General features: G+C 43.8%; 1 long non-coding RNA gene across 2 annotated transcripts; it reads left to right on the forward strand.

Moving 5' to 3' along the window:
- The first annotated feature begins 815 nt into the window (after positions 1-815).
- Positions 816-19,341, forward strand: LOC115935580 (uncharacterized). 2 transcript variants are annotated; one of them, XR_008668068.2, is made up of 4 exons: positions 816-950; positions 1,357-1,467; positions 14,193-14,441; positions 16,252-19,341. It is a non-coding gene; the product is annotated as an uncharacterized lncRNA (long non-coding RNA). The 2 variants fall into 2 exon arrangements; XR_004071187.3 differs by having other exon boundaries at positions 816-1,467.
- Positions 19,342-72,089: the final 52,748 nt, after the last annotated feature.

A 72,089-nucleotide genomic window follows, 5' to 3' on the forward strand; every position in this document is an offset into this window, starting at 1 on the left:
TATTGCCTAAAGTATAAAGAAATCGAAGCAAATCACGTCAGAGCCTCTGCTAGATTCGTTCTTATTAGCCCACCTGGCAGGACTAGAGACATCCGAGGAAATATCTAGTTAAAAATAAGCTGTAAATCAGCCGTGGTACATATTAAAGCAAACACTGCCGAGTATATTATAATTTATCAACCCAGATGAACTTGTTCTGTCTGTATATAACCAAATCAAGAACAACTGTGCCGCTTTGTAAATTCTAAAGGATAATTTTGGAAATTTTTGTTGGGGTACTCTCTTCTCTTCGTTTTTTCTTCCCTCCATTTCTCCTTCTCTCCCATCCGTGTTTGCTATGCATTGATCTATTTTAGTTTTGCAGTTTTATAATTAAAAATTTAAAAACACTTAGAACACTTCAGAAAAACATGTGACAGGGAAACGCACAGGCACGTGTGTACACACTTAAATATTCGAGGTCGTTAAACCTGGACGCCCATCCTTTCCCTGTCTTCCACTCCAGAGTTTACCACTGTCTTGCTTGAAGTTGGTACATAACATTCTCTTGCCTCTTTTTTCCCCCTCCCCTCCCTTTCCCTTCCCTTCCTGACAGATTCTCACTCTGTTGCCCAGGCTGAAGTGCAGTGGCAAGATTTTGGCTCACGGTAACCTCCGTCTCCTGGGTTTAAGCGATACTCCTGCCTCAGTCTCCTGAGTCTCTGGGATTACAGATGCCTGCCACCACACCATGCTCATTTTTGTATTTTTAGTAGAGACAGGGTTTTGCCAAGTTGGCCAGGCTGGTCTCGAACTCCTGACCTCAGGTTATCTGCCCGCCTCGGCCTCCCAAGGTGCTGGGATTACAGGCGTGAGCCACCACATCCAGCCCTCTTTTTATTCTTTATCTGCCTAAGTAGTTCTATATTTTTCTACTGAGAAATAATTAGGTTGTTTCTAATTTTGATACCGTAAGTAGAATTCAATAAACATCTTTATTAACACCTCTTTGTGAATATTTATGAGAGTTTTCTAAGTGTAAATGCTGAGCTGCTGGGTGGAAGAAATGATGCGCCAGCTTCAGCAGGGATTGCCGAATTGCTCTCTGGAAAGGCTGTGAAGTTTCTTCTGTGGCCCCTGTGCCGCTCTGTCTGTGCACACAGAGGTCTCTGCGTTCTTGAACACAGCGGATGCGTGTGACTCGGCTGATGACTCTGGGCTGGCGTTATCCTTGTCATTGCATTACTCTGTCATTAGGGCTAATGACTTTTGATCTGCTTTGCTTTTCTATGTCGATGACCATCTCGCCTGTAAATAACAATTTCCTTTCTTGCTTTACAGTTCTCCTGAGTGTTATTTTTCGTGTTACATTCTCAGGTTAAACGTCCAGTGCAACAGCCAAGAGGACAGAGTATTGCACCAAGCACACCTGGGGGATGTTTCTGATGACGTTTGGCTAGAGTGAGGCTCCTGGTAACCAAGCTTCTGGTAAGCCTGGCAACAGCCAAGAGGAGAGAGTGTTGCAGCAAGCACACCTGGGGGATGTTTCTGATGGTGTTTGGCTAGAGTGAGGCTCCTGGTAAGCTTTTGGTAAGCTTGGCAACCTCCCAGAGGAGTGTTGCACCAAGCACACCTGGGGGATGTTTCTGACATTTGGCTAGAGTGAGGCTCCTGGTAAGCTTCTGGTAAGCTTGGTAACAGCCAAGAGGACAGAATATTGCACGAAGCGCACCTGGGGGATGTTTCTGATGACATTTGGCTAGAGTGAGGCTCCTGGTAAGCTTTTGGTAAGCTTGGCAACAGCCAAGAGGAGAGAGTGTTGCAGCAAGCACACGTGGGGGATGTTTCTGACGTTTGGCTAGAGTGAGGCTCCTGGTAAGCTTTTGGTGGTTCCACTCATTAGGATAATTGAGTTCCTTCCTGCTCCTAGTGGCAAAGAGTTGCTTGTGTTCATTTAAAAGTGACAAATGGTTGTTAAATTTCTTCAATATTTTATCAGAGCTACTGCAATACTTATCTTCCTATTTTCTCTTTTAGTCTGGTTAATGTATTAAATTATATTCATGGATACTCTTGTTAAACTATTGGGCTCATGATGTATGTATAAATAAACGTTGCTGACATATTTGCAAATATTTTATTGGAAATGTTTGCATTTATCTTTCCTGTAATTAAAGTTCTACCGTTTCTGGTTTGGGTATCAATCATAGATTAGTTCTTCCTTGAAAGTTTGGTGGAAATCACTTGTAATGTGATCTAGGGCTTATGTTCTTTTGTGGTTTGCTTTCATAAAAGGTTATAGGACTAGTTCTTCTTTTTATTTATTTTGAGACAATTATAATATATTTTAAAAATGATCATTTGGTATAGGTTTATCCGACTCATTACAATTGAATTTCCGTAGTATTGTCTTGTGATTTAAAAATTTTGTATTCTTTCTGCTGTCTTCAGGAGACTCACCTAACACATAGGACTCACATACACTTAAAAGGGATGAAAAAAGATATTCCATGCAAATGGACACCAAAAGCAAGTAGAAGCAGCTATTCTTATATCAGACAACCTTTAAAGCAACAACAGTTAAAAAAGACAAAGAGGGATATTATACAATGGTAAAAGGACTATTCCAACAGGAAAATGCCATAATTCTAAATACGCATAGAAACACCCATGGGCAGGTTTTTGTGTTAATATGTTTCACTTCCTTTGGGTAAACACCAAGGCGTGTGACTGCCGGATTGTATGGTGCAACTGCCGGAGTGTGTGGTGCGACTGCCGGAGTGTGTGGTGTGATTCCCGGATTGAATGGTGAGATCGCCAATTGGCATGTGATGCTGACCTACCCTTTTTGGCCATAGGATCCTGTTAGCACATCTTGGTCGGCCACATAGCCCAGCGAGCCTGGCTGAGCTGACATTCTCAGCTCTTCCTGCCCCAACGCTGTCTCCTGCCACTGAGAACTTCACGGTCTTTCAAGTAGCACAAAACAAGCAAACAAAAACCAAACTACTGAAGTAACAGCATTTCTAGCTGTTTGTAGGAAGAATTTTTCTATACTATCCTTGTCTGCCATTTTCCTCAAAGGGGAAGCATCAGTAATGTTTATGGGAAAGGGATGTGTGAATGTGTGTCTTTCATTAAGTAGTGGGTTTTTGAAGAGTGAGGCAGAGGCATCTTTATTCATAGGTCCAGATTCCTTCATGGGGGGACATGGTGCTTGCAGCAGTCCAGTTCTATTTTCTAGGCTGAAGACATGGTTTCTAGTAGCAATGTCTGGCATGTGTGTTCTTTAACCCTGATATGTGTCCAAGACACTCCCCAAAGATGAGCATCAGTTTCTGTATGGAGCTTACTTTCTAAGCTATCAAAGTGTATGTTGTTGAACTATAGGATTCTACTTGTTAGGTAATTTCCCTCCTATGTTGATAATGCTGTCCTTCAAAGGGACGTCTGTTCCCTGAAGCTGTGCTATTTCTGAAAGGAGAGCTGCGTTTTCTAAGGGGACACGAGACGGAGCAGCATGGATGACCTCAGATGAGACAGACCTCTGTGATCTTCCCATTTCTTTTCGCCATTCTGTATCTTTTCTGTACTTTGTACGTTATCTCCCATTCCCTTCAACTCAGTTCAGGAGAAGTTCTGGGACCTGTCGGATGTTAAGTCCCGCTCCCCTCAACTCAGTTCGGGAGAGGTTCTGGGGACCTGTCCAACGTTAACCCCCACTCCCCTCAACTCGGTTCAGGAGAGGTTCTGGGGACCTGTCGGATGTTAAGCCCCGCTCCCCTCAACTCAGTTCACGAGAGGTTCTGGGGACCTGTCGGATGTTAGGCCCCGCTCCCCTCAACTCAGTTCACGAGAGGTTCTGGGGACCTGTCGGATGTTAGGCCCCGCTCCCCTCAACTCAGTTCAGGAGAGGTTCTGGGACCTGTCTGAGCAGCCTCTGTGCCTCAGGGTGGCAGGATTGTAGCCCCTGGGAGGAGGGGTCAGTCAGACCAGGAGAACCTGGCTCTCAGCTCACTGTTGGTTCCTCATGTAACTGCTTTCACAGAACCATGTGTCTTTGGAATACCATCTGCCAGATTTTACTGGGTCTCTCACCTGAAAAGATCCCTATTTAGAGGACAACATGAAGAAGCTGAAAAGCGTTAGAATTCAAATCCATCTCCATCTGTCCTGCTTATCTCATTCATGCCCTGCCCACATTTAGGGCTGGGAAAGACTAATTTTTTTCGTATATGTGCTTTTTTCCCCCATGTTTTGAATCTATTTTCCTGAAGTTTCACTTCTATCTCCTGTATTTTTTTTTCTGGGAACATACTTCTGATTTCTATGTTCAAGCCAACCAGCAGCTTTTCTAAGATGATGTTGTCTCAAGTTAATCTGATAAAGAAAATGGGGTTTCTTTTCAAAACTGTAATCATGGATTCCATTGAGGTCTATCAATATGCTAACACAGTAATTGCTTTCTTTACAAACAAATGGCCATTTAAAACTTAATTATTCACCCTAAAAACCAGGAAATGGTCACCATGTGAGGGGATGCATATGTTAATTGGCTTGAGCGTGGTAATTTCCTCACGGAGTCCATGCACATAAAATGTAAAGTTGTTCACCTCAAATATATATGATTTTTATTTTTCAATTATACAATTATACTTCAACAAAGCTGGAAAAATAAGATTTGGTTACTATAACCTCAGCATCAATGTTTCTACCCAATTCCAGTGAAGAACACATCCTTTAGACAGATATGTGGGGCACTAACTTTCTCCCTAGTACCGTTCATTTCTCTTCTATCCTGTTTTCCCTTTATCTGTTTTCCTGTTTACATTTACATAATTTTTGAAATAATAGGCACTCTTGTGTATATATATATTCCAATAAGTGCATCTATTTCAAAAATTGTATAAATATAATTTATATATTAATAAAATATATATTAATCATATAAAAATATTTATTAATTATATAAATCTATGTAATATATATAACATTTGCCTAAATCTCATTATGGTTTGTGAAGACAGAAGATAAAGACCCAGTGATAATCCCACAAATGAACTAGATCAGCTGGTCTCAAGTGTCTACTGGACAACGGTGCTGACCTGGTGGATGAAAGGTGTTGTATTAGTCCTTTCTCACACTGCTCTCAAGAAATGCCCCAAACTGGGTAATTGATAAAGAGGTTTAAGTGGCTCACGATTCCTCAGGATGTATGGGAAGCATGGCTGGGGAGGCCTCAGGAAACTTACAATCATGGCAGAAGGCAAAGGGGAAGCAGGCAAGTCCTACATGGCTGGAGCAGGAGGAAGAGAGTGAAGGCAGGGGAGGGTGCTACACACTTTTAAACTACCAGCTCGTCTCAGAACTCACTATCACAAGAACAGCTAGGAAAAATGTACCCCTGTGTTTCAATCACCTCCCACCAGGCCCGTCTTCCAACATTAGGGATTACAATTTGACATGAGATTTGGGCGGGAACATTAATACTTAATGTAGCAGACAGAAATTGTAACTTAGTGTATCTCAATGATACTACTCAGTAATTGAAAATAAGAAGTTCGAGCTAAATGATCCATCTCTGAGGGAGCTGGAGGGTGTGGTCCTCCAGGGATCAATTGAGTTTTCTGCTCCCTTGAACACATTTGTTCTCGTTGATTTTTGTTGAAGGTGCTCTCAATCAACATGTCATTTGCCTTCAATTCAGACTCAAATATTCCCCTTAGGTGGCTTTAATTTGTGAGTTCATTATTTACTGTGGAGCTTTAGAAAACAGAAATGCCTTGATATTCAGGTATCTTTCTTCAAATATTTCTGTGACACATTAAGCACCAAAATGGCATTAATTGAACAGAATTCTATAAATATAAGTCATTTGATCAGCAAGCAGCTTCCCAGAAGTTGTTGCTGTCATATCTGTCATATATATTTATTCCAAGAAGAGCTCCTGCTATTATAAAAATTATGTAGAAGTAAACAAGAAAACTGAGATAAAGGAGAAATACAGAAGAAAAATGAACGTTACTAGGGAGAAAGTTAGTGCCCCATGTATCTGTCTAAAGGATCATGTGTTCTTCACTGGAATTGGGTAAAACATTGATGCTGAGGTTGCAGTAATCTTGTTTTTCCAGCTCTGTTGAGGTATAATTGAAAAATAAAAGTTGTATATATTTAAGGTTTTGACCATAATAGGTGGTCAGTATTTCCCTTAGCCTGATTCAGGATTTGCACTCAAGTCAGCTTGTCTTGATTTTCAGTGAAAATTCACTCTTGCCTTTGCAAAGAAGAAATGTGATTTAGGTACCCAGCACAAAACAATAATATGAATCAGGGAAGTTGGATCTGTGAGAAAACAAAACTTTTCAGTGAAAGCATGTGGATATTCACGTTGACAAGGCTGGCTGCGACCTGGTTGGCTTTGTGACCAGGGCTGCGGACCCCTTTCTTTGGCCTCAGGCTCCTAACTGTACTCAGGGGCTGATGTCACCTTTTCCTCTGATTTCCATGAGGAATATATGAGATTGCATTTGTAAAATACTTAACTTGGGGCGTGTCACATGATAGGATCCCATAAACATTGCTTTTAAATAATTATCCTGATTGGAATATCAGACATTCTCTACGTTAGAAGAAACAAGTCACTAGTTGCTAAAAGTCAATGGAAACTTGAGAACTGAAATATTTAGATATATTTATATTTTATTTTAGATTCAGGGTATTTGGTTGATGCTTACTACAAGTTTACCTGGGTGTGTGGTTGAACTTGCTCCTTATGAAAATAGGAGCAAGAAAGGGAAGAAAAGGAAGGAAAGAGTAGGCCAACCCAAGAGGACCTCCCTTGCTTGTGGGAGGTAGTGTCCAGTGGTCAGCAGAGCAGAAGGACTCCCGGGAGGGGCTGCACCACTGACATGCTGGCCGTGGAAGCCTTAAGTCACTCTGTGGTTGGGGTTCATGACTCCATGAGATGGGGCCTGTTCTCCTGTTTCAACTCTGAGAAACTGGAAGTGGATCAGTTCATGTCCAGGCACTTCTCTGGGGAAGCGTGTGCTTCCTTGAGCAGACCTGGGGTCCACCTTCCTCAATCTCCCATCAGCTCCCTTTTACACAAACACAGAGCCAACTCCGTGTCAGTTGTCTGGGGACTGAAAATTAGGCCACATATCCTCATGTCCTATAACCACATAACCACCTCCATGCCATAGGAACGGGTTATTGCAGACATTTGCATTGAGGTTGGATAGCTTTTTAAAATTAATGCAAATATATATGGTACTCCTAACACTGATTTACTGACCATAGAAATAGAAGGAAAATAATAAATAGTGTTTCTTCTGGTAGACTGTAGTAAGGGGATTCTCAGTAGAACACCTGTTACTAACCTGGGAACCAATGAAACCTAAGGGTTATGGAAATCTTTTTCATGGCTATTTTTTTTTTTTAACTAGGGAAAAGCAAGATTTAAGATAACACTCTTCCCAGATGTGAGTAAGCTGAAGATAAAGCCTTAAATATTTTCTTGCCCAAAAGGAAAAAAAAATGATCAGGTGAATCTTGTCTTTTTCTATACTAAAGAGATACTATTGCTGAAGAAGCATATCAGGGCTTAGTGCGGTCCTTGGCGCACTTGTAGGCATTGCCTAAATGTTCGCTGGGGCTGGATCACCTGTCTTTTCGAAAGAAAGCAAAAACAAACAACAGCATCAACAACAAACCACACAGACAGACAAAAATGCTTAGAGGCCTCTAATTCCACTAATTGAAAAATATAGCAGGAGGAAGGGTGTCAGGAGAATTGCAGAATGAGGCTCCTGGCTTTACCTCCTCCCATGGGTGCACTGAATAAACATCTACATGTGGAACATTTCCTCTGAGAGAATTCAGAAACTGGCTGAGATACTCCTACACCATGAGTCACTGAGAAAACATCTGCATCCAAACATGTAGGAAGAGCTGAGCCATATCAGGCACAAGTCCCTCCCCAAGCACTGTGCAATATAATCAAAAAGGAACCCCCAGCTCCCAACAACTCCCTGAGGAGTGAAAGGCTTCAACTACAGATATGCTGCTCCAGCTTTTATGGTTCCCCTGGAGGCTTTGTTTCGTAAGTCACCTAGCTCTAAAAGCAAAAGGGACTGGGCGTTTGTGAGCGTTCCTAGACCACAGAGAGCAAAGAGGTGGTTTTAAGTGAGCATTTGAGGACTTTCAGTGACAACGCACTCCAGAATTAGTGCAGAGAAGAGACTAAAATGCACGGCTCCCATTTTATTCCTGGGAGGGGCTTGTCTGCACGTACCTGAGAGTCAGGCTTTCACTAGCCTGCATCTGAGAGTCTACAGGGCAGATAGACAACAGGGTGTGAAGGAGCCTGAACAGGAATGGGTGAACTTTTACATCATCTTCCCTGGCTCATTCTAGTGATAAATCCAGATTCTCCCTGGAAGTTTTTTTTTTTTTTTCACAGATTGATTATCCCAAGTTTTACAGTTCCCACCCGAGGAACTGCCTCCTAAATTGCCTAGCTTTGGAAGCAAAAGGGACCTGGAATTCGCAAGTCTCCCTAGATCACAGAGAACAAATGTGTGAGTTTTAAATAGGTGTGCAAGCCTGTCCAGTGGCTACACTACCTAGGATCAGAGTATGTGGTCTGAATGAGTGTGCAGCCATTTGCCGCAGATCCTCTCCCAGGCTTAATGCAGAACAAGTGAGAGATAAACTCCAGCTCTCAGCTTCTCCCTGAGGATTGAAAGTACTGGAGCACACATCTACCACTCTAGCTTTCCCAGCTGTGTCTTGAGGGATCAGCTTCTATCCTGCCTATTGTCGGGCTGACAGGATGTTGCACATACTAATCTCATAAGGGCCATTATGAACAAAGCAGCTAGACAAGCACAAAGTTTTGAAAGGCACCTAGAATCTCTGATCAGGCTGATTGGTGAGGTCCATCTTCTACAAAAGGCCATTCTGACAAGAATGGGAGAGGTAATTGTCTTATCCAGTGCACAGAAACCAACACTGAGAGTTGAGGAAAATAAAGAGACAGGGAAATATATTCCAAATAACAAGATACATTTTTAGAAACTGACCCTTATGAAATGACCTCCGTTTTTATCACTGTTATTTCAGATTCTCTATTGGGTAAATCACTTATCTCAGGTGGTTATGTGGTTATACGTTATAGGAGGTGGTTATGTGGCTATAGGATATGAGGATATGTGGCCTAATCACTTATCTCAAGTGATTTACCCAACAGAGAATTTGAAATAACAGTGATAAAAATGCTCACTGGGATCAGGAGGGCAATGCATGCACAAAGTGAGAATTTCAACAAAGAAAGAGAAAATATTAAAAAGTGCCAAATAGAAATCATAGAGCTAAAAATACAGCTGAACTAAAATATTTGATAGAGGGCTTCAACAGTAAACAATATCAATCAGAAGAGAGAATCAGCAAACTTGAAGAGAGTGCATTGGAAATCAATCTGAGGAGAAAAAAATAATAAGGAATAAGGGTGGAGATAGCTTGAGGGACCTGTGGGACACCATCAAGTGGTTGCACACGTTACCGGAGTTCAAGAAGGAGAAGAGAACAGGGCAGGAAGCTGATTCACAAAAATAATGGCTGAACACTTCTGAGACATGGAGAAAGAAATAGAAACCTCAATCTAAGAAGTCAAACAGCAAGTCAGATGAATACAAAGAGATCCACACTGAGACACATTATAATCAAATTGCCAATAGACAGGGAGAATTTTCAAAGTAGTGAGAAAAAGTGACTTGCTGTGTACAAAGGAACTCTCATAAGACTATAAGGAGAAACTGCAGGCTAGAAGGTAGTGTGATGATATAGTCAGAGTGATGAAAGAAAAAATTACCTTCTGATCAAGAATAGTATGCTCAGCAATTCTGCCATTCAACAATGAAAGATAAAGACTTTCTCAGATAAACAAAAGCTAAGGAAGCTTATCACCACTAGATCTGCCTTATAAGAATAGCTTAAGGAGTGGTATAAATTAACATTTTGCAACATTTTAATATTTTTTCTGTTTGGGTGCCATCCAATGTGAAGGCAAGGACAAGGTCTAGAGGTTTTGGAACCAGAAAGTCTTGAGTTTCAAAGACGGCAGCAATGTCAGGTATGAGCCAGGGACTCTCGTTTTCTCATCCACAGGATGGTAAAATTAACCACTCCAGAGTTTGACAAGATTGTTTGCTATGTCCAGTAGGTGGAACTTGATGGTTGCTTGAATAATCTAAGTAAAATGAGGATTTCCCAAGGAAAGGATGGACTTAGACTCTTATTTACATACATAATAATGTTTGAGTAAAATTGTCAATGCATGACAAAGGTGTGGTTGTTACCTAATATTACTTGCAAGGTCAAAGGGATGAAAGAATACATCCAATACTATCATATCTGTTCAAAGACAGAAAAATCCCACCAGGGTAGCAGAGATCTGGGCTAAGTCTCAGCAAGTTTATTTATATTCCCTTCAATGCATTTGGTATCTAGAATACGAAAAATATTCATCGAAGAGCTTTGTCAAAGTTATGGTATTATTTACATGTCAATTATGACAATTTAATTCATAGTTCCATTGAACAGCTCATTTTTTGGTCAAGTTTCTACAATTTCAGTTTAATAAATGTTTGCACATTATTTGAGAATAGCGGGTTAAAAAAGTGTTATTTTCTGAGTACCTACACTCATTGAGGAACTGTAAGGCTATGCAGTGCCTTGCCCCTGGGAACTTGCTGTAATCATTGGCAGATGCAGTACTTTGGCGTTCTGAGGAATTTCTGCACCTTCCTGTTCAGGATCTAGCCTTGTCACAAAGCCATCCACCATCACCTGGCCATGGCAAGATCTCTTTTTGTTGAATCGTTGTCTCTTCTTTTAAATATTTAATGTGTGTGTGTGTTTTCCATATAAATTTGGTATTTATTATAGGTTCTGAAACATCATTATTTGTAAAAGGGTCTATGGGATAAGAAACTTGACATGTTTTTGTTCTTGATTTTAAATAGCTTTTAGAATCTTTTCTTCTGGTTACTTCATATCCCACCTGGCAGAACATCTTAGGATTATGAGTTTAATTAAAACACGATGCAACACCATATACGGCCTGTAACAATTAACCTAATCAGTTTTACAATTGATACCTTGTAATTATCTCTCTCATGCTTATAATATTCTTTCTGAAAGGCTAACTTATCTTATTTCTTTAACATTAGACCTGATGACACCCAATTAGCAAGGGCTGATTTGGTCAAGGAGTTAAAAACAAGTAAAGCATCCTTTCAGGTGAGAGAAGTAAATTCTTAAACTATAAAACATGAGCTGAACACAAGCAGTAGAATGTCCAGCACGCATGGCGACTGAAACATCAGTTTTCAGTGGAGTGAGGTCTAGTTTGTCGTATACACAGGCACAGCAGCTTGAAGATACTGATACTATAGTTGCTTATGTCAAAATTAGCCAAAACTACAAAGAAATTCACTGCATGTTCTCAGTTCCTCCCACAGCACATGGACAGTGCCAGTTCCTGGACAAGCCACGTGTAGTGCTCTGAGCTCTCCCTCCCACAGTCTCAGGGAAAAGTGCTCTCCTGAGCCCAAAGCTTCATTGTCCCCACCACAAATTTCAGGAAGCAGACATTTGCAAAGCTGCCTTGAAGTTGGGGCTTCCCCACCATTCTTTTCCCCTTGCCTTTTCCTTCTAGTGGCCCAGGCAGTGGGGCTGGGGCGGGGGCTGGGGGGAGGAAGGGAGGCCAGTGGTCACTTCCTTTTGCTGACCTCCTGAGGCCGGTTAACCCACAAGCCCGTGCCCCCCTTCAGGGAACAGCCTCCAGCCTTTTTTCTTCCTTCCTCCCCCAATCACGGGCTTACATGGTGTCCTACTTTGGAATAGGAAGAATGGTATTTATAGCATCAGTTCTTTGCCTCATTTGACCTTATCCACCATGTTGCTGTTTGAGGCACTTTATCATTTATTCCTCATAACAAAGCCCCTCTCTCTAGTTGGGAGGTAGGTACGTGAAAAATCAAGGAGGTAACATACTAAGAGGGGTGTCACAGCAGAAGTACAGAATAGAGCCTCAGAAGCAAGGATGCAGGAGGCAGTAACCTCGAGGCAGGCTGGCAGGGGAGACCCACCAGCCATTTACTTTGATGAGGTCTGTGAATGGTGACATGGTTTGCATAAAAAGGGAAAGGGTAAATAATTATCCTCACATAATAAAAGGTTGGCTTTCCTGAGGCAAAGTGAATATTAGAACTTGGTTCTTTGTATAAATTTAAAGGCATTTCCTAAATACAAGAACACAAACCTGTATTCTCGAAAATGTTAGTGCTTGTGTCAAAGTATGTGGAAGTGAAGAAAAGAGAAAAGGAAGTGAGAAGTGCATGTGTGTGCATTATTATTAGAGTCCATGTTTTATTTCATGCAATTGTATTTGCCCTATAGATTTCATTATTTTTCACTATTTACACATAAATTAAAGCACCTATTTCTACATTATTAATATATTGTTTAAAAATCTCCTGTACTTTATTTAAATTTACCATGGATTATATCTACTATGCAGACAAATATTAAATAATTTGATAGAAACAGCTAATGAGTGTGCTATAATATTCCACTACAAATTTAAATTAATATACCACTATCATTGTATCAAAAGTTGTAGATGTTTAGCTTATATTGTGGAGAGTAGGTTAAAAACCATCCTGGTCACTCTGTGCTCCACCTCCAATCTGAGATACCATATTCATGTTCCTATCTTCCAAATACAAGGCTGGTATATCATGAAGATGTCTACTGAGGAGTCTTATAATAGATCAGAAAGTAGGCTTTTGACTTATCCTGATTCACATGAGTCTTGTTGAAATCCTAGTTCCTGGTTTAAACAGACATTAACATGTGAGACATCCTAGGTGCGAGCACTTGACATTGTCTACCCTCATATCCCCAGCAGCGGCATAGAATAGCTACCAAAATTGCGTTAGGAATTAATGAATTAACTTCCTTTTACTTCTGCATGAAGCAAACTAATAATTGATCCTCTATAAATTTCCATATGTTTATGTGTTTCACAGCATTTTATAGGTAAAATTTAAGGACACATTACATATCACCCTCATATTTGCTTTACATTTATTTGCATGTTTAATGCTTCATTTAACATTTATTTTTATAGAATGTATGCATTTACAATTTTTTACATTTTTAGGACATTGAAAGTAGTAAGTGCTTATTGTAAAAAAATTTTTAGAGTGATGAAGATTAATTTCCTGCTTAATTTTATTCCAGTTCTCTCTCGTACTCTCTTTCTCAACTCAAACTTGGTAACCAATGGTAAAAAATTGGTTTATATTTTTCAACTTAGGTGTGGATGACTAATAACATCTTAAATATTCTATTATATATCTATCTAATCTACTATCCATCCATCTATCCATCTATCTGACTATTATCCATCCATTCATCCATCCATTTATCCATCCATCTACTATCTATCATCTATCTATCCACTATCTATCATCTATCTATTGATCTGTCTATCTATATCAGCTATAATATATTATTCAACCACCCAGTCAATCTATGCTCTCCCTCATTTCAAAACTGTTTAGAGGCAAATTTTCAAATAATGTGTGTAGTACAATAACATAAGGCATAGGAAAGTTAAGTCAAAGAGAAAACAAAGATGGACAGTTAAGAAATGAGCACATAGAAGCTAGTGCCCTGGTGAGATCCTACACAGTGACTAAAGATGAAAACAAATTTGCTTCTGAGCTCAGTAGCATCCAAAGGCAATAAAGGACGTGAGCAGGTATGAAGGAAAAGCTGGAGGGATCCTGTGTGCTGAGTGCTTGGATGTTTTCGGAAGTGCAACGAAAGGGAAAGTCGAGTTGATCTTGGCAAACTTAGAATATGTTTAATTAAATTTCTTAAAAAAAGCAATAAAACTGGTGGACTGGATTCACTTGATCCACATTCCCAGTGTCCAAAAGTATGTATTGAATGAAATGTGAGCTCCAGAATCATGAAATAAAAATGAAAGGTGACATATTTTCACAGCTCATGTGTTGTTAGTGCTAGCAGTTCTTTTAGCTGTTTTACAAATACTTGTTAATGTCTTCTTTGTTCTTATATATAATCTTTTCAGGTTGGGTCAGGACACCTTGTGCTTAATCTTTGTACATCATCCACAGGTGCCACTGGGACATCTGTGCAAAAACGCTTGGCTACAGTGCACGTCGGCAGGCAGACTATGGCAGCAGTACTGGAGACTCACTACCCCGGTGTCATGGTTAATGACGTCCCCACAGTGCTGAACAGAAAAGATTTCATACCCCACATGTGAGGGGTGAAATATTGTAAAACCAAACCCCACCAAACAAACTGAAGCTCTCCAAGTGCACAGCTCGGCAAAATTTACATGCATCACGCACATCCTCAAGGTCAGTTATAATCCAACTGACTTTGAGAAAGATTTGAAGCCTTTGATGAAACATATATCCAAGAAAGTAAGGGTGCGTGTCTCTTGGCGCCATAGCGGCTGCTCCCCCCATAGGTTGTGACTGGCATGACTTCAATGCTGCAGCAGATTATCTGGAGGGACGTCCCTCTCTCTACCTCCGCTTTGAGGCTTTTCTCACCCCTTGAAATGTTCAAGATTCCCGTAGGCTGCGGCAATCCAAGGAAGCCCTCCTGACCCCAGCATCCGCTGGGGAGACCATTGGGATGAGCTCAAGCCACAGGTTTCTGCTCCTCTCAGTTCATAATGGGGGGCCAGGGCTGGGAACCCTGGAAACCCCATCTTCCTGATGGAGAGCCTGCAGGAGCTGCCATGGGAGGGGGACCTGGATGTCCTCGCTGGCACCTTGGCCAGCTCCCCTCCTGGATCTTGTGGGTACAATGTTTCTGGTTGACTTCTCTATGCTAAGGCAGCTCCTGCTGGACCCACGGCTGCATGAACACTGACCCACATCCGCCATTCCTTTCCCTCTTAGCCTGGGAATCTACACCCTTCTTCCCCTTTAGCCGCCTGACACAGAGAGTCTGAGTACATGGACTTTCTGTTTTGGGTGCATTGGTTTCAAATGGAAGTTAATATTCAGTGATTCAGGTGAGTTCCCTCCAAGAAGACTCCCTTAGTGGTCTCTGTGGTGCTGCCTTTCCTCTTTTTGGGGGGTGGATCAAGGTTATGCCCTCAGTGGTCCTAGCACCTTTCCTGCTAGCAAACCCTGTCTCTGAGAGCAGTTGTGCCCTGGGATCCAGCAGGAGCTGCCGTGGTCTCTGCCCTGGCTCTCCAAGGCTGTCCTGTGACCCACATGATGAGGGATCAGCAGGGCCAGGGGATGTACTTGGGCCCTGAAATTCCCTGATGAATTGGACCTGGTTCTGGGGATTCTGGGCCTCTTCCTGGGTTCCTTGGTTGAGGGACACATCTGTTTATTAGTGTATAACCAGTAGGCACCTGCTGGCAGGGATGGGTAGGTGGCTGGAGCTTTGATGTGCCACTGTGGGCATTGACACAGGGGCTGGGTGAGGCCACACACCCGCTCTCCTGCAGGAAGCCACCACATCCAGAGGCAGAGTACGAGGATACAGACAGCTCTCTGGGAAAATATGGGATATCTGGACATTATGAAAATATGTTTTAAAGGGCAGTGGTTTCTAGATCATTCTGCCACACTGCTCCTTAACTTGATTTTAACTTTAAAATATTTAGTGATATGACTTGTGCATCTCCATGTCTACCCTTGCCCAACCTTGCACGTTTTATGAGAGGATATACAGAACCATGCAAATCACTGATTTCCCAAAACACATCTGTGGTATACTTTGTGATCTTGCCAGGCATGAAGGAATTAATTGGCTGCAAGCTGTGGGCCAAGTGAAAAGAGCTAGGATTTGGTGTTCATCCACCTATCGCGGGGAACAGACCCAACTGCTGAGGATGAAAAAATGTCAAGCCAGGCAGGCAAAATTTAGTAAACCAGAAATGATGGTCTCAAATGACAGGTGGGATTCCAGGAAGCACTTAGTGTCGGAAATGTCTCACAGAGTTTCCCAATAGGCAAACTTGGGAACAAGGGCTATTGAGAGATGCATCAGGTAGGGGATCATAATAGACAAAGTGGCCAGGAGATATCAGCACCCCAACCCCAGAATCCCAGTACAAGAATTCCTGGTGAGAGGGTGGAAGTTGAGAGAACAATCATAAAGAAACTCAAGTAAAGAGAATAATACGTAACTCACTTGCAGAACTTGATGGTGATGTGGGAGCAGCCTAAGAACAAAACCATGACCATTTACTACATCTGGGCCATGAGGACCCGGGAGCGCTGACCGTTTACTGCATCCGGGCCACGAGGACCCAGGAGCGCTGACCGTTTACTGCATCCGGGCCACGAGGACTAAGGAGCGCTGCCAACAAAGAGTGATTCCCTGAGCATGGACCCGACTTCCCCATCTCACCTGGGATGCGAATGGTTCCAGACCCTGAGCACATACCTGGATGAGAATGGTTTTTATTTTGGAGAGAGGAGCATTTTTAGGGCAGGGAGAACAGGCAAGTTAATGATTTCTAACACGGTAACAAAACTGAAACTTGGGAACATGTTTATCTTCTAAAATTGAAATTGCTGAAAAATCAGCCATAAGAATGAGATTAACCATGAGCAAGGGTGAGATACCAGGCAAGACAACACCAAGAGACGAGAATAATGTGTCAGAAAGAGATGACTAGAATATAATGAAAGGTCACCTGTCACTTCAATTGATTTGAACCTTCTTGAGCGATAGACTTTTTCTGAAGAATGAAAATAGAATAATTTAGTAAACATCCTTTACTGAGGCTCTAATATTCAAAAGGAACTGGAATAGAAGCTAGAAAATGCAAGGTCCTGCCCCTAAAGAAGCTGTAGGCAGACACCTTCCCACCTGGAGAATATTTGCTAAGCAGAAAACGGAAGATGCTATACAGAAATGCACATATCTCAGTGTGATTCAGTCAACAACTACCTGGCTTGTCATCCAGTCATTCCACAGTGTTGGAATGTGTCAATGACAATAAAAAAAATTTAGACACATAGGAGCTAGGAAGCCACCTGACAAAGTCAGCTCTGGGAAAGCAGGGCTTTGCTTCACAGATGTTGTTAACAGTCACTAGGGTTAGGGTGAGCAGCAACTTCATTAATGTCAACTGGCAGGGCCATGACTGCAGGTGACTGGTTGCCCTGTGCTGTAAACACAGCCACATGCAGATAAAGCCACACTTCTGGTGTAAGCAGAGACAAACGGTAAGAAATGTATTAGGATAAATAATGATCTTGGCTAAGGGAGCATTACTTCTTTCATGCCATTATAGCTTATTCCTCTTGAATGTTCTGCACTTCTATTACTCCATCCCCAACTCTAAAATGCTCCTTAAACCAACTGAAGAGTGAAAATGCGCTGTTATTTAGCAGTTAGATAGTAACAACCTGGCTAGCCAAGCAAAGTCTTGAAGATTAAAGTGCCCATAAGTAACTTACATCCCACCAAAGCAGAAATCTGAACTCTAAGCTCCTTTTCTCAAGATGTGTGGAAGGCATTTGTAAGCCAGGATGTCATGTGTGTGTGGTGGGGGAGAATTTTGGCCACCTGATCTTCATGCACTCTTGAACCTGCAATCATGAATAGAAGAAAGCTGTACACCTTGGTATTTACTTCTGAAAGGCGGATCCCTGTTCTAGGGTTAGAATTAGGATTAGAAGAAGGCATTTAGAAAATGGATGAAAATAAATGTAAAAGGTCCAGTAGAGATTGATGACGGAATTCTCCAGAATTTTGCAATAATAGCTATTTAAAAATAGACAATAGTTTTGCTAAGATAAAAGAATTACCAATTTATAATTCCACCTCTTCTACCAATTATGTCACAATTAATTTTATTATTGAATCCATAATGTACAGTCATCTGTGTTTTTATGGGAGCTGTAACGTGTATGTGTTCTGTGCTTCCAACTAGTTTTTCACTTCACAATGTTGTGTATACACTTTTCTGTCTTTCTACAGACGTAACAATCACGCATGTAACAGAATGAGCCAGGCTACTCCATGTACCGTAATTTGTATTGCCTTTCTTCTGTCGTTGGAAATTCCTTTTCAGTTAGTTTTTTGCAAACTTATTTTTTGCTCTGGACCCTTAGGATTTTGACAGAGTAACAGGGATAGTCTGGTAATTTTCACTTATTTAAATAGAAATTTCTATTATTTAATTACTAGCAAAACTTTATGTGCAAAATAACTAGTCCAGGTGGTAGCGATAGTTTATAGTATGTAGATTAAAAATAATTTCGGCTTTTATTTTAGATTGAGAGGATATCTGTGCGGTTTGTTACATGGGTATATTGCATGATGCTGAGGCTTGGAGTACAATTCAACTTGTCACCCGGGAAGTGAGCATAGTAACCAACGGTTAGTTTTTCAACCCTTGCTCCCTTCCTTCCCTCCGACATCTAGTAGTCCCCAGTGTCTATTATTTCCATCTTTATATCCATGAGTACCTGATGTATAGCTCCCACTTATAAATGAGAATCTGTGTTATTTGGTTTTCTGTTCCTACATTAATTCACTTAGGATAATAGCCTCCATCTGCATCCATGTGGCTGCAAAGAACATGATTTCTTCATTTTTTTAGGGCTGTGTAGTATTCTATGGTATATATGCACCACATTTTCTTTATCCAGTCCACCATTGATGGGCACCAAGGTTGACTCTAGGTCTTTGGTATTGTGAATTGTGCTGCAGTGCACGTAAGAGTGCATGTATCCTTTTGGTAGAATTATTTATTTTCTTATGCATGTATACTAAGCAATGAGATTGCTGGGTTAAATGGCAGTTCCATTCTTACTTCTTTGAGAAATTTCCAGACTGCTTTCTACAGTGGCAGAACTAATTTACATTGCCACCAATGGTGTATAAGCCTTCCCTTTTCTCTGCCAGCATCTTTTTTTTTTTCACTTTTTAATAATAGCCATTCTGACTGATGTGAGATGGTATCTTGTGGTTTTGATTTGCATTTTTTCTGAAGATTACTGATGTGGAGCATTTTTTTCATGTTAGTGTTGGCTGCTTGTATGTCTTCTTTTAAGAAGTGTCTGTTTCTGTCGTTTTGCTACTTTTTAATGAGGCTGGTTATTTGCTTGTCAATTTGTTACATAGGGCCTATATATGTGTAGGTCATCTTTGGTGAGCTGCTTATGTTTTTGTCATTTATTTATTTGAAAATATCCTGTGAATGTGATTGTAATTTGTGCTTTTATGAACATTAAATGATTTTGATATCTCCCTGTAACAAACTCTAGAATCTTGGAAAGTTTACTTAGCAACTCCTTAGCTTCAATTTTCTCACTGAAGATGACAAATAATACTTATTACATAGGTTGCTGAGAGAATCAGTAAGAAAGTGAACATCTCGTCTTTAAGAGCACCTGGCATAGGATTTGATGATGAAGATAGTGATAATGGTGACGGCAGTGATGATGATGACAATAATGAAAATGATGATGGTTATGAGAATGGTGATGATGATGATGGTGATGGTGGTGATGGTGATAATGGTGATGATAATGATGGTGATGATGATGGTGGTGGTGATGATGGTGGTGATGGTGATGATGATAATGATGGTGATGATGTGGTTGGGATGTAATATGGTGGTGCTGGTGGTGATGATTATAATAATTGTGATGATAATGATGGTATTGATGGTGAAGGTGATGATGGTGGTGATGGTGATGATGGTGGTGGTGATGGTGATAATAATGGTGATGATGATGGTGATGGTGGTGGTGATGATGGTGGTGATGGTGATGATGATAATGGTGATGTGCTTGGGATGTGATATGGTGGTGATGATGGTGATGATTATAATAATGGTGATAGTGGTGATGATGATGGTGATGATAATGATAGTGGTGATGGTGAAGGTGATGATGATGGTGGTGGTGATGATGATAATGGTGATTATGGTGGTGGTGATACTGGTGATGGTGATGATGAAGATGGTGATGATGACGGTGATGATGGTGGTGCTGATGATGGCGGTAATGGTGTTGATGATGATAATGATGATGATGGTGATGATGCTGGTGATGGTAGTGATGATGGTAATGGTGATGATGGTGGTGATGATAATGGTGATGATGATAATGATGGTGATGATGATAGTAGGCATGATGGTGATGGTGATGATGATGATGATGATATGATAATGATGATGATGGTGATGATGATGCTGGTGATGGTGGTGATGATGGTAATGGTGATGATGGTGGTGATGATAATGGTGATGATGATAATGATGGTGATGATGATAGTAGGCATGATGGTGATGGTGATGATGATGATGATGATATGATAATGATGGTGATGATGGTGATGATGATGCTGGTGATGGTGGTGATGATGGTAATGGTGATGATGGTGGTGATGATAATGGTGATGATGATAATGATGGTGATGATGATAGTAGGCATGATGGTGATGGTGATGATGATGATGATGATATGATAATGATGGTGATGATGGTGATGATGATGGGAATGGTAGTGATGATGGGAATGGTGATGATGGTGGTGATGATAATGGTGGTAATGGTGATGACTGTGACAATCATGTACCTCCCAGGTTGATGACAACAATGATGCTACCTGTGGGATTGAGTCCTGGAATTTTTTTAACACCAGGGAGTGATGGACAACAGAAAACATATTCTCTAGAAGTAAAAACAAAAGGTGTCCACTGTGATTCAACACAGGAATGTTCTTTCCCTGTATCAGCAGGAGCTGTGAGGAGCCTGTTCATGGGGATATGTGGGGTGCATGGAGTATGGTAGGTAAAGCTGCCCACAAGGATGGGACCTTATCTAGCAACTGATTTCCTGTGACTTTTTATTGTGGAAGAATCAATATTTTATTTAAAGAAGTGGCAGTGACAATACATGCTGACACACCGACAGAAAAAAACAATCATCAAGGTTGTAAGTAATTAACTTATTGTAGCATGCTTCATGCAATTAACATTCTCTTGGGGGAAGACAAAGCACATTTGATTGCATTATGGTTAACCTTTTCTTATTCCATTTATCAATCCATGCTGTAAACAGATGGGCTTGCCTGGATTTAACCTTGCTCAGTTTTATAGTCTCAAGGAGAATTTCTGCATATTTATTTCCCTGATAAGGGATTTTCCCTCTGTGTAGTGTTTAGTTTACTTACTTTCAGCGTGAATTTAAATCACATCCCTTCAGCTAAAGGGATATTTCCATAAAAAATTTTGCATACTTTCAGCACACCCTTGCTATGCAAATCCTGTCAGAAGTATGAGTGGTAAGTGCTGTTCATCAAATTCAAGACTCAAGTAAAGGCTAGATTATTTTTTGGCTCTGTGTGGATTATGGATGTTGTTTTCTAAACTGTTGTTGGAATGTAATATATAGCTGCTATATGGCATGGTACAGCTTATTGTTTTAGGCTAGAAGTACTAGGAGCACAAATCTCTCCACTGATCAGTATTTAGGAGGGTTCTGACAATGAGTCTTCGGGAGCGAGAGGAGAAATATCAATTTCCCCCTGAGCACACCTCATAGCTTCTCTTCCACAGTGGGAGGGAAGAGAGAGAGGGGGAGGGAAATGATGACATGAGGGATATTTCTTTCCCTCCTTCACACTCTTCCCACTTCTCTTAAAAGGTATTCTGGGAGCTGTCCTCAGTACTTCCACGTATATTCATTTCTTTATACCAACAACACTCAGTGAGGAAGAATCGTCATTTACAAATAAACACCCTTTGCAGGAGGCTAATGTAGCAAGAGAGACATTTCAATTCTGTGACTCCTCCGCCCACTTTGTGTCCTTTCTCTTTACCCAAGTGTCTTTCATTTGTAGAAAATCCAGGCAGAGCATTTTCTGTACTGTCTGTGAAAGCTGCTTCTTGCTGCAGTGTTTCAATAAGTAGCTATTGATTGAACCTGGTGTTTCATAGGCCAGGTTTTGTGTGTGTGTGTGTGTGTGTGTGTGTGTGTTTGTGTGCTTGACTTGTGCGTTTCTCAGCATTCAACTTACCTTTTCTGAAAAATCCAAACAAACAAGAACACATATGAAGCTCTTTCATGGAATGCTGGGGAATGCATGGTAAAATAAATTGAGATACTTACCTGGATTGCCCCCTTTTCTTGTGAACAAATAACAATATCTCAAAATTAGTCTCTTCATCAAGCTGCTTCCTTGGTAGTCTTTGATATAAATTGTGGGCATTTCCATATTAGATGCAAAAACATGAAGTTCTGTCTTTGTAGCTTTCTTGTTCCGCCTGATGAATAATGAAAGTGCCTCATTTCTTGTTGCTTTCTAAGTACATGAAGACTTTAAATGCTGCTGGTGTGTCTCCACAGATTAATATACTGAATTAAAAAACAGAATGAAATGATTAAAATGCTACTAAAATGATCTATAAATCACTCATTTTAAGAAAGGGCAGCACACATAGTACATTATCCTTAGCACATAAGTGGGAATAATTAGTCTCACTCCAATTAAAGCTTGAGTTATGTGTATATTGGTAGTTGCAATCTGATATCTTGGTGTTTTTTTTAAGACACAACAAAAGGCAAGAAGAGTCATGGAAAAGAAGCTTCACTTCAGGACACTGCTTTACTTAGAGGTCATTACAATAAGGAAGATCTAATACCCCAGGGTGAGCTCCCAAAGGACTACTACATAACATAACGGCAGCTAAACCTGAACAGTTTTGATCTTGATCCTCCAGCATGTGGTATGGAGTTTCATTGGTTGTTCTTCCTGGTTGTCCACATGCTTTTCATGCATGACAAAGTGACCTTTGAGCAATATCTCTGCAGAACCCAGAAAGTCCTAGATTCATAAGGAACCCAGAGATGGTCTAATGCAGTCCCTTAATTTTCCAGGAGTGCAATGCAGCAGCAAGCTGGGATCTTTGCCCAAGATGGTGCAGGGGCTGGAAAGCAGGTGCTCTGGCCTGGGGCCAAAGGAGCAGGAAGGCAGAGTAGGGTGAGCTGGGGAATTGGAGCTGCAGGGTCTGGGATCTGTGTGCATTTTGAAGAGGCACCTACATCTCTGAACCTCGATTTCTCAGTGGTAACACGAGGCTCAATAAATTGCTTCGATAAAGATTAGTTCTCTTTCTTTATACTTGCCTTTTCTCAGGGATGTGGTAGTTGCTCTAGGTCATAGAAGATACCTTAATTCTCTGTTCCTGGGTGCCCATTTTCTGGCTGAGGTCACTGGTGAGGCCCTATCATAGCCCTGGGAGCACTCTGGAATCTGCCCGTCACCTCTGACTGCTGGACACCCTTGGCCTGGGCTCCGTCCTCATTCTGCTAGGGATGGAACAGCTTGTCATGGATCATGCCCACCACAGGCATGGGATAAATACAGAGGCAGATGGGCCACTGGGGACAGAGGGGGCTGGAGAGGAGGTGAGGAGGGAGCAAATCAAGGGTGCTTGAGGGCAGAGTGAGAGCAGAGTGAAGAGGGCAGTGCGGTGCAAGCACCTGCAGAGGGGTGAGCAGTGTGGTATGAGCACCTGTGGAGGGGTGGGCACCCTCACTGAAGACCCTTGGTGCATGAGCAATGTGGTCTGAGCACCTGCGGAGGGGTGGATGCCCTTATTGAAGACCATCTGTGCATCGCTCTGGAGAGACCCTCCTATGGGAGCTGAGTGCAGAGCCACAAGGCTGGAGCCACAGCCAGGGCTTCGTTTGACTTCGCCCAGTGCTGACTGACTGGCTGTGTCATTTCAGCTGCTGTCTGCAGGTGGTGATACCCAGACCTACATCTGCAGGTGTCCTCTGTCTGCTGGAAAAGGCTACTTACCAGATGTCCTCCTCACGTCAGAGCTGAGTGATGATGGGCACATTCTCAAAGGGAAGCAATTCACTCCAAGGGCAAGAGTGCTCACCTCAAGTCAGACTCCATCTATCTCCCTGGGGTCGCAGATTCACGCCCTGGTATCCTGGGCTTAGCCTAGATACAGACCCCATGTATTTTTTTTAACAACACATTTTTTTTTCATGATTTGGTAGCATAAAGTACTCATGGAAGGATAATTTAAAAATACACAGAATGGAAAGATACATAAAAGCCCACACAATGCAATTAGTGCCAAAATTAACAGGGCACAGAGAGGGCTTAGCACAAGACTGGCTCATTGTCATGGCCAATAATAGTTAAAGTTTACTGAGAAATTGCTACAGTTTTATATGGTTGGTTTCTCTAAGTCTGACAGCCTCGATTCGAAGAGTAACAGGAAATACTTGATCATAGCCACATTTATTGCTTTATTATATTTCTTATATATATTTGAATATATATTTATACATATAAATGTATATAACATATATATAATTGTCTTAGCCTTGTCATGCATTTATTTGTTTGTGTTTGTAGAATGCCTCTGAAATGAGAGCTCCTATAATTCATAACTGAGGCTACAGTTTGCATCTGGGGGCTGTGTTTGTTTTTCCCAGGGCTCACTCATACCCACAGTTGCATACCCACAGTCGCATACCCACGGTGCTGCGTGAATGCTGTGCTTGGGAAGGGGCTCCCTGGTTTGCTGTGAGTCGTATGTGCAAGGCAGTATCAATTGAGGTAGTCGTGGCGAGTGAAGAGTTTTTTAGTAATGTTGATTGACGTAGCCATAGTGAGTGGCCCTGTGACTGGACTTGGAGATCAAAGCACATGGTTCAGACTCCATTTCTGCTTCTGACAAATGGTGCAACCTGCCAGAGCCATTTCATCGTCATCTTTGTAGAGTGTTGTGTGTAATGGGGCAGCTCACGGACTTCCCAGAGGCTCATGTGCAGCTGGATGTGTGAAAATGCTTTATAAATTAAAAAGATGCCATGTGCAATACAAGATGCACATATATTATAGATTTCTGTGTAACTATCACAGGAAAATGTTACAAAGTTCTGCTCCGTGACTTCATAATGAGTAGAAGGCAATTTTTTACATTAAAAATGGTAGGTGACAGGTTCAAAAGAGAGGTTCATGCCATGCCTACCTCCTGCCCTCACAGTGGTAGAAGCACAAAGAGCTGGGGCCCGAGGCATCTGTCTTTCCTTCTAGAAGGGATGGGAAGCATCCCTCTTTCCTTCGAGAAGGAATGGGGGGGCTGTTCCTCTCTTTGACACCTGCTGCCCTGCCTTTTCCACTGAGCCACACGCTGGCACCTGTTTCCACAATTTAGAGTCTGTTTCTTGGAGCACGTCTCTTCTTGTTATCAAATTCCATATCAATTACGATATGCCTGCCCATAAGTAACTAGGTAACAAAACTTACCATTGCTTAAAAAGAGTTTTGTTTTCTCACATCTCAAGGAGTTTCTGACAAAAGCAAAACTGAAACAACAACGGTAACAATTTTGACATGCTCCTTAACAATGAAGTTGCGGAGGTCTTGAACATACCACTCACCATTTTAGAGCTTAGCAAGGTCGTCTAAGGTTTGTTATTCTAAAAGTCACCAGAATCAGGGGTTTTGCCACTAATGTCTAACTTGCTTTAAAGAAAAGATAAATGGAACATTGTTTAAACTAATCTATATCATGTAGAACAATTTGTGTTAAAAGTACCATGCAACTTTAATATCAAATCTTTGTAGTCTACTTGATTGATTTTCAGTTGAGAGATGCAAAATTCTGAATAAAAATGTATGTATACAGAATATAATACAATATTAAAGACATACACTAGGGCCTGCTGCAGCTTATTTCAAGAGTCAAAAGGAGGTTTATTTTCAGGAGATCTGTTGATGTAGTGCACACATTAATAAGAGAAAAAAATCAAATAACCATACCATTATATGCTAAAACTGTACTTGGTAGAATATAGCAGGCAGTCTTAAAACACCTCTCCGTGTATTAAGAATACAAGAAGGTAAGACAGATAGGGCAGAAAATACTGTCAGAACAAACAATATCATCTAAGCAGCAAAACACTCGAAAAGTGTCAATTAAAATCTGGAATTAGATGGAGCATTTTGTGATTAATATTATTATACAAGAAGTTTCTAAAAATAGTAGTAAGACAATAAAGTGAATCAAACCAAATTAATATGAGGCAAAAGACATTACACTCTCTATCTTTGCTGATTTTATAATGGCTGATGGGGAATACTCAAGAGATTCTAGTTAAAGGAAACTAGAATTAAAAATATGTCTTATGCTGGTTATGTTCAAATTAAATATACAAAAGTCCATAGCATTTCTTTAAACTCACTAAGCATCTAGAGATGAAAAGGGGAAAGACCCCGGTCCACTTACACTCATACCAGCAATCAGGTCTAGTTGATAGAAGGACAGGAACAGCCTGGCCTTCATACAGAAAATTTAAAACTTTTTGAAAAACACAGCAAAAGGTTCTGACAGAATAGAAAAATGTTCCAGATTCTAGCAAGAGAAGACACTGTGCAGTGCCTTCTTCTCCAATCCCCGTATGCTTCATTCAGTTCAAAATTAAATCCCATCAAAACTGTCTGGATTTGAAAAATCAATAATCCAAAATTGCTGAGAAAGAGTTAAAATGTCAGTAGCTGAAGTAGGGAGGGGGATTGTGACTGACAAAAACACACTACAGAGCCAGCACAATCAGGTCAATATTGGCTGGGTGTGAGAATAAACAAATTGATCAGTGAAGTAAATTGTGAGCCACCAAAGAAAGCCCATGACATCAGGAGAGGATTCCCAGCTGCGTGAACGACCGGCAGGGACGTAGGATCGGTGCCACATTCCCCTGTGACATTAGGAGAAGGCACTGCAGTCCCCAAAGATTCATCTCACATGCTACCTGACCATATAACCTCAGTAGCAAATCCTAGGTGCTAGTATGTATTAATATCTAAGAGCATATTTTACTTTCAGGTGTATTAGTCTGCTAAGGCTCTCATAATCAAATACACAGTGGGCAGCTTAAACAACTGATATTTATTTCCTCACAGTTCTAGAGGCTGGAAGTCCCAGAGCAAGGTGTGGCAGGACTGGTTTCTCCTGAGGCCTCTCTCCTGGGTGTGCATATGGCCGCCCTCTCACAGTATCCTCACGTGGGCCTCCTGGTGCCCATCCCTGGCGTCTCCTCCTCTTCTGAATAGTACAGCAGCTCCATTGGATCAGGGCCCCAATTAGGGGGTCAACATATGAATTTCAGCCAGATGCGGTGGCTTATGGCTGTCATCCCAGCACTTTGAGAGGCTGAGGTGGGAGGATTGCTTGAGCCAAGGAGTTTGAGACCAGCCTGAGCAACATGGTGAAACCTTGTCTCTACCACAAAACAAAAAACCCCATAAAAACCAAAAATTAGCCCACAGTGGTTTGTGCACCTGTAGTCCCAGCTACTCAGGAGGCTGAGGTGGGAGGCTTACCTGAACCTTGGAGGTTGAGGCTGCACTGTGACAACGGAAAAAGATGCAACTACACAAAGACAGAGGAAAGGAAGGAGGCTGAGCAAGAGTGCAGTGTGATGGCCACTTCAAGCCCAGAGACACCGTGGGTGAGGGAGGGCTACCGTGTGCTGAGATGTAGGTTTTGTCAAAGTCCCAGCTTTTATTTTAAATGCTGGATCGGTAAATTATGGAAAAACAAGTAACCAAACACTGAACTGAATAAATATAAGAGTGTCATTCATAAAATAAAGATGAGAATCTTTTATGAAGATTATATCATCCAACTTTGTGCTCCTAAGATGTAAAAAAATTCCCCAACGACTCTTCTACTTAGGGATTTGAGATACTGTTTTAGTCAAGACCAGATGCTCAAAGTTATATAGAAAGGTGACAAAAATTCCAGTAAAGTCAACAGACAAGTGATATGGAAAAATATACTTGTGAATTTATGTCATATACACGGTGTTCTTACAAATTAAAAGAAAAAGACAAATAAATAGAAAAATAAGCAAAGTTTATGACTTAGCAGGTCATAGAAGAGCAATGAAAATGACCATTGAACACAGGAATCAACATTTAAAACTACAAGGAGACTGGAAAGTCCCAATTAAAATAGCAATGAGGTATCACTGGTATCCATCACGCTGGTAAAAATTTTAATCAGCAGTAACACTTATACTGCCAAGCAGGGCTATGTGGAAAAGAAGGCACCGATACAGTGTTGCCGGAAATAGAAACTGTTACAACATGTTTTTTTTAGAATAGGATGTCAAATTCTATGCAAATTAAATATACCTATGCCCTGTCACCTAGCAACCCACTTCTGACGCTATCCCACAGAAACACCAGTACCATAAAAGTCTGTATGAACAAGGATGTTCTAGTAACATTGTTCATAGTGACCCAAAGAACTCCTGGAGACAATGAAAGCTCATCAGTAAGTGTAAAGACATCTTGTGACACTATGCAGCCTTAAAACATGTATTTGATTTATGCCAATTAATTCAGTGAGGTTTCCACACAGTGCTGTTGAGTAAATAAGATGAAGATAAAAGACCTCATTTTTTGTAAAGCAAATATTGACCACAACACTTTATACAAATGTTATATAAAAGTATATGCATGCATATATGGAAGCACATTCATATGTATTTATATTAATATGGAGGAAATTATGGATGGATACATACCAGGTTGTTCTGAGTTTACCAGTCTAACAAAACTATTGTTAGAAACATGTCTATACCAAGTTAGCCACGGGCATCGTGACACTAGGAGTGAAGACGACTGCCTCTGCTTTTTTTTTGTGTGTGTTTTGTTTCTTTTTTGAGACAGAGTCTTGCTCTGTCACCCAGGCTGGAGTGCAGTGGTGCGATCTTGGCTCATTGCAACCTCCGCCTCCTGGGTTCAAGCAATTCTTGTGCCTCAGCTTCCCGAGTAGCTGGGATTACAGGTGCTTGCCTCCACATCCTGCTGATTTTTTATTTTGTATGTTTAGTAGAGATGGGGTTTCACCATGTTGGCCAGGCTGGTCTCGAACTCCTGACCTCAAGTGATCTGCCCGCCTCGGCCTCCCAAAGTGCCAGGTGTGAGTCACCGTGAGCCACCGTTACAGGTGTGAGCCACTGTGCCCGGCCCCTCTGCATCTTTTATCCATATGTTTGTCTTTTCTCTTGTGTTTATTGTTTTCCATCATGAATATGCATATATTTAAGCTCATTCACAGTACGCTTGCTTAAATGCATCCACTCCTTTGAGATTTATGCTCGTTTTTGGAGCATGGAGCTGAGGACAGTGTGCAAGAAAAATCACGCTGCATGATTCATAGGTGGGACAGATTATGGCCTCACAAATCACACCCTGTGACTCGTAGGCCGACATTTCAGCCACATTTGAACGGCATCACATCTGTTATTTACAGAAATAACAATAAATTACCTATCAAAATTTTTAAAAAATATTCTCAATGGTACCCCTTTGTTTCATATTTATAGCCTATTTTTCCAATGAAATATTGAAGTAGTATGCTGGGAAGCTAGGTTGATGGAGAAAATGAAGTTTTTTTTTTTTTGAATCCAGCTAAAAAAATGGATTGAGCCCCTACTGTGGGCTAGACCATGCTGTATGCTATAAGAAATACGCTTACAATGTGAAATGTTCTCCAAATTAGATTGTGAGGTTCTTTAAGGATAGGACGAAAGACAGCTGGACATTCTCGATCGCCCGGTTTTAGAAAGATGAGATCATTTTCCACGTGGAGGGCAGTGAAAGAGAGGAGCTGAGTTATCAAGCGCCCTCTTCGCTTCTGCTGAGCTGTGGCTGATGCCCTGGCCCTGGACCCCCTCAGCCGCTGTGTGTGCGCCTCTCAACACGCACGGCTGACACCAGCGGCAGGCCTGCTCCTCGGCCCTTGTGTCTAGTGACTACGACTAAGAATGCGTCTCCTGTCGTCAGTCATCGCTTTCATCGTGCCACGGCTTTACAGAAAGTCTTTCCGGCATATGCAGTGGAACGCCACGGACCTCCTCATCCTGCTCTTCAGGGTCCATCCATCTTCACTGTGCAAAGCAGTGGTCCTTCCGGGTGACTTAGACAAAGTCAAAAGAGCTGGGTTCCAGCTTGCCATGTTCTCATCCTCATCTGCTGCTATTTCTGTCTTTAAGCAGTTTATGCACCATCCCTACCAGTTTTTAAAATTGAATCTGCATAAGATTTGTGAAACGGAGCAATTGGGTAAGGTATCTGGCATCTTCTAAGCACAAAATAAAAGTGCTTGGAATGGAAGACTTGGCATCTTTCTCCTTTCCTCTTTCAGAGGGTGCAATCTTCCAACTCGGAGAGATGGAGAGATTTGCTGTCACTGTCCTCCCGGAGCTTTTCCTCTTCAGAACACTCCACAAGCAGGGCAGGCCTTTCTGTGCCCCTCTTCCCGTTCCCTTGATGTTTAGCCTGTGTGGTTGTCGTCTCTCTTGCAGGGGCCTGTCTTTCCTTAGAATTTGGGCTAGTGGGTTGCCCTGAAAGCTCAACTCTCCTCTGATTAAAGTAAGTTGTAATGTTATAGTTTTCCAGCTTTATTCTTTTTGTTTGAGAAGGAGCAATGTTCCTTCCAGCTTTCTGCACTCTGGGTAGAAGCCAGAAGCTCCCCAAGCAGCAGACTCGCATGCCCATAGGTGATGTCTGTGATGCGCCACACCCAAACGAAGAGATACCGTTGGACGACTTGAATCTAGCTGGAAGGCCAATGTTCTTTTCAATGTAATGCCAAAGAAAATTCACACTTGTTTGTTCTGTAGAAAAAAGTGACATAATATTATTTTTATTTTTAAATTTACTTATAGTCATATGTGCATGCCTGCTCAGAAATGCTCACCCATCATTTGCATAAGTAAATCAATTTGTATTTAATGTTAGAGTTTAAGACTCATGTTTCAGAGATACAATTTTTATGAACTGAATTCAAAGTATCTCATTTATGCCTTTTATTTTATATTGCAGTCTCTCATTGGATTTTTCATTCCTGTGATATTGCCCTTGGACTTGGTCTCTCTCAGACATCTCAGAAATTGAGCTGTCATAGTTAATTAGAGAAAGGAAGACATAAGTTTGGATGTTTATGATAAAATACTCAGACATCTCTAGGAGACCTGGCCTCAGCATTATATTTTCCTGTCCTGTCTGCAGATGGCCAGATGTTCAGGTTGTTAATTCATTGTGTGCTGTTGCTGAAGTCCTGAGATGCCTGATTGCTTTATTGGTGCCACGCAGAGAAGTTTAACACGGAGGCTTTCAGAGGCTGAAGAGGGTAGGTGCCCTGGCACCACCTTTCACTTCAGACCAAGGTTGCTCTCCCTCTCTATTATGCTTTAATTTATTAATGGGCTTTGTAGGTTCCGCCGTGCTTCCTGGTGTTTTCAATTTCAGGGTAATCCTCGTTTGGAGGTAAACAGACAAGGCCTGCTTGGGCCAATCCCCCTAACATGGGCTTGTGGAGCTGTGAAGGCTGTTGGTGGGGACACTGGGCTTGCTGAACAGAGTGAAAGGTATTTTCGTGTAGGTGGGAACAACTTAGCACCAGCGTCATGAATGAGAAATTACAGCTGTGCAAACATGAAGCTTACATGTCACCAGTGAGTCTGAAAACAAACCCACCTGGTCTTTTTATTTTCACCTTACCTTAAAGGTAGGACAAAAGAAGTCTCTGGTTAGTTGAAACTGCTCAAGGCTCAGATTTTTTTTCCTTTGTTTATTGGTAAATTTCTTTTCCTTTCATCAACTTGTTGTTTCACACATTTCAGAATGAAAGGAACTTATGACCACTTGAAATGTACCAGGCACTAGACATAATAAGTCATTTAATTTTCTTTCTTTTTTTTTCAAGTCTTCCCTTTTATTTTTTAATTTAATTTTAATTTAATTTAATTTTTTTATTTTACTTTAAGTTCTAGGGTACATGTGCACAACGTGCAGGTTTGTTACATATGTATACATGTGCCATGTTGGTGTGCTGCACCCATTAACTCATCATTTACATTAGGTATGTCTCCTAATGCTGTCCCTCCCCACTCCCCCCACCCCACAACAGTCCCCACAGTGTGATGTTCTCCTTCCTGTGTCCATGTGTTCTCACTGTCCAATTCCCACCTATGAGTGAGAACATGTGGTGTTTGGTTTTTTCTCCTTGCGATAGTTTGTTGAGAATGATGGTTTCCAGCTCCATCCATGTCCCTATAAAGGATATGAATTCATCATTTTTTATGGCTGCATAGTATTCCATGGTGTATATGTGCCACTTTTTCTTAATCCAGTCTATCATTGATGGGCATTTGGGTTTGTTCCAAGTCTTTGCGGTTGTGAATAGTGCCGCAGTAAACATACGTGTGCATGTGTCTTTATAGCAGCATGATTTATAATCCTTTGGGTATATACCCAGTAATGTGATGGCTGGGTCAAATGGTATTTCTAGTTCTAGATCCTTGAGGAATCACCACACTGTCTTCCACAATGGTTGACTAGTTTACAGTCCCACCAACAGTGTAAAAGTCTTCCTATTTCTCCACATCCCCTCCAGCACCTGTTGTTTCCTCACTTTTTAATGATGGCCATTCTAACTGGTGTGAGATGGTATCTCATTGTGGTTTTGATTCGCATTTCTCTGATGGCCAGTGATGATGAGCATTTTTTCGTGTGTCTGTTGGCTGCATAAATGTCTTCTTTTGAGAAGTATCTGTTCATATCCTTTGCCCAGTTTTTGATGGGGTTGTTTGTTTTTTTCTTGTAAATTTGTTTGAGTTCTTTGTAGAATCTGGATATTGGCCCTTTGTCAGATGAGTAGATTGCAAAAATTTTCTCACATTCTATAGGTTGCCTGTTCACTCTGATAGTAGTTTCTTTCACTGTGCAGAAGCTCTTTAGTTTAATTAGATCCCGTTTGTCAATTTTGGCTTTTGTTGCCATTACTTTTGGTGTTTTAGACATGAAGTGCTTGCCCATGCCTATGTCCTGAATGGTATTGCCTAGGTTTTCTTCTAGGGTTTTTATGGTTTTAGGTCTAACGTTTAAGTCTTTAATCCATCTTGAATTAATTTTAGTATAAGGTGTAAGGAAGGGATCCAGTTTCAGCTTTCTACATATGGCTGGCCAGTTTTCCCAACACCATTTATTAAATAGGGAATCCTTTCCCCTTTTCTTGTTTTTGTCAGGTTTGTCAAAGATCAGATGGTTGTAGATGTGTGGTATTATTTCTGAGGGCTCTGTTCTGTTCCTTTGGTCTATATCTCTGTTTTGGTACCAGTACCATGCTGTTTTGGTTACTGTAGCCTTGTAGTATAGTTTGAAGTCAGGTAGCCTGATGCCTCCAGCTTTGTTCTTTTAGCTTAGGATTGACTTGGCGATGTGGGCTCTTTTTTGGTTCCGTATGAACTTTAAAGTAGTTTTTTCCAATTCTGTGAAGAAAGTCATTGGTAGCTTGATGGGAATGGCGTTGAATCTATAAATTACCTTGGGCAGTATGGCCATTTTCATGATATTGATTCTTCCTATCCATGAGCATGGAATGTTCTTCCATTTGTTTGTGTCCTCTTTTGTTTCACTGAGCAGTGGTTTGTAGTTCTCCTTGAAGAGGTCCTTCACATCCCTTGTAAGTTGGATTCCTAGGTATTTTATCCTCTTTGAAGCAATTGTGAATGGGAGTTCACTCATGATTTGGCTCTCTGTTTGTCTGTTATTGGTGTATAAGAATGTTTGTGATTTTTGCACATTGATTTTGTATCCTGAGAGTTTGCTGAAGATGCTTATCAGCTTAAGGAGATTTTGGGCAGAGATGATGGGGTTTTCTAAATATAAAATTATGTCATCTGCAAACAGGGACAATTTGACTTCCTCTTTTCCTAATTGAATATCCTTTATTTCTTTCTCCTGCCTGATTGCCCTGGCCAGAACTTCCAACACTGTGTTGAATAGGAGTGGTGAGAGAGGGCATCCCTGTCTTGTGCCAGTTTTCAGAGGGAATGCTCCTGCCTTCCGAGGTCAGCTCAGACCCTGCACCCAGCAGTACCACGTCTGTGTGAGCCTCTCTTTCTCCAGTGAGCACCCTCCAGTGCATGGCTGCAGGCAGCTCCAAGGAAAAGTCTCAGCACAGACTTGCCCTGGGGTGGCCAGGATCTCCTGGTTGCCACTTCAGCACATTCGATTGGTGTCTTGCACATTGAAAAAACCACTTAGCATCTCTGAGACGCTGATTCCTCACTCTATGATGGGAAAGAAGACTCTTTTCTCCCCTGCCTCACAGGACTCCTGGGGAATCAGCAGGCCTAGTGCCTAGGACATTGGGTCAATCAGTGCCAACTTCAGTGATACAATGCTAACCAACATGAATTTTCAAAACCAAAACCTACAAATGAACAACGATTTTATCTGGCAACGAACATTCCATGTTCTCCTTTGATGAAGGGCTGAGTGGACTTTCGGTGCCAGTGAGCTTTTCCCGGTCAGACTGTGTACCCAAGCCGAGCATGAATTGGCTTTCCAGCTTTCATGCCTTCTTCCTGCTCTAATGACACTGCTCACAGGTTGAACATCCACTGGCAATTTCAGCAGATGCGACCTCAATTTCCACGCAATCATGTCTGTTCTGGCAGCGGGCATCACCGCACACTTTTGCTTGGTGGCTCTGAGGACAGAAGTTACAGCCCGGCGCTGAGGTTTCCTGCCTTGTGGGAACATGAAAATCACCTTGTCAATCAGGCTACCTCTATCGTTTATGAAATGGGACCATGACACTTGTCACATTACCCCAGGAAGCAAGATAATTGTGCCTCTCTTGACATATGCCTAAATACTTGGTAGCACTTGAACAGCATAATTTTTTATTCTCATAAATGTATCAAATATGAATATGGGAGGAGGCTCTGGCAGGCCCCCACTAAGTCACTGAATACTCATTTTATGCTCTTCGTTACCCCTCAGCATTGTCTGAAATCACTGTTCTCATATATTAGATCTGTAATATGTTACCATGAACACATTCTTCTCTTCTTGGATTTAAACTGAAACAATTTTGAGTAATAAACATGGTGATTTAGCGAATTCAATTCTAATCCTAACCATAGAGAAACTAGGGTCTCTAGTTTCTTTGATATAATTCTGACTAACAGAGGGAATTTCTGACAAGTTGACGAAAATGTTGACAGATTTCTTTGCTTCTCTCAATCTATCCTTTGGCTCGTTAAAACAAGGCCAAGCTAACAGGTAATTTACTTAGTGATACAGAGCAGAGTTTTCAAAGGCTGCCATGGAAACATAACAGAACTATTTCATACATTTTGGAAACTGTCTAAATTCCCACCTAAAACTTGGACGGCCAATGTGAATGGAGTGTCTGCCGTGGGCTGGCTGCAGGTGAGCTCAGCTGCAGGTGGAAAGTTGTCTTTCTGCGTGTATGTCCTACCCTGCATCTGACTGGAGCACTTGTTACTCGGGCAGCCTGAATCTCCTGGTGGTGAGGAGGTCATGTCATCCTGCTGCCGTGTTGTTTAACCCCAGAGCACAGGGGTGATAGTAATGATGTCAGCGGGGTTAGGTTTTCGGAGCAAGAAACTCTGCAGGTGTCTTGCAGGGGCTGTGGGGAGGTGGCTGGCATAGGAGGGAAGGCACAGGGGATTCCTTAACAAGAGCTGCTTGTTCTTGAAACAAAGGTGGTCTTACCGGGGTATCTACAGCCCCACACCACGTTAGCTGAAGCTGACCTCTGTTACTATGGACTCATCCTACCGGAAAACCAGATCAGACTCAGATGCTGGGTCCTTACTAACTGGTTACAGAGTCTTGGCCTGAGAAGCCAAGAGACCTTGGCGTTATCTCTTCCGATGTTTCCAGGGAGTGGAAGGGGGTTCCCTGAGGAAGGAACTCCCTGTGTAGCCACTGGGCTGGGGGCACTTAATCCCCAAGCCACGATCTCCTGAGTGGGGCAGTGCATGTTCCTAACTCTGCTGCGTGGAATCCAAGGATGTCTCTCCAACCACGAGTGTGGGCTCCCTCTGCTGGTCTCAGTTCTCCCTTCTTCCAAAGGGCAATGGCAGGCTCTGCACAAGCATGCTTTTCTACACACGTGGCTGATGGGGCAGGCGAGGAACTTGAACCACCTAAGACAGTAACCCCAACAGGTTTAGAACTGAACATTTTAATTGGATGTCAGCTGGGATTGCTTCTGGCCATGAAGGGGGATTAAAGGCTGCTGCGTGCTGATAAACAAATGTGGATTTAATACCAGAGTGGCAGTGAGATACCTGACTGAGCTTTGCCACGTGGATTTTTTCAAAACTTCATGAACACACAGGCACTTTTGGGATAACACTGCAGACCATGGAGATCACACACTCCCCTCATTCGGCAGATTAATGAGGCTACCTGGATTTGGGTCTCTCTAGAGTCATACATATGTTATAATTTTTCATTTAGCATTATATGTTCCAGCATTATAATTGGTAAATACCAATTTGAATATCAAGTCTGACTTAAGGTCATGGAAGTCCCCCGTCACCTAGAAAAATTGCCATGTTCTATGATTGCAACCGCCTCTGTGGAATGGTGTGTAGGGCGCTAGAATTATCCTCCCTGCTCGTAAATAGCTTTTTTTTTTTTTTTTTTTTTTTTGGTCTACCAACGTGCCTGAGGCTCTTGTTATGGGAGAGCCTTTTCCTTCAGGGGGTGGCATTGTTCTGGCCTCCTTAGCTTGAATCTGTTTCCTCCTGGATGCCTGTTGCTGACCTTGGCTGCCCTGGTCTACACACCTTCCCCATTTCCCAGGATCAGAGCTGGACATGGAGGCAGATAGCACGGAGAAAGGACACTGTGAGGTCTCAGCAAAGACAGCCCTTGAGAGCTTCCTAGAGGTTGGGTTCCTGATGGGGATGGTGGCTACATTACTGTGTTCATTTGGCAATAATTCTTAGAGTTTTGTATATATATTATATATATATATGTATATATATGTGTGTGTGCCTGTATATATATATAGCTTGTTCACTTTCCATGCATGTGTTATTTATTTTAACATACTTTATTTGTAGAGTAGTTTTAGTTTCACAGCAAAATTGAGCCCTTCTTCTCTCCACACTCCCTGCCTCACTCAGGCACAGCCTCCTCGTTAAACTGACATGGCACACTGGTGGGCGTGTCTGATCAAAAGCTGCTTTTGCTCCAGGGGCCGTGTTTTAGCTAGTCCTCAGTGTGGTCCATTGTCCAAGCCCCACCTCTGGACTCAAGTTCCGCCTCCTACCTCACTGTTAATGAGAATAATAATTGAATCATCTTGAAAAAGAAATCTCCAAATGATCCAGTTACACTGTTTCTCAAAGACATGCTTTTGGGTGCCTAGTAGTCCTTGTAATAAGAGGGTTATTTTTCACACCTCGCTGAGACCTCCTGACCCACTGGTTCCTAGTGGGTAATGGAGAGGATGTGGGGAAAGAATGTGGGTCCCAGTCTTCTCACCACAACCTCATCCCCAGCTAGTCCTGTGAATTTGAGCAAATCCTAAATAATTTTATATCACATTTGTCAGTCATGAGAAGGGAATAGCCATATGTAGCTCTATGTTTCATTGGATGTATGAAAAAGTCAAATGAGAAAATCACACAAACATGAAGTACAATATGTAAACTATCATGTGGATTAAATGATACGGTGAGAGCTAATTAGGATCACCGTACCTGCATTAATGTGATGCTGCTGCTTCTTTTTTTTTTTTTTTTTTTGAGATGGAGTCTCGCTCTGTCGTCCAGGCTAGAGTGGCGAGGTCTCTGCTCGCTGCAACCTCTGCCTCCTGGTTTCAAGCGATTGTCCTGCCTCAGCCTCCTGAGTAGCTGGGACTACAGGTGTGTGTGGTCTCAATCTCTTGACCTCGTGATCCACCAACCTCGGCCTCCCAAAGTGCTGGGATTACAGGTGTGAACCACTGTGCCTGGCCGCTTCTGCTTCTTTAGAGTGGTCTTAGATGACAGTCATAGCACTCGCTGGTGATTTTAAGGAGAAGGAGAAGTTCAGAGGTGGGAGAGAGACAGCTCTGGCCTGTCACTGTCTCCATCACCTCGGAAGTCACTGGAATCCTTAATTTCTTCTCTGAGAGATGACAGGCTGCCTATGGCGTGCCTAAATTCTTACTCAAGTTTCACAGTCTTAGTCAATCTTTTCAATCATGGGAGGTTGGATTTGCAGGTGAGATCAAGTCACAAAATGCAATTATACTTTGAGTCAAAATTTATTGGGACCAAATTCATGTTCCTCTTGGGAGGAGGTCTCACTTTCTCTAAAAGAATTTAGGGTAAAGTAATGACTTCCCTGCTTGTAGTGTCGTAAAATTATACTGAAACTATCTTTCAGGATAGTGTCTGTTAGCTATTTATATTTGAGTCCTGTATTGGCAAATGTTTTGGATTTTATGACTTACATTTATTATTGTGTGGAGCCAAGTAGGTCCACATTCAGCAGTGCTTGTAAGTTATGTCCATGACTGGAAAAAATTATCGCAAAAGTCCTGTGCTTGCCAGGATTTAAGCCGATTAAGGAGTCCTCAGTCAGGTAGATGTCCATGAGCGAGGTGGTTAGATGAACGAAATGAAGTCATTCCAAAGCCAGAGGACTCACAGACATGTCTGTGGTCATGTGTGTGCCTGTACTGTCAAAATGAAGGCCCGCGATAACCGAGGTTCCTGGGCTACCGTCAAGGGTTTTATTGAGCCTTTTAGGAGACCCTCAAAAGTCTCCTCTTGCCCTTCAGTGCCTTCCTTGAGCCAATTAGCTATGGGGCTGAACATCCCCAGGTGGTCAAGATAACCTGAGAGGAACCAAATCTCATCGTGTATAATGAGGGCTTCTTCCTTCTCTTCAGGGACATATGTCTTGGAGGAGTTCCCTATCAGTTTGTAGGAGTAAAGATTGATGAGAGACATGGGAAGAGGACAGCTGATCGGATCCCGCTCCTCTTCCTGGAAGAATCCATGGAAGTCTCTTGAATGGCTGAATGTCAGGGGTGCTTCATCAGCCTCACTAAAGATGGAGGAGGAGAGGGGTCAAAGCTGGGCTCATATGAAGCTAGGACAGTGTGGCAGAGCCCTGGGCTCCCTGCAGGGCATGGGGAAGCCTCTGAGGACGGCTGAACCTTGTGAGGAGGTGGGATTTCCACCCGCTGGTGTCCCTGCTCCCCTCCCCTGTGTGACAGTGTGAGAGGGGAACCATAGCCGGCTCCTTAGCTTTCCACTGGTAAAATGATCACTAACTTGCCCTGTGGGTGATAATTTAACTCACATCTTAACCATACAGTTCCCTGATGCCTTAAATCAGTGGTCCCCAACCTTTTTGGCACCAGGAACCCGTGGAAGACAATTTTTCCACGGATGGGGTGAGGGGGATGGCTTCAGGTTGACTCAAGCACATTTACGTGTATTGGGCACTTTATTTCTATTATTATTATTACATTGTAACATATATTGAAATAATTACACAACTCACCATCACGTAGAATCAATGGGAGCCCTGAGCCTGTTTTCCTGTAACTAGAGGGTCGCGTCTCAGGCTGATGGAAGACAGTGGCAGGTCATCAGGCATTAGTTAGATTCTCATAAGGAGCGTACAGCCCAGATCGCTCGCATGCACAGTTCACAAAAGGGTTCGAGCTCCCATGAGAATCTAATGCCACCACTGGTCTGACAGGAGGCGGAGCTCAGGCGGTCATGTGAGCAGTGGGGAGCAGCTGTAAATACAGGTGAAGCTTCGTTGGCTCACTTGCTGGACTGCCACTCACGTCCTGCTGTGTGTCTGGGTTCCTAACAGGCCATGGCCCGGGGGTTGAGGACCCCTGCTTTAAATATCATCACCATTTAATTCCTTTAAAAACATCCATGAAGCACGGACTCAAGCCAGCTATTGTTTTGTTTGCTGGGGCGTAAGCCCACGAACAAGCCCCGTCCCTGCTGCTGAGGAAGGCCGTGCATTTGTGTCGCCAGGAAGCAGAGTGGCTTCCTGCGTGTGCACGGCTGACCGTGACAGAGCCTGGCACAGATGTGGAGAGGGGAGAAGTGCATCCCTCCAAGACACCCAGGAGGGCCTCCTGGAAGAGGCGCCCAGGGTGGCTCAGACTCCAAATGTGTGGGAAGTTGAATTGGAGGGAGAATTGCTGGCTAGGAGGAGAGCCTGAGCAAAGTCAAAGAATTGTGGAAAAATTTCCCAGAGATCATGGATAATTCAAGACTGAATTTTGTACGCAGACCTGGTTGGCGTCAGCTGCTGGTCTATCAGCTATTCTTGGCAGAAAAAAAAATTCCCAGACAATATTGTCTATATTTCTCAAAAAAGCCCTTGCGTTTTGAATGAATATTATTATATCACACCTTAAATTAATAGGGAACCATTTCAAATCCCTATTTGAAGTTTTACTTTACATCAAATTCTCACTAGACTGAAAGATCCCCGAGAGTGGGGAGACACTGTTTGCTTCTGTTTATAGAGGCTCGGTACGGTCCCTGGAACTTGACAAGTACTAGCTGTGCTGGCTGAATGGACGCACATAGTTTATATGGCGTCTGGTGACTGTCTCTGACTTTGGAGGGTGTCATGTTTCCTCTACTTTGAAAGGGTTGGGTTTGATCAGTACTTTCTCAGTTTACTCAGGGAATCACTTACTTAGCACAGCCACCATGAATAGCGAGGATCAACTCTCCTTCCAAGATTTCCTGACGCTGAAGACAGCACCGCATGGATGTATTCATCCGGTCCATGGACTATTGACTGATTCCTGTTTTCTCTTTTCTTTTGAGATGGAGTCTCACTCTGTCTCCAGGGCTAGAGTGCAGTGCTGCGATCTCATCTCACTGCAGTCTCTGCCTCCCATGTTCAAGTGATTTACCTGACTCAGCCTCCCGAGTAGCTGGGACTACAGGCGCCCACCACCACGTCCGGCTAATTTTTTTTATTTTTAGTAGAGATGGGGTTTCACCATGTTGGCTAGGCTGGTCTCGAGCTCCTGACTTCAAGTCATCCACCCGCCTCAGCTTCCCAAAGTGCTGGGATTACAGGCCTGAGCCACCGTGCCTGGCCCCACTTTTTGTTTTCTATAGTTAAGTATGCATTAAGTAATCCTGATGCACCCATGTATCCTGAAAGCAGGTGTTTATCTTGCTTGGTTAATGCGAGAGTAGCATAAGGTAGACACCACAGGTCTGGTTCAGGGCTGCCACACATATTCTCTATTCCCACGTCAAAGACTTCACTGACTTCCCTTGGTCAACCAGAGCATAAGTATGCTTTTTGCTAATGACAACAGATGAACAGGAGGTCATCAGCTGAGCAGAAATTATGGTGAGTGTGTTTCATACCTGGGGCCCATGGCTTTGTAATCACTTAGGTTTTTAAATTATTTACATTGTATTTCACCAATGTGCCCTCTTATAGCCCCTTTTTACTTTAAGTACAGTAGTTGGGAAACTAAGTGACTCATAAGAAACTTAAACTAAAATAGATTTGTATCAGGAGAAGCTGACAGTTTGGAGTTTGATAGTCGACAAAAACTTGAAAATTTCTTTCTTTTTATTTGGCCCTGGGGCATAAATTATTGATTGAGCTGACAAACTCAAGCTGATATACTACAAGAGCATTTCATCAATAATATCTCTTTTGCTTATCCAGTAAGTAACCTCGGTATTAAATAGAGAGGAAAAAAAATCACTTGGTGAAGATAGCCACTCCCAAACAGCAATAGATGGAAAAGGTTATAAATCCAGTTATGATTCATCTAAAGACTAATTGGACAGCTTTCATAAGAACAGATGAGACTTCCTAGCAAGGCAGACAATTGATCGTGCCCTGTAATTCCAGACAGTTCTTCTGTCAGAGATGCTGAGAAAGGTCCCACTGAGTCAGGACCTGCCACTGGAACCCTGCGCCTGGCAGGGAAGGGACCCCAGAGGATGAAGGACAGGGACTTGGGGTACTGACTGGGCTATGCAATGACCTAATTCTCTAAAAAAAATGCAGATTTTATCATGCCTTATGTCCTGAATCTGTGAGTATCTCTGTTCTATGCGATAGTGTAGACCGTAGATGCTAGAGGAGCAGCAAGTTGTTTAAACATTTTAAATAAAAAGATCAGGTAATAATATTAGGATCTCTTTAGAATTTAGCTAGAAATGAACAGATTTGAATCATCAATGCAAAAAGATCTCCCAATGAATATATTGAAAAATAGTATCATATTGCAATTAGGAGTAACTATTTTCCCACTTAAATAATTTTATTTTACCAGTTTTGTGTAACATGAGGATAGTAAATCCTTTTTAATCTACATTTTACTGTCATTTTGAGGACCCAATACGATGCTAACAAGTGGTTCCACAATCTCAAACTTCCATGTGTGAAATGTTGTATGTGAGGATTTTATCCCTTCCCCAGCAATACTGACACTTTCCAGTAAAAAAAAAAATATCAATTTATAATTTCTCTACTCTGTAAAATAAAAATAGGCAGAATATGTCCTTTTGGCCACCTTGAGAGGGAAGGAGCTCTTTCAGAATATTGTTCCTTCGAAGTTGACCCTCCTTGGTGAGGCTGGGCATGCCCGGGGACAGGGGCTCTGTCTTTCCTGCACACACATTCCCATCGCAGAGCAAATGCAAACATTGAGAGAAGCCACAAATTGTTTGTGTGTGTGCTGCTGCAGTGGAATGCATTGTCTTTATTTTAAAATTATTTTTAATTTTTGTGGGCACATTGGAGGTGTATATACTTATGCGGTACATGAGATGTTTTGATGCAGGCGTGACAGATGAAATAAGCACATCGTGGAGAATGATGCTTCTATGCAATAATATGTGTCTGGATACTTGTCACAAGTATCCAGCCCTTCGAGCATTTATGCTTTGTGTAACAATCCAATTATACCGACTTCTTTTAAAATGTACAATTAAGTTCTCACAAGTGCTTTTAATGAATAGGAGATGATAAAGGCAACATGCTTTTACAGGTCCAAAATGACTGAAGTTGTGATTTGTAATGTGGCATTCCCTCTATTTTGTGTAAGGTCAACACCATTCTATTTTGAATAACAGAAACACTATTATTATTATTACCTTTATATGGCTCACCATGATTCTTGGTCCTTCTACACTACTTTTTTCCTGTAGGTGATTACTTTTTGGCTGGGTGCAGTGGCTCACACCTGTAATCCCAGCACTTTGGGAGGCTAACGCAGGCAGATCACCTGAGGTCAGGAGTTTGAGAACAGCCTGGCCAATATGGTGAAACCCTGTCTCTACTACAAATACAAAAATTAGCTGGGCGTGGTGGTGGGCATCTGTAATCCCAGCTACTCGGGAGACTGAGGCAGGAGAATTGCTTGAACTGGGGAAGTGGAGGTTGCAGTGAGCCGAGTTAGCACCATTGCATTCTAGCTTGGGTAACAGAGTAAGACTCTGTCTAAAAAGAAATGTTTTTTTAACTTTTAAGCTCAGGGGTGCATGTGCAGGTTTGTTATGTAGTTAAAATCATGTCACGAGAGTTTGTTGTACAGATTATTTCATACCAGGTGTTGAGCCACTACCCAATAATTGTGTTTTTCTGATCCTCTCCCTCCTTCCACCCTCTACCCTCCAGAGGGGAACAACCCACACTGGGGCCCAAGGAGGGTGGTGGGCGGGAGGAGGGAGGAGGGAGGGGATCAGAAAAATAATGGGTACTAGGCTTTATATCTGGGGGCTGAAACAATCTGTACAACAAACTCCCATGGTGCGAGTTTACCTATGAAACAAACCTGCACATGTACCCCGGACCTTAAAAGTTAAATAAGAAAACCAAAACAGCCACAACAGCAAACACTGTGAAAGTGAATATGAAGAGTTGAAGCTCTTGACGCCTTTCCTCCGTGTGTACACGTGAGCCTGAGCCGAATCACAGGGGTGGCTTCCATGCCGTCCACTCGCCGTCTGCTTCAGTGTGTGAGGACTGGGAGCGTTATCAGTTGTAACCAGAGACAACACTCTCACAGGAGATATCACAGTGTCCCTTCCTATGAATAATAGGTGTCTGTTTCTTGACGCTTCCTCTACTTTTGGACATTTGGGTTGTTCTTGGCATTTAATCATAAAAATGCTGAAGTAAATGTCCTTAGGTGTCAATTTTGCATACTACTTTATGATATTAGTATTTTGTTTTCTTTCTTTTTTTCCCCTCCCTTCCTTCCTTCCTACCTTCCTTCCTTCCTTCCTTCCTTCCTTCCTTCCTTCCTTCCTTCCTTCCTTCCTTCCCTTCCTTCTCTTCCTTCCCTTCCCTTCCTTCCCTTCTCCTTCCCCTTCCCTTCCCCTTCCCTTCCCTTCCTTCCCTTCCTTCCCTTCTCCTTCCCCTTCCCTTCCCCTTCCCCTTCCCCTTCCTTCCTTCCTTCCTTTCTTTTTTTTTTGACAGTGTCTCCCTCTGTTGCCCAGGCTGGAGTGCAGTGGTGTGATCTCGGCTCACTGCAACCTCTGCCTCCCAGGCTCCAGCAATGGAACTATAGGCACCACCATGCCCAGCTAACTTTTTGTATTTTTAGAAGAGACAGAGTCTTGCTATATTGCCCAGGCTGGTCTTGAACTCCCGGGCTCAAACGATCCGCCCCCTTCAGCCTCCCACAGCGTGAGCCACAATGTCTGGCCGATATTAGTATTTTCCTGCAGAAGTGGACTCACTCTTTATACATTCGTGGTGTTACCAGTGTGATAGTTGCATATGTGCACATATGCCCTATGTATGCCTAGGCATAGGTGCATCTTACTGGTTTTCTTTTCATCTTGTTTTGGGGTTTCCATAGGTTCAAACCCTTGTAGTGGAGGCATTTGCATGCTTTATTTCTGGTAACCCTCCCAACAATCTTGTGAGGTAGACGTCACCGTCACCGCTGTGCCAGGGAGAAACTTCGGCTGGATTCAGGCCCAGAGCTGGGGCGTGGCAGAGCTGGGGCGTGGCAGAGCTGGGGCGTGGCAGAGCTGGGGCGTGGCAGAGCTGGGGCGTGGCAGAGCTGGGGCGTGGCAGATCTGGGGCGTGGCAGAGCTGGGGCGTGGCAGAGCTGGGGTTCAGGCGGGGCGCCCCGCACACAGCCTGCTCCTGTTTTCTGGGCTGCTTCCCCGGCATGGTTAGGAGTCCTGGGCGGCTCATACAACTGCACGGAGTGGCTGTGACTCCACGTAATAAACGAGGAGGCTCTGTAAAGCCCCCTTTTTTCCTAATACGAAGGCTTCGGCGATTCCTTTCAACAGTCCCATGCCTCTGAAGCTCATGCTGCTGCTGCTGATTTTGGAATCACCCTTTTTGCCGTTCACATTTTCGAGACTTTTTACGTAGCAGTTCGAAGGCTTTTATTTAATTTGAGAATCATCAGTGAGCTCATCAATTCTGGAAATGGAAACATTCCCAGTGTGCTTCATGGATAAAAACCTGTGACTCTGAAGCCCTGTCTCAGGACTTTGTGAATTTTAACATCACTCATCAGCTCCGGCTTGCTGTTTAAAGTTTTTAAAAATATAAAGCAAAAGGTGTTTATTTAATTTGACATTAATGCACAAACTGATCAATTATGGAAATACGAACATTTCCAATGTATTTTATGGATAAGAATTTTAAGCAACTAAAAGCATCCCCTTGTATGTTTTTCATTCCAACCTACTTGCATGTTGTAATTAAGACCCCACCAAGTCACACAGACAACACGCAACCTAAAAAGACCTGATCTTTCCTACTCCTCCTTTCCTATGAAGTTTGAAGAAGCCAGAAGTTAAAAACTGTTCATTTCTTACCATGGCCTATTACCAGATACCATCCCAGTTATCCTGGGTTCTGTGGACTCACTGGAAGTGGGGGTAAAGGATCCTGGGCACGCTCAGTCCTCCGTGGTGAGTGCCGGCAGTGATGAGATTTCCTCCTGTAATGGTCTAGGGGCTTCATCATGAGCTGCACCCGAACAGGGAAGGTGTCCCCACTGGGGGCAGTCTATTTTGCAACATCCCCAAAGACTACCAGTTGGGCATGGTTTGATGGAGGCCGGGGTTTAGGACAGGCCTTTGTCCAGTGTCCAGGGTTGGGCATGGTTTGGTGGAGGCCGGGGGTTAGGACAAGCCTTTGTCCAGTGTCCTGGGTTGGGCATGGTTTGGTGGAGGCTGGGGGTTAGGACAAGCCTTTGTCCAGTGTCCTGGGTTGGGCATGGTTTGGTGGAGGCCGGGGGTTAGGACAAGCCTTTGTCCAGTGTCCAGTGTTGCCACATGGGAAACAGACTCCCGGAGAGGTGGGGGAGTTTTCTTTCGGGTTATCGGGAGGCTTTTGTGTAACTGACTTTTGGACAGCAGAGGCCAGCATCTGGTATTTTAAATGGTGTTCTAGTTTGAGAGCAGTGAGGAGTGGTTGTCTTGGAGAGGCTGATGTAATTAGGAAAGTTATATTGAAAGAAACAAGCAAAAGGAGAAAAAAGTTATCTGTGTAGGAGTAAAGTCCTGGAAAGTTCCCTGAAATCATAGGTCTCATAGTGCAGGGAGGAGCTCATCAGGACGTGTAATGGAAGTTTCATAAGGGTACCACCGAAGGTCTGTGACAAGGTTGGTAGGAAACAATGAATGTCTGGAAGAAAAAGAGACATAAGTGGCTTATGTAGGTTTCTCTTCCTTTTCCTCTGGGATTTGGATAACGTGAAGGGAAGTGGGTCCCTTCCCTAGGATGAAAAAAACGCCTTTTTGGCATTTGGTGCTTACAGAGAGTAAGCACCAAAGGCGCGTGTCGTGACACTTGAGGAGGCCGCAGGCCATGCTCCTTCCCCGCTTCCGTGTGCTCTGCTCCAGAAACAAAGCGAGTTATGTGCTGACTCACAGATTCCTAGAAAATCCACTTGCTTTCCAGGGAAGAGCTGGGAGTGAGGATACAGAGACAATGGTGTTTTTCCCACACCTGCCTGGGTTGCAGCTGGGATGGGCAGTGAGGCAGCTTTGGGGGGAACCCGCTTCTGTTTTCTCTTTTTAAATAAAACGGGCTGGATTTGATAAAGTCTGACGCTGCTTTCTACTCTGTGGTTTCCTAACTCTGTTGTTCTTTATTTTCACAGACCATGACCCGGAACTTCTGAACGAACCTACTGTGAATTTTCTAAACCGTTGGCTGCTGTTGTTATTGTTAAATAGTGGAGGCATTTGGTGTAATCTTTTTCAGTCCACATCCATTCCCCCACACCAGAACAATGTTAGGCAAGTAAAAGACACTCAGACATTTGGCGGATGAGTGAGTGAGCCGAGGCCATCCTTGGCTTTCTTGCAGGACAGCCTTCCTTGTTGGCCTGCTGCTGGCTCTGCTGGTGTGGGCGTCAACTGGTAACGAGGACCTTCTTATGTGTGAGTTTGGGAGCTGGGCAGGTGCCTTCTCCAGGCCGGCTACCTTCCTTCCATGAGAGAGCACTTTCTATACATTATCACTTATTTTTATATAGCCTACATCTTGTGCAGCTGAATTGAGGCAGCCTGGGGAGGCAGAAATAACTGTGGAGCCAGGAGTACTGGATGTCAGCATCAACTGTGACATTGATCCGTTGTGTGGTTTGGGGACACGTGCCTTGTGTCTCTGGGTCATGTCCTCTCCAGCTTTAATGTGAGGGAATTGGGTGACACGGTCTCTGAGTTTCCTGCCCACTCTAAAAGTCTGTCTTCTTAATTCATTCTTGCATGTGAGGAAGAAATTCAGAGGTTATCAGGGGGACACGTGGGGAAGTGATGGCACCCGGCGAGGTTATCAGGGGGGCACGTGGGGAAGTGATGGCACCCGGGGAGGTTATCAGGGGGACACGTGGGGAAGTGATGGCACCCGGCGAGGTTATCAGGGGGACACGTGGGGAGGTGATGGCACCCGGCGAGGTTATCAGGGGGACACGTGGGGAAGTGATGGCACCCGGCGAGGTTATCAGGGGGACACGTGGGGAAGTGATGGCACCCGGCGAGGTTATCAGGGGGACACGTGGGGAAGTGATGGCACCCGGCGAGGTTATCAGGAGGGAACGTGGGGAAGTGATGGCACCCGGCGAGGTTATCAGGGGGACACGTGGGGAAGTGATGGCACCCGGCGAGGTTATCAGGGGGGCACGTGGGGAAGTGATGGCACCCGGCGAGGTTATCAGGGGGGCACGTGGGGAAGTGATGGCACCCGGCGAGGTTATCAGGCGGACACGTGGGGAAGTGATGGCACCCGGCGAGGTTATCAGGGGGGCACGTGGGGAAGTGATGGCACCCGGCGAGGTTATCAGGGGGACACGTGGGGAAGTGATGGCACCCGGCGAGGTTATCAGGGGGACACGTGGGGAAGTGATGGCACCCGGCGAGGTTATCAGGGGGACACGTGGGGAAGTGATGGCACCCGGCGAGGTTATCAGGGGGACACGTGGGGAAGTGATGGCACCCAGTGAGGTTATCAGGGGGACATGTGGGGGAAGTGATGGCACCCGGCGAGGTTATCAGGGGGACACGTGGGGGAAGTGATGGCACCCGGCGAGGTTATCAGGGGGACATGTGGGGAAGTGATGGCACCCAGTGAGGTTATCAGGGGGACACGTGGGGAAGTGATGGCACTGGGCATCGGCCATGGCTTTGGGCATCACGAGGGCACAGCTGCAGCCCAAGAAGTGAGGGTGCCGGCATCTGGCAGGGGCGGCTCTGCAAGCTGTGGCTCCGGGTGGGGGAGGCAAAGTGCTCCCGGCCTCCTGGGAGATTCGGAACATCTGCGTCGTCTTCATACTCCATTCCAGATGAGTTGCCATCTTGCTGGGTCATGACACGCGCGCACACACACACACACTCTTACTTTATGCTGACTCAGGTGTCGGTCACAGGCTTTCCCATTCACATCTTCTCATTTGAGGGCCCAAGTTCCTGTGGGTCCACGCTCAGTCCTGCCGGTTCTCTGCCTCCACCTTGCACCTGCCCAGGTGGCCTCTGAGCATTTGGAAGGGTGCATGCGAGGTGCCCTGTCCTGGGTAAAGTGGCCGTGGCTCTCTGGGGCACCCAGTGGATTCCAGCTGGTCTTGGCAGTGGTGTGGCTTGTCTGTCCTGGACTGGAGGTGTGCACAGTGGACCCCAGCCCAGGAAGGGGAACTGGGGAACCTGTGGACTTGGCCATCTGCTTCTGTCTCCTAAATGACCCCGTCTTCTCCAGGAGTGGACGGGAGCTGGCAGCGGGTGTCCTCATCCATGCAAAGCCATGGGCAGTTGTGCCCTGATACCTCCTTGGAGAGGAGCAGGGGGGGATGAAGGATGCTCTGTGTGTAGCCCATGTGTGAGACTAAAACAGGCAGAAATCTCACTGAAACCCGAGGAGTCAGATGCCAGGAATTGGTGTCCTCTGTGTTTTCCTTTGTATCGCATGGAGGCATGGACTCAAGAGGAAGATGAGCTTCGAGCACGGTGGGTGTGGGTGTGGACGAGTCTCCTGCCAATGAAATAGTTGCGCAATCGCAGAGCAAGGGAGACAGGAACTTCGGGGCCAAACATTTGCTCCTGCCAATTTTGCTTTCATGTTCCTCTAAACGCCTTTGTCCCTTTCCCAGGAGCCTATTTGAAAACTCTGTAAGTCACACGTGAGCTTGTTTTGCTGAGAAGGGCACCAAGACCAGCAAGTCTCCTTTATTCTTGCAACCAACGTGTTTTGATCCACCCCATCAGGGTCCGTGCTGAGTCTGAGGAAGACACAAAAGTTCAGTCGCTCCCTGTTCTGCCTTTGTGGCTTCACAGAGGAGAATCATGTCACAGTGTGTTGGTGAAAATGAGATGATGTGGGGATACTTTTCTGTCTGAGTCAAATTGCTTAACACCATATATGCAATTTGTGTCTAGTTTTCTCTGCTTTTAAAGGACCATTTTAGAATCTTATGACAACAATGTGTAACCCAGTTCATCGTCACCCTTTGTGGATGGCGATGAGGGCTGGTTTGTTGAAGTGGTAAGGTTGCGAACCAAGTCTCCAAACTCTAGGTTTCTGTGTTTCCCTCCCCAGTCTGTGAAACCCCTCATGCCTGTCGGCTGCGGGGAGATGCCAGTGGCCTCTTCAGAACATCTGAAGGCCAACCTGAGTGGCGCTGGACTCTATCAGCAGAGCAGCCCACAGAGGGCCAGCACGGCTCTTCCACGGTGAGACGCCTTGGCTGATCACCACTTCTGAGTTAGCTCAGGACACATGATCACCTAAACCGAGTGCACGGGAGCTGTGGGGAGGTGGACGCAGGCCTTTCCTCTGCGAGGGAGCTGATGGGGACACGCGATCACCTAGACGGAGTGTGCGGGGGCTGTGGGGAGGTGGACACGGGCCTTTCCTCTGAGAGGGAGCTGACGGTTTTGTGCAGCAGTCACATGTCACTGACCCCACTCCAGATAATGCCACTGCTACATTCTATTTTAAATACCTTTCCTGTCTTTACCAGAGTTGATTTATGCATATGCATATGTATCCCTATTTCACATCTTACTCTTTACACATTCACAGACTACTCATGATGGAGGGGCTCCTAGAGACTGGGGTAGTATTTGGGCTCACATCTGTCTTTCTGCCTGTCCTTCTTTTCTTCCTTTTTCTACAGGTGGGAAACACCCCTTTCCTGACTCCCTGATTCTGAACTGGGCTGTCCATCAACAATGCAAGGTCTGAGTTCCAGGGGTCCGGTGGGCAGGCCACATCATGCATGTGGTGTGAGGGCCTGAAGGTGCTTCCACAAGACGGATGCTCAGAGTCATTTTACTCTGATTGAAGGTATCCGCGAGGAATAGGGATTACATCCACCTGAGCAGAGTCCAGTGGGCAGCAAGTCTCCCTGATACCTTCCAGGAGGGACCCCAGGCCTGGGAATGATCGCTGTGTTCAGGGCACTGTGCCACTTGCCTGGGCACTGAGAACAGAGCGCAGGTCCTGTGACTCCCTTGTGTGATGACAGGGATGTGTAAAGTAACCCGGGAAGCTTGTCAGGTGCAGAGCTGAATTCACACACACAGAGCGTCTAATTTACCACGTTCTCTGATGTATGACATCATCGGTCTCTGCATGAGTCCTGTGAGGGGCCGAACTTTGGATCCTTGACATATTAACTGTTATTGAATAGGCTGTAAATGAATCTCATACTTCATTTATGCTTTTAATGTTTCTTTAGTTAGATTCTAAATACATTTTGCTTTCTCCTGCGCTCTTCCCTGAGACCAGAAAAATTGCCTGTTTTCAATTCTCTGATAAGTGAGTCTTCCCCCATAATGAACTAACAAATATCTTCATTAGTGCTTCTCATTTCCACTTGCAGTTTGCTCAAAATTAAGCAATGCAGTGCTTCTGCAGATGTGCTTTCTTAGCATCTAAAAGATAGACATATAGGAATCAAATTTCCATTTCCCTACGGATTATCTGATTACATAGGATCAAACGCAGCCACTCTCAATGATCCATACTAATAGGAGCAGGGGTGGCTTGGGAAAATGAAAGCCATTGAGCTCAGAAGCTCTCTTCCCCCATTTATTTCAGCCTTCCCACCCAGCCAGCATTTGACAAGCACCACTAACAAGCAGTGAAATTGACTGGCTGATTCCATCTCTCCATCCTTTCAAACTCTTGCTAATGAGCAGGCGAATCACAAACAGGGAAAAGAGGGAAGAGGCAGGATGCTCGGATAATCCCCCAACTGGAACACCCCTTCTGCAGTCATTGCAGTCATGTGGACATGCACCAGCTGGATTTAAAATCGATTAGATAGATTGACACCAAAAGGTGCGTTTGGGAGTGGCGTTGGGATGAAGACAGCCTGCTTATTATTATTTTTCTTTCCACAAAATCTCTCTCATTACACGGCAAACACATCACACTACACTGGCCATATCTTGGCACCACTGTGTCTGGAAGTCTCACCCTTTAACGCCTTGTTTTGTCTGATGGCGAGGATTTTACTCTCCCTCTCGTTGAAATATTTCTTCTGCCTGTGCTTCTCAAAATAAATATGTGTATATATATATAATAATAGTAATAATAATAATAATTATTATTATTTTTGAGAGGGAGTCTTGCTCTGTTGCCCAGGCTGGAGTGCAGTGGCGCAATCTCGGCTTACTGCAAGCTCTGCCTCCCGAGTTCACGCCATTCTCCTGCCTCAGCCTCCCGAGTAGCTGGGACTACAGGCGCCCGCCACCGCGCCTGGCTAATTTTTTGTATTTTTAGTAGAGGCGGGGTTTCACCGTGTTAGCCAGGATGGTCTCAATCTCCTGACCTCATGATCCGCCCGCCTTGGCCTCCCATAGTGCTGGGATTACAGGCATGAGCCACCGTGCCTAGTCGTTTCTGCAGTATTTTAATGTAGACTGTTTTCCTTCTAAACTGTGCACCCTAAATATACTTGGTTTCAAAACTCTGTATTTTCATTCTTGGCCTTTTCTTGTGTCTGTTTCAGCGCTGTGTTAACATTTCCATGTATCTTGTTTCAAGTTGAAGTAAGATTTATCTCTGCTTTAAAACTTTAAATTTAAAAATAGTAGTGGGTTTTAAAATTTAATTTAAATTTAAAATTCAGATTTTCTTATTCTGTGTTTGGCGTGGTATGTGCTATGAGAGAGAAATCAGTAAGTAAGAAGACAGTCATGATCGTCAAAAACTACAGAGGAAGAGAATAAATGCCAAGACAGAAATGGGGTTATTGTTGAAGTTTGTTTTATTTTTTTTTTTTGAGACGGAGTTTCACTCTTGTTGCCCAGGCTGGAGTGCAGTGTTGCCATCTCGGCTCACTGCAACCTCTGCCTCCTGGGTTCAAGTAATTCTCCTGCCTCAGCCTCTCAAGTAGCGGGGATTGCAGGCATGTGCCACCACACCCGGCTAATTTTTGTATTTTTAGTAGAGACAGGGTTTCACCATGTTCGTCAGGCTGGTCTCGAACTCCTGACTTCGGGTGATCTGCCCACCTCAGCCTCTCAAAGTGCTGGGATTACAGGCGTGAGCCACTGCGCCAGCCTATTGTTGAAATTCTGAATGCAGAAGCCAAAAGTCCTCACTTTATTGGTCACATAGCAGACTGCTGGGACTGCACTAGTTTATCACATACATGATCTCGTTTAGTTTGCACAGTAACCCAGAAAGTACATGACATTTCAATCCCCATTTCATTGATAAAGAAAAGGCAGCTTTGAGAATTTCAGTAACTTCCCCAGGGTCTCTTCAGTAGTAAATTCCGCGATCTGATTCCATAAAGGGCGATGACCCTCTGTCCTATTATATTTTCCTTCTCATTCAAATGTCATGAGAAGGATAGAAAGCGTGAGGGTAAAACCAGGTTTTCCAAAAAGACTTAAAATGTACTTTTTTACATGAGGGAGGCCTAAGTGCTCATGCAGACTTCTTAGTGAGTCAGTCAAGAGCGTGAGGACAAAGAGACAGGGAGAGGAAGGGGCTTTCGTAGTAAGTTTCTCAAAAAGAAATATGGAGGTGGAGGTGTGACCAGGTGCAGGTGGGGTCACCAGGTGGTGGCTCAGATGCAGAGGACATGGAGGCATCCTGAGGTGGATGACAAGGCGTGGAAGATGTGATGCACCAAAATGCCTCCATGTCCTCCGCACCTGAGCCACACGCTGGAAAGGATGGAGAGAAGATGGAATCAGCCAGTCCATTCATGTCCTCTGTACCTGAGCCACATGCTGGAAAGGATGGAGAGAAGATGGAATCAGCCAGTCCGTTCATGTCCTCTGCACCTGAGCCACACGCTGGAAAGGATGGAGAGAAGATGGAATCAGCCAGTCCGTTCATGTCCTCTGCACCTGAGCCACACACTGGAAAGGATGGAGAGAAGATGGAATCAGCCAGTCCGTTCATGTCCTCTGCACCTGAGCCACATGCTGGAAAGGATGGGGAGAAGATGGAATCAGCCAGTCCGTTTGTGTCCTCTGCACCTGAGCCACATGCTGGAAAGGATGGAGAGAAGATGGAATCAGCCAGTCCGTTCGTGTCCTCTGCACCTGAGCCACATGCTGGAAAGGATGGAGAGAAGATGGAATCAGCCAGTCGGTTCATGTCCTCTGCACCTGAGCCACATGCTGGAAAGGATGGAGAGAAGATGGAATCAGCCAGTCCGTTCATGTCCTCTGCACCTGAGCCACATGCTGGAAAGGATGGAGAGAAGATGGAATCAGCCAGTCCGTTCACGTCCTCTGCACCTGAGCCACATGCTGGAAAGGATGGAGAGAAGATGGAATCAGCCAGTCCGTTCATGTCCTCTGCACCTGAGCCACATGCTGGAAAGGATGGGGAGAAGATGGAATCAGCCAGTAGGTTCATGTTCTCTGCACCTGAGCCATACGCTGGAAAGGATGGAGAGAAGATGGAATCAGCTAGTCCGTTTTGCTGCTTGTTTGTGGTGCTTGTCAAATGATTGCGGGGTGGAAAGGTTGAAATAAATGGGGGAAGAAAGCTTCTGAGCTCTTTGGATTTCATTTTACCAAGTTATTTATATTCCCACTAGCGTGAGTAATTGAGAGCGGCTGCATTTGTTCCTGCAAGGCATTAATACAATGTTCTTATACCTTTAATAGCAGGTGGAGAGTTTAGAGTGTCTGCTTCTAAGAATCTGAGGAGTGTCTTTTTTGTGATTAGTATGAGCCAAATAGTTCTAGTTGACTTAAGAATATGTTAATGTATCATCTTGATAAAATATTTAATTTGAAAGAAGAGAAATAACGGCAGCTAACTTTTGGCTAAAGTGGTGATCACGGAAGCACATCTTGGAAACAATGATTTATACTAAAGTGTTTATTCCAGAAACTCAAAGATAAGTGTCAGGTTGATTTTTGGATTCTTCAGTATACTATCCCTGGTGTGATGAGGAGCACATATAAGGAAATAGAATGGATAAAGAAGAAAAGTGTAGGAATAAAGAGCTAAGGGAATGGGGAAGTTTCAACATCATGGGACTATTGAACTGTAATTCAGAAGACACAGTCAAATAAAACTACAAGTAGAAGCTCGGAGAAAAAGCTGCTGCCTTCTCAGCTGCTACGAGGTGAGGAGTCAGGGATGGGGATTCAATGGACATGTGAATGGCCGGCGTCTCTGTCACCTGGGTGGAAGTTCATAGCATGTCTCTGGTTCTCCATGTGGGGGTCACGCCCTCCACTTTCTCAAGCTATGAGTCACAAGCAATGGCCCATGCTGTGTAGCTCCATTTCTAACCCAGAAGCTTCTGGAACGGAACTGTTCACCTACCATTTTCATATGATGGGATACATTGAAAGGTTTTGGCCCACAGAAGAATTAGCTCAATGCTGTAGTTTACATAAAGAGCTGCCCTGCACTGTGTTCACAGAGAAGCACTGCTCTTGCACTTTCCTCATGGTGTTTGGTGTTTGCACATGAGACTTAGCTCATGTGGCTAAGCCCATGGGTTTCCAGGTGAAAGAAAAGGCTTATAACTAGCAAGGTGTCCCTAGGGTCTCAAGTGAGGGAGACAGAGCAGAGGGGACTTCTGAAGGCCTGAGGCACCCCTGACTGCTGCATGGTAAAATTTCTAGGGTGAAGCCAGTTTTCCTTTCTGCACAGTGGTCACTGGGGGCAATGAAGCCGGATCATCGGGAAGGGATCTGGTCTTCTCTCTGTGTAAATGCTCTTGGAGATGAGATTGAGACTACACTCCTCTCAGTTGTCTGGCCTTTGTGTGCAGCTTGCATTTTCAAAGACTCACTGAAAAAAAATAAGAGGCAATGGACTTTGACTTGCTCCCTTCAGTGGTACTTGGTGCAAGTTATAACAACCTGACATATGAATCTAGAGGTTTACAGATGGAGAGTCACTGTTATTTGTCTCTACAAAATTATTTCTTTATCCAGGTCTGCTACTTTATCTGCAAATACATTTAATAATGTTGGCTTGTATTGTTCTTTTTTTTTTTTTTTTTTTTTGACAGAGTCTTGCTCTGTCGCCCAGTCACCCAGGCTGGTGTGCAGTGGTGTGATCTCTGCTCACTGCAGCCTCCACCTCCTGGGTTCAAGTGATTCTCCTGCTTGTATTGTTCTTGCTTTAGCCATTTCATTCACCCCCAAACTGTAGAGTAAATGAATGTTTTCACATAATAGGCATTTAATGAGTGCCTGTTGTATTCCGCAGCACTGATTTGACGGACGTGTTGCTTTGTTTCGAGACACTAGCACGTGGGTTTTGGAGTCAGACTGATGGTCACCTCCTGGCTTGGCCCTAGTCGGTAGTTTATGCGGGGCAGTTTATTTACTCTTGTGAGCCTCATTTTCCTCACCTGAAACAAAGCAATTATAACAGTTGTGTAATGTATTCGTCTGTTCTCACACTACCTGAGACTGGGTAATTTATGAAGAAAAAAGTTTTAATTGATTCACAGTTACACTTCAGAACAGCCAATATAAGCTTTACAGCCCAACAGTTTGCTGTGGACTATAAAGCTTATATTGGCTGTTCTGAAGTTGGGGGTGTGTGTGCTAACTAAGTCAAAAGTTTTAATGTGCAAAAGTTGTTCACACCCAGGTTATGGAAAGATAGGAAAGAAAGCTAATGAATTTCATCCTGTGCGGTGGTGTGGTAGCTTAGCCCTCTGGTCCAGGCTGCCTGTTCCTCAGTGTTCCGCAGTATGGGAGCTCTGATCCCAGCTGAGGCCACAACCACATGAGATGTGATTTTGAAAACTCACCATGTTCCCTGCAGATCACACCACTGTTCATTCAGCCCCGCCCCCATGGCCCACAGGGGTGACTGCATTTCAAATGGCATTATTAAAAAAACTAGACACCTAGTTAATTACTTTAAATTCAGTGTTTCCAGTACACGTTCTGGATTTAAACACATCCTGAGACGGTCATTTTTTGCACCTATAAATCAGGTGGATATCTGGAGATGATTAGTTCTATTATGCCGCATTGTAGGTAGGAAGTCATTTGCTTCTTTTGTTGTTGTTGATCCATGTTTATCATTCTTTCCAAGTTGAAGTTATTTATCCAAACAGTGCAAGTAAAGAAGTGGGAGGAAGGGAGATTAAAATAAGAGGAATTTCCTTGCTTTAAAAATGCGGCACTGAGAAAACATCTCAGGAGATGAAGTGGAGCTGCAGAAAGCCTGGGAGGAGGAGGGGAGGATTAGAGCTCCTGGCTGGGGTGGAGAATTTAACGTCTGTTTATAAACGGTGCAGGTTCTAAAAATGATCTTTAGCAAGCAATGGCGCTGAAAGGATGAGTAAAAAAAGGACCCCCAAATAATCTTCATTTAGACAGACCTGAGAACATTGCAGGCCCCCATAGGACAGGGCTTGGTTAAGACTTCAAATGTGAATCGAGGCATGCTTTTAAGATAGTCAACTTGGTGGCTTTAGAGATAAGATGGCAACAGCCTTTTTTTTTCTTTTTTATTCTTTTTTGAGATGGAGTCTTACTCTGTCGCCCAGACTGGAGTGCAGTGGCGCGATCTCGGCTCACTGCAACCTCCACCTCCTGGGTTCAAGCGATTCTCCTGCCTCAGCCTCCTGAGTAGCTGGGACTACAGGCACCTGCCACCATGCCCAGCTAATTTTTGTATTTTTAGTAGAGATGGGGTTTCACTATGTTGGCCAGGCTGGTCTCTAACTCCTGGCCTCAGGTGATCTGCCTGCCTTGGCCTCCCAAAGTGCTGGGATTACAGGCATGAGCCACCACACCTGGCCAGCAGGCTTTTGACTGAAGCAAAGATTGGAGACTCTGCCAGTTACAGGAGCTGCCATATTCATATCCTTCTTCACAATGCAAATAACTCATAATAGTAGGCCACGTGTCTGCTGTGTTCTTTAATAAATGACTAATGTTTCCTTTACTTATTCTTATGAAAACCATTCCAATTTGCTGATATTTAGTAACTTGTGAGGACTGAAGGAGACAATATTGGTCAAACAACAGGACCTTGCCAGGTGAACAGTAGGTCTCGCTTGCTGCAGGGGCCATCAGCTCTGTCTGGGCTCCTTCAGAGGCAGCAACAAATGCAGTAGTCTTCACTCTTTCCTTCCTTCCTTTTTTTCTTCCTTCCTTCCTTCCTTTCCTTCCTCCCTCCCTCTCTCCCTCCTTCTGTCCTCCCTTCCTCCCTCCTTCCCTCCTCCTTTCCTCCCTCATCCCTTCCTCCCTCCTTCTCTGCCTCCCTCCACTCCCTTCCCCCTCCCTCCCTTCTTCCCTCCCTCCCTCCTTCCTTCCTTCCTTCTTTTCTTCCTTCCTGTTTCCTCCCTCCTTCCCTTCATTCCTTCCTCCCTCCCTTCCTCCCTTCCTCCTCCCTTCCTCCCTTCCTCCTCCCTTCCTCCCCCCTTCCTCCCTCCTTCCCTGCCACCCTACCCTTCCTTCCTCCCTCCCTCCTTCCTTCCTTCTTTCTTTTCTTCCTTCCTGTTTCCTCCCTTCCTCCTCCCTTCCTCCCCCCTTCCTCCCTCCTTCCCTGCCACCCTACCCTTCCTTCCTCCCTCCCTCCTTCCTTCCTTCTTTCTTTTCTTCCTTCCTGTTTCCTCCCTCCTTTCCTTCCTTCCTTCCTTCCACCTGTGAAGTCTGATTGAGATAAGCCACAAGCAGGCAAAGCCCATATTTATTCATTTCTGTATTTATAATGTCTGACCCAAGCCAGGCACTTGATATATGTTTTTGAATGAATTAATGAGTAACTGATCCTAATTAATAGAAAGCAACCCCAGACACACACACACACACACACACAAACACACACACAGAGTATATATATGTATATATGCACATAATGTATATTATATAAATATATGTTATGTGTGTATATTATGCATATTTGTGTATATGTATATATTACTCTATACAAGTCATGGTGTAGTAACAAAGTACAGTGATTAAGAGTTTGGCTGTAGAGTTTGACAAACTGCTAATTAAATTCCTCATCTGTGGCTTTTTAACCCTGTTTCCTCAAACAAGTTACCTTAATACCAGCTCCTTCATTATAAAACAGGGGCAATAATTGTGCCTTGTTTATGAAAGCATATCCACCTCCTAACAGCATGCTTATTTTCCGTATTTACCCATGTGCTTATCTTTCCTCCAACCTTCTAGCCTTTGAGCCCCATGAAGGCAGTACTATGTGTGCTCATTATTTTATCACTGGCACTTAGAACAGAGTTAGGAACTTGGTAATTATTTGTGGAATAAAAGACCACATAAGGTTATAGTCAGGTATTTAACGAAGTGCCTGATGTATAGCAAACACTTATCTAATTAATGTTCAAATTTACTATTATCATGATTAAGAGGTACCATACATCTGGGATACAGAGCAGTGCAGAGAAGGAGTTTTATAGATTTTATCACACACGGAAAGTTGAAGGAGGTTGAACTTCATCTGTGGATAAGACTTGAATTAATAGATGAATGGGATTTGTTTATAATTAACATATTAATTGCTTTTATGTAAATCAGAACTTTTAAAGTGTTTGAAAAGCATTTGCTTTCTTACCTGGAAGTTTGGCCGTTGTTTGTGCCATCTTATAATTATTGTTAACTGGATTGCTAAGAAACCATTTTTTCTGTTAAAAATCCTTAGATATTTAAAGGAGAAGTCGACTGATGTTCTTTCAATTCCTCCACATTATGAAAACTGATTCCAGTTTAAGGAAAATTCTAGGTAAGAAAAATAATTCAATTTTTATTTTTAGACAAGACTATTTCTGAAAAAATCTCTCAGTTCTTAGGTTATATTACCAGTTACACTGTACTGTAATGCGTAGAGTTTAGACTTCATGTAGAGTTTAGACTTCATACACTAATTTCTGATGGGAAGAAGAGGATGACAGCCCTTTAGGGGAAATGAATGATAACATCACTGAGGTTTTCATTAATTTTTAATGAGGCTTGTACATTTCACTCAGAGAGTTAAGCATCACCCAACTCTGGTAAATGTTATCCCTCATACAGGTCATTCAATCATCTGAGTTTTAAGAGCAAGTTACTGTTTTTCATTGTGCACTCTGAAAAATATCTTCTATACAGGGAACAATTAAAACAGGACTATATTAATTATTTGGCTACTTAAAAATGACTCAATTATAATAACAATTTGCTACATGATATATTATACATAGTTCCTATTTTTATTAAAAAACAAGTTACTCCAGGAATTATATGATGAAACTAACCTGTTTATATTTGAGCTGAACATCTTTGGGTGTTTGTTGTTTTGTGCATTTTCTTTAATTCATTTTCTTTTCTTAATTGACCTTTTACAACCTGTTTCCTAGATTTCATATTAACTGGTGTTGAATCTGAATCATTTGGTTGATACAGTAAGCAATTTCTTTAATATAATGGAGACATAAAAGATACAGTAGAAGTTTTATATATTTTTAATTAAAAAATTATTCTACTGTACAAAGTCCCTTCCAGGCACCAGTCTCTTCAAAGACACACCCGGCTTGTGAAGAGGCTGTGTCCATGCCAGTGGGGCTAAAGATAGGTTCTGTTAGTTTCCTAGAACAGGTGTGTGGCATGCATCGTTCCCAGCTCTGATTTTATTAGGATCAAACTCCCAGGTTTCTGTTGCTGAAAAGTCCTGGAAAAGCCCTGAGGCCTCTCACACCTGCCTCTCACGGTGGCTTTCCTGCAGTGGAGGCTGCAGGGTCTTACTTCAGAGTGACGGGGTCCTCAGCGAGCTACTGATAGAGCTGACCCAGCTGGGAAAACCCCACCCCCACTTGCTTTCCATCAGCAGAGCTGGGAGGCGGTTGTAGAGACAGGATGTGGGGCTTGGGGCTAAGGGCCTGGCTGGGGGTGGATGGGGCCCTGCACCTGTGCCTGGCCCCACTGCCGGAGTGCTGAGGGGTCAGCCCCGCTGACAGCTCATCCACAGAAGAACTGTGATCTGGAGACACATACTTGAATCTGATTCAGCACATGGATTCAGACATCAGAATCAGAATCTTGGTGTGCTTGAAAACGGCCGCGAGGTAGAGGGCAGCCAGGAGCATGTGGATTCTGGCCATGGCCATGAGCTAGCACACTGAGGAGTTCAGGTGGGTGGGCTGGGCTTTCTCAGCTTTACTGTCCTCATCTGCAAAATTAATCGGTTTGATTAATCTGGAATGTTCAGTCTGCTCCAGTGAGTCCTAGAGTTTCTGAAGAGCCCTCTTTGAGTCTTCCCTGGATGGGTAACCATGGTGAGGAGCGTGGTCTCGGTCGTCCAAGCCCCGACTCAACCAGAGCAAATGTGGATTCATGGCTTTCCCGTGTGCTTCTGAGTAAATTCTGATTTGACAAAGATAACCTGCTGCTGAGAAGAATAAAGGATCTGAAAAGTTACTGTACAGCGTGAGTCTCCGACTGAGCCCTCTCAGGATGATCAGCGCTGGCTTCCTCTCTTGCTGCCTCTTTATGTAAGACACGCCATCTCAGACGTGGGGACGGCACCCCTGGACCAAGTTCCCATGCCTCCACGGAGCCAAAACACAGACCTTTCCTGCTGCACACTCACTTAGGAGCACCGATAATCCAGAAGCACTTCCAGAAATAAAGGTGGAAAATGATTCTAGACAGTGCTTCATATTCTATAGCTTGAAATTTCTTAAAAGAGGCAATAACGCTTCCTAATTTGTAAAATACAGAAAAAAATTCCATTTCATAAAAATGATATTAGTGTAACACTGACAATGGCGATGACACAGTCACAAATCACCCCTGTCCCATCAGATCTATTCCCTTTCCGCTTCAGGCTTTTTGAAGGTGTTATAAAAATAAACATTTTAATAAAGAATACTAGATTAAATTCCCGCAGGAAAAGACCATTACTTTTAATGAGATGCCTTGAAATGAAGAACTATAGCTTAATTGATTAAAAAAGATTAATAGGTAATTATTTGCTTAGGAACAAAAATAATCAAAATAAAAAACACCTGTGGTGGCTCATCAAGAGCAGGAATCCAGAGAGAGAAAATTTTCACGCTGGCCTTAGTCTTATAAAGATGCTCATTCTCGCATTAGACCAAAACGTCGAGAGCCATGGATCTGAGTCCTGGTTTTGTAATTATTTCTCTTGTGACTGAAGGAATCTTCCTTCAACTTTCTGGTCCTGAAAGACCAGGTCCATAAAATCATGTGGTTGGAGCAGATAATCTGCAGCAGCTCTCGTGTGCCTGAATCTGTTTCAGCAGTTAAACCGCTCCTGTTCCTTTTTGAGATCTTAATCAGAAATGAATATGCATCAAAGACACCCCAGAGCGAGACCCTCTTCCGTGTTATTTTTACTGAATGAGAGGCAGGAACTGCATCAGTGTTTTGGTATGTACTTTTCAGGTAGTGTTTTTGATGGTAATCCTGGTGGAAAAGCACAGTAACCCTTCTTCCCTTAACTTACAGCATGTCGTGAATTATGGCCATAAGACTAGAGTCGCCAGGATGACACTCCACCATCTGACTCATGCTGAGGGCTCACACTGGCCCCTGATATTATTTCTGAAGCCCTAACACTGAACGTAAAAACCTGGGAGAGAACTGTACGGAAGGACCCCAGGATCCTGATAGCCCCCATGGAACAGGGCTTCATGGATTCAGGCGTCAGAATCAAGCCTAGAGAGAGGAGATGTTTACCGTTCATGGCAGAGTGAGGCCTAGCGGTGAGTGGAAAGCGTGGCTGGGCACAGGGGTGGTCCTGATGGAGGGGCCAGAGGCTGATAATGGCGTGGAGGCCCTGACACAGGGCAGCCCCGCCAGCCTCTGCATGGCCGGGGAGTTACACCCTTGAGGACGGGTTCCAAGAATAAAATGTGTAATATGCAGAAGACAACAGGGCCTTTGTGTGGAAAGGCATCGGTGAATTAACACCAATGGTGGAAGGCAGGCAGTAGGGAAGCGGTGGCGTTGGGCGCTGTTCCCCACCCCATCTGGTCTGGCTTGCACAGCCAGGGCAGCCCAGGCGTCAGCCTCCTGATTCTCTGCTGCCATGATCCTGTTTCTACCCCCGTAGCTCTTACCTGGCCCCTGTATCCAAGCCTTCCTCGGGTACTGCCCTGGCCAGGAGAGAAGGAAGCACCCAGCCTCCTGGTCGGTGTTCCGCTGAAGCATTGTATGAGTCCGGGTTCTCTAGAGGGACAGGACTAATAGGATAGGTGTATACATGAAGGGGAGTTTATTAAGGAGAATTCACTCATGATCACTAGGTGAGGTCCCACAATAGGCCGTCTGCAAGCTGAGGAGCCTGGAAGCCAGTCCGAGTCCCAAAACCTTAGAAATAGGGAAGCCAGCAGTGCAGCCTTCAGTCTGTGGCCAAAGGCCTGAGATCCCCTGGGAAATCACTGGTGTGAGTCCGAGAGTCCAAAAGCTGAAGAACTTGAGTCTGATGTTCAAGGGTAGGAAGCATCCAGCCCGGGAGAAAGATGGAGGCTGGAAGACTCAGCCAGTCCAGTCCTTCCACCTTCCTCTGCCTGCTTCTATCCTAGCCGTGCTGGCAGCTGAATAGATGGTGCCCACCCAGATTGAGGGTGGGTCTGCCTCTTCCAGCCCACTGACTCCAGTGTTAATCTCCTTTGGCAACACCCTCACAGACCCACCCAGGACAATACTTTGCATCCTTCAATCCAATCAGGTTGACACTCAATATTAACTATCACGAGCATGTTCTGTGGAGGGCAGAAGCTCCCATCTGACAGGTCAGAGGCTGCTGCAGCCACAGAGGCTGGTGGGGGCCGCCATGCAGCCCTCATGTGTGTATGTGGGGACAATTGGGCAGCCTCTGTTTGCTCGCCCTACTCACAATCTGAGTGTGCAGTTTACCACCAAGTATGGGTCAAAATCCCAGGATTACAGTTCGACTTTGTTTAATTTAAAAGACTTGTTTTATTGGTCAGAGTTCCTCAGAGAAACAGAACCAATAGGATCTGTATCTCTATCTATGTCTATATCTACACCTATGTTTGTCTGTATCTATATCTGTGTCTGTATCTATACCTCTCTATCTATATATCAATATCTAGATCTATCTGTGTCTTTATCTAGACCTATGTGTGTATCTATATCTATTTGTGTCTATATCTACACCTATCTGCATCTATAGCTATCTGTGTCTCCATCTATACCTATCTGTATCTATATCTATACCTATCTGTGTCTATATCTTACCTGTCTATCTATATCTATACCTATCTCTATCTGTATCTATCTCTATCTGTGTCTGTAGCTATACCTATCTGTATCTATATCTATATCTATCTATATCTATATCTATACCTGTTTGTATCTATATCTACACCTGTCTGTATCTGTATCTATCTCTGTCTGCATCGATACCTATCTGTATCTGTATCTATATCTATACCTATCTGTATATCTATTTATACCTATCTGTATCTATGCCTATTATCTGTATCTATATCTATACCTATCTGTATCTGTATCTATATATCTAAAGAGATTTATTGCAAGGAATTGGCTCACCTGATTATGGAGGCTGACACATCCTGAGACCTGCAGTCAATGGGCTGGAGACCCGGGAGGTGAAGGTGTGAGTTTCAGTCTGAAGGCTGGCAGGCGCCAGACCCAGGAAGAGCCAACACTTCAGTTCAAATCAAAAGGCAGAAAAGCCCCAGTGTCCCAGCTCACAGTGTCAAGTAGGAGGAATTCCCTGGCTGGCTCTGGGGTTGCACAAGCAGCTTATTCATTGGGATTTGCTTTGTTTTATTTTTAAATTAATTTTTTTTTTTTTGAGACAGGGTCTTACTCTGTCATCCAGACTGGAGTGCAGTGGCACAATCTTGGCTCAATGCAGCCTCGGCTTCCTGGGCTCAAGTGATCCCTCTGCCTCAGCCTCCCAAGTTGCTGGGACTACAGGCACCTGCCTTTATGCCCTTCTTGTGCTGGGATTTCGGGTGTGAGCCTCCGCACCGGCCCTGTTTCTCACAGTGGGATTTCAGGTATGAGCCGCCACGCCTGGCCCTATTTCTCACGCTGGGATTTTGGGTGTGAGTCCCCTTGCCCGGACCTGTTTCTTGTGCTGAGATTTTGGGTGTAAGCTCCGGCGCCCAGCCCTGTTTCTTGTGCTGGGATTTCGGGTCTGAGCCCCTGCACCTGGCCTTGTTTCTCTGGCTGCCTCCCTTTCTCAGACTCCTGTAGTGGTGTTTCCTTCCAACACCTGTGTTTTACAGCATGTGGGTTTTTTTCTCCTCTCTGCCATCAATATGCAAAGTGCTGAGGTTGCACTCTTAAGCCCTGTGAAAAGGACTTTGCTATTGCTACTGCGCAATTTTTCTTCATGTTACTTCCAGTTTCTTGGAAATCAGTAGGTGCTTTTCCTCACCCAACTGGGGTTTTCCGTTTCTGTCTCCTGGATCTAGATGGCTCTGCTCTTTTATCAGCAGAGAGTGCTGTTTTCCGCGCCTTCAGAGGGGACTGTTTTAGAGCCTCCAGCTCTGTCGTGTGGCTGTGCCAGTAGCCCCGGAAAGGCTTACACCCTGGTATAGTAATAGAACACGGATCCATTATGTGGCTTACTACACATGCATTAACAACTGGAAAATCCAAAGGCATTTTACATAATCTGAAGTTCAGTCAAGTCAGCGGAGTGTTTGAGAAGAGGAAGGCGACTTCCTGATGCCTGTCATGATATGAACCAAGTAGTTTCATCCGGAGTGGAATCTGGCTTGGTTCTGGCCTTTTAATTTTTCCAAGCCAGACCACTAGTATACCTAACTATAACCCTGCATGTAATTTTTGGCTGAATGGATGGTTTCTGGTGCAGTAATATCTGAGTTTCTCTGAATATGCACTGTCTATTCTGTGAGAATGTTAAAGTATCTGAATTTCAAAGGCACGTGCAGAGGTACAAGGGCCGCGCCTGTGAGAACACTGAGCAACACTGCATGATGGCTGGAGGCTGGGGAGCCACTTTCCTTCCCTCACGCATCTGCCTCCACGCAAGCCTGCTCTCCGCCGTGGGAAGTCAGACACCTGGGCTGACAGCCTGCAGTCGGGGTGTAGTGGAGGTGATGGACAGCCGGCCCCGGGAGGGGTGAGTACTCTGTCCACTCCGCCCCCAGGCCAGAGCCTCGCATGGTGATGAATAGAGTCGTACTGACGTGGAAAATCAGATACTCAGCACCTTTCCTTCAAGACAGATAGGGGAAAAGCTGAGGAAACAGAAAAAAAAAAAATGGAAAAGAAGAAGTGATCAAGAAAGGGCTGCAAACACACAAAGAGATGATTTTTTAAAGAGAAAAGGAAAGTAACAAACCAGATGGTGACATGGTACTCCAGTTCCAATACCCTATTTATTATCATACATTCAACTCCTCAGGTATTTAATGACAAGCTACTCATAGCTTGTCTCAGAGCACCAGGAATTCTGAGTCACATTCGGGATGTAAAGCGGGGCCCGCATTCAGGGAGCTGAGTCTGACTGGGAACTGGAAAGGCTCCTCTGCCTCCCATGGCCGTCTGTGAGCTTCACCTGTGAGTGGCAGGTGCGCCTGGAGTCAGCTCTCCTCCATGCCCGCCTGCATTCCTACCCAGAGACCTCTGGCCGCGGTGGGAATTCCCCTGCTGTTCTCATTATTGCAGGTTTTTCTTCTGTATTTCTGAACCCCTCATATCTCAGGGAAGGAAATCCAGGGAGAAGTATCTGTTGCATCCCCATCTGTTGCATTTTCTGAGTCTCCACGTTAATGAAAGAGCAGCCATCCAGTTTCCTTCGGTGCCGAGAGTCCTCGGGACCTGTCATTGTTCTAAAGGACAGAGGCCACTGTTCAGATGTGACGTCTGTCGCCATTTCTCAGTCTCCTCTTAGCAAACTTTAAAGCCCGGAAAACCTTCTATTTTCAAAGTAGGAAAATTAGATTACAGCAAAGCCATAACCCTGTATCTCTCCTAACCTTGCTCCCTAATCAGGAATAAAAGGGAAATTATCTGAAGAATTATCTAATATGCTCTTCATCAGGAGATCATAATTAAATCATAATTGCCATCCGGCAGCAAAATGTGATGAAATTACCAGGGCAAACTATTAATTACTTCAAAGATCCATTTTAATCGTAAACAGTTTAATATACCTCTATAAAAATTGCCATCAGGCAGGCGCTTAATGAGGGTGCTGTGAAGGCTCTGCTGTCCTTGGTGACAGGAGGATGTTTTCACGAGATCTTCACGGTTATTTTCCATTTCCAGTTCCTTAGGCCTGGCTCTTACATTCTCTAACACTATGGGGAGTAGAAATTTCTGCATCCTCCTGGGTGGAGTGTGTGAGAGTGTGCATACATATGTGTTTATATGTGTGTGTGTGCACTGTGTAGGTGATATGCGTGTGTGTGCGTGCATGTGTATGTGTGTATATGTATGAGTGTGTGCTAGTGTGTGTGCATATGTATATGCATGTGTGTATGCATGGCAATGTGTATGTGTGCATATGTATAGGTGTGTGTGTGCATGTGTATGTATGCATGTGTGTACATATGTGTGCATATGTACTTGTGTGTGTGTGCATGCGTGTGTGCATATGTATAGGTGTGTCTCTGTGCATGTGTATGTGCATATGCATGTGTGTTTATATGAGTGCATGTGCATTGTGTACATAGGTACATATATGTGTGTCCATGTGCATGCTGTATTTATGTGTACATGTTATGCAATGTGCAGGTGTGTATGTGTGTACATATGTACATGTATGTGTGTACATGTGCATGTGTATATATGCAGGTATGTATGTATATGTGTACATATGTACATGTGTTTATGTCTATGTGTGCATGTGTGTCTGTGTGCATGAGTATATACATGTGCATGTATATTTGTGTACATATGTACATATGTGCGCACATGTGTTTGTGTCTGTGTGCATGTTGTATGTGTGCAGGTGGGCCGTTGCTTTGTAGTTTTGTGGGGGCTCAACAAAGGATGTGCATGATGCTGTGCATGCGTGCATGTGTATATGTGTGCATGTGTGTTTGTGTGTGTATGTATGTGTATTTGCTACGAGTGGTATCTTGAAGAAAGGGGATGGTGAGGATGAAAGGGAAGAGTGTGTGTTCGCAGCCACACATAAACTCACAGAATAGCTTCTGATGGAGCACAGTAAATTTTGGAATTAGGTATGAGGAAGCATCTTTGCGTCATTCTTAGTTCTTTGAGATATTTTTCATTTAAATGAAAACGCATGCCTTTTTCTAGATCTTGATGCAAAGAGTTGCATCAAAGTGGAGCTTGTGAGTAAGAATGCAGATAGAAAATCATGGGAATTATTCACGTGGATGACCTGATTCTATTCTAGTCTTACTTATGAAGTATTCTTCCTGCTCCACAACGATTGAAAAGACAGGAAACAAACTTTTAAAGTTACGTAAATAAACGGGCCAAGGGGAAATACAAGAGGACAAGCAAAGACAGACACAGCTCGGCGCTGCGCTCGGGGCTCATCTCTCCACGGACGCCAAATTCAAACCTGTTGGCGACTCATCACGCTGGACTGATGGCACAAAGGTTCTTGGGAAATAGAATCCTGTTCAGCATCAAGTAGGAAAAAAGTCACAAGTACTTGCAGACAAGCCAATCAAAATTGAAGGAAAAATAGAATCAGCACCTAGTGTAAATTAACTTCAGAAATATGCAGTCAGGACTGTCCTTGTGGACTTGCATTCTAGCTTCTGAGCTGAAATTTCTGTCATTAAACTGATATCTAGATGATGTACATTTCTTGACTTAACACAATTCAGAAAAAATGAAACAAATTACATGAACACAGTGGCTATCATTTCCCCCTTGTGAATGGCATAGTACCAGTCTATACAATTTTGGATGTTGTCTTTCTGTTGACTGTTATTTACTTTAGACTACAAATCTCAGAACATTTAAATAATGATTTGTTACATTACTCTAAACCTAATTATTTTATATTTACTCACACCATCCCCTCTGTTGGTTCTGAAATGAACAAACTATTCAAAGGAGTGCAGAGCCAGTGGGTGTAGAGAATTATGTTTTATTAATTGGAAGCATTCTAACAGTAACCATATTGACTGATCACATGCCCAATATTCTCTTTTCGACCAACTTTGCTGCTGTCAAGAAAAGAAGGATAATATTGTACAGTAATTCAATGCTAATAATTTATCAGTTCCACTATTTTGTAGGTATTAATATCAAAAGCTGGTTGTTGGAAAGTCGAACAATGTAGCAAGGGCTCCCAGATGTGCCGTTTCTATCTTCCTGTGTGTGATTGGATCTCAGCTCTACAATGTGTTCTGTGCTGTATGGGAAATTTACACAATCCCACTGGTTGCGGGGTTCTGGGGGTCAGTTGATTAATGGGGTGCTGAAAATGAGATCGTTCCACCACACTGCAGGCAGGAAGAAGCATTTGTCATCCCAGATGATTTTCTGGAATACTTGGCAGCATTGTCAACTCCAGAGTGGAAAGCAATGAACAACTCCATTCAGGCGGCACCTCCCAGGGCTCAAGAGGAGAGGTTTAGTCCCACTTAGCAGGTAACAATTGCCAGCCAAGCTGCTGGATTAAGATAAAGGAGGCATAGCTGGTAAAAGAGTAAGAAGTCAAAAACCGGCTCTAAGCTGGGAACTTGCAGCAGAAACTGACTGTAGCAAATGCGTGTTTTCTTCTGTGATGTGTGTGTGCACTTGCCACTCATCTGTGTCCAAATCCTCCCTTCTCATGCCACATCTGGGCTTCCCTCTTCCTGCTGAGCTCTGTGCCCTGCAGGGCTGGTCTCCTGGTGCAGCATCAGAGGGGTCCCCTTGGTGGTCTGGTCCTTATCAGGTTCTGCCACCCGAAGGCTCTGGCAGAACCCAAGAGGGAGGGAGGGCAAAGGATCAGACGTGGATGCCCAGATCTTTGGCTCCGGCTGTGGGTTGGTGGTGCTGCACTTCCCATGCACGGGCGTGGCTTTGCTCAGGAGCCTTTCGTGCGGTCTGTGTCTCCCTTGCCACTCTTGCCCAGGTAGTCATTGTTCCTAATGCGGGGCTCTGCTCTGCTCTGCCCCTCAGTGGATGCCCTTGACCCCTCCTCCCGCCGTGGCTTTTCCCAGAGCCCATCCTCACACCTGCCTGAGCCCCTTCTCTGAGGGCACCTGTTTCCTGCCAGGACCTGGGCTGTGGTCCATGATCCCTCACTTCCTATTGTGCATTTGGATGTGCTGTTGAGGGTGAGTTTTGAAATTTCTCCCGCAGGTGATGCGCTGTCCAGGTGGCCTTGTGACCACCTGGACAGGGAGTGAATGGCTCAGAGAAGACGGCAGTGGCTGAGGAGCTGGTCAGGAGGGAGGGAGATTTGTTTGTATAGGGACAGGTGTGCTACGCTGGGGCGGGTGGACTCTCGCTTCTTAGTTTTGTGGGGGTTAAACAGAGGATGTGCATGATGCTGAGCACTCCAAGGAGAGGGGGCTGTGGTCGGGGTGCACGGCTTGCCCCTAGTCACACAGACCTGCTGCAGCCTGGCTTTCTGTGCCATAGAAACAAGGATGCTAAGAGACAACGTTGGCTCCTTAGGCGGCAGGGGAGGCGCCGCTGCAGGGCTGGGGTCTACACCGTGCCCTGTGAGAAGGAGACTTGGGCCCGGGGTGGCTCTGCAGCCAGGCGCGATGGGGCCACCCCACAGTTTCACACTGACGGCACCTTCTCCAGTTTCCTGGTCGTGGCAGAGACAGGAGTGGCTCCGAGAGGCATTCTATTCCCGTGATTTGGGCCGTGTACCCGGTCAGTTAGCCAAAACTGGGTTCCTTACAGATTCTTAGAATGCTAGGGTTCATGTGCTCATCCTAGGTGTGACAGAATCCAACGCCTGCAACTTTCATCTTTGACAGGTCCCACGCCTACTCTTAACTTCTGCCTACAATCAAACCCAAAGGTTAAAACCTTTGAACTTTTCCTACTCTCAAAATTGTACCAGCTATTCATATATTCTTCAGCCCAGTTTTTGGCAAAGATGATTTAAATTTGCTTTTTAAAAGGTAAATACTCTGATGCTATTCAAAAACCAATGATATAATACAATAAATAGTAAACACTCTTCCTGTACTTCATTTCCAGAGAGAACTAATGTAGCCTTTGAAAGACATTTTTAATCTATTCATGCAGGTGTGTGTGTGCACAATTCATTTAACAAATCGTCGCACGATACTTATGATGTGCCATGCGCAGGGCAAAGCAATTTAAAGTCTAACCTTATTTAATTCTCATAATAACTACATTAGGTCTTCATCCCTTTTATGAACTTAGGGGCCAGATATATTTTAGAATTCAGAACTTCCTTTGATGAATGGGCCATATACAACACCCCAACAAGTTCTGGGGTAGCACTCATAATTAAAGACATTAATATTTTTGCAGGAAACTGAATGAGAATTCCTAGTCCGTAAGATAAATGAAGAAGGTAGTTTTATGTCCATAAAGGCATGATTTTGCCAATGAATTGTCAAAAAAGCCATGTTTAGTTCTCAGAGCTGTGAATAAGGGACTTGGGGCTTGTAACTCTTCATTTTAAAGATAACAAATTGAATCACAGGAGTTTATGTACCATGCTCAATGCCACACAACTAGTAAGAGAAAGAATTGCGGTTTGAACCCAGGCTGTCTGATTTAAGACTATCTATCTATCTATCTATCTATCTATCTATCTATCTATCTATCTGTCATCTCTCTATCATCTATCTATCTACTCTATCTCCTCTATTATCTATTTTTCTGTGTATATACATGTATAAATGTTTTCCTATTTTAATCAAGATTATACAGTGATACACACACTATTCTGCACCATGCTTTTAAAACATAGCACTTGGCTGGGCGTGGTGGCTCACGCCTGTAATCCCAGCACTTTGGGAGGCCAAGGCAGGCAGATCACGAGGTCAGGAGATCAAGACCAGCCTGGGCAATGTAGTGAAACCCTGTCTCTAATAAATACAAAAATTATCGGGGCATGGTGGCACATGCTTGTAATCCCAGCTACTCTGGAGGCTGAGGCAGGAGAATCACTTGAACTCAGGAGGTGAAGGTTGCAGTGAGCCAAGATCGTGCCACTGCACTCCAGCTTGGGCAACAGACAGAGAGAGACTTCATCTAAAAACAAACAAAGCCAAAAAACTATAGCACTTTATTTTAAGGATATTTCTACTTTAATCCATAAATGGTT

This window comes from Gorilla gorilla, chromosome 7, assembly GCF_029281585.2.
Source record: "Gorilla gorilla gorilla isolate KB3781 chromosome 7, NHGRI_mGorGor1-v2.1_pri, whole genome shotgun sequence".
Classification (NCBI taxonomy): domain Eukaryota; kingdom Metazoa; phylum Chordata; class Mammalia; order Primates; family Hominidae; genus Gorilla; species Gorilla gorilla.